The 68,619-nt window shown below is 38.8% G+C and overlaps 4 protein-coding genes across 5 annotated transcripts in view; 2 read left to right on the top strand and 2 right to left on the bottom strand.

Moving 5' to 3' along the window:
* Positions 1–8,871: 8,871 nt before the first annotated feature.
* LOC133560578 (toll-like receptor 1) lies at positions 8,872–12,528 on the bottom strand. Its single transcript, XM_061913234.1, has 2 exons — positions 12,434–12,528; positions 8,872–12,338 (listed from the first exon to the last, which is right to left on the bottom strand). The coding sequence occupies exons 1-2, from the start codon at positions 12,445–12,447 to the stop codon at positions 9,890–9,892; spliced, it is 2,463 nt and encodes an 820-aa protein (XP_061769218.1). The 5' UTR covers positions 12,448–12,528; the 3' UTR covers positions 8,872–9,889.
* Positions 12,529–22,598: 10,070 nt separating this feature from the next.
* mkrn1 (makorin, ring finger protein, 1) lies at positions 22,599–47,543 on the top strand. The gene is made up of 8 exons (XM_061913233.1): positions 22,599–22,733; positions 25,248–25,379; positions 37,467–37,639; positions 40,472–40,698; positions 40,775–40,989; positions 45,636–45,746; positions 45,825–45,972; positions 46,483–47,543. Exons 1-8 carry the CDS (start codon positions 22,660–22,662, stop codon positions 46,693–46,695), a joined length of 1,293 nt encoding a protein of 430 aa, XP_061769217.1. The 5' UTR covers positions 22,599–22,659; the 3' UTR covers positions 46,696–47,543.
* Positions 47,544–57,138: 9,595 nt separating this feature from the next.
* Positions 57,139–58,436, top strand: tmem121b (transmembrane protein 121B). Its single transcript, XM_061911894.1, has one exon. The coding sequence runs from the start codon at positions 57,165–57,167 to the stop codon at positions 58,347–58,349; it is 1,185 nt and encodes a 394-aa protein (XP_061767878.1). The 5' UTR covers positions 57,139–57,164; the 3' UTR covers positions 58,350–58,436.
* Positions 58,437–60,447: 2,011 nt separating this feature from the next.
* The window catches only part of il17ra1a (interleukin 17 receptor A1a), a 25,691-nt gene continuing 17,519 nt past the window's right edge, over positions 60,448–68,619 (bottom strand). For both annotated transcript variants that reach the window (XM_061913231.1, XM_061913232.1), the window contains exons 8-11: positions 68,254–68,328; positions 68,106–68,175; positions 66,688–66,801; positions 60,448–66,610 (exon numbers count right to left, since the gene is read on the bottom strand). In XM_061913231.1, the coding sequence (XP_061769215.1) occupies positions 65,304–66,610; positions 66,688–66,801; positions 68,106–68,175; positions 68,254–68,328 (1,566 nt within the window). In that variant the 3' untranslated portion in view covers positions 60,448–65,303. The remainder of the gene's footprint in view (positions 66,611–66,687; positions 66,802–68,105; positions 68,176–68,253; positions 68,329–68,619) is intronic.

Below are 68,619 nucleotides of genomic sequence, written 5' to 3'. Positions count from 1 at the left end.
AGGTTTTACAGGTCCTGGGTTAGATCCTGGGTTAGGTCTTTCTGTGTGGAGTTTATATGCTCCAGCGACTCAGAAAGGGTCAAACAGTAGAAAATGGGTGGATGAATATATATATATATATATACATATATATATATATATATATATATATATATATATATATGTATGTATGTATATATACATATATATATATATATATATATATATATATATATATATATATATATATATATGTATGTATGTATATATACATATATATATGTATATATGTATGTATATATATATATATGTATATATGTATATATGTATGTATGTATATATACATATATATATGTATATATGTATGTATATATATATATATGTATATATGTATATATATGTATATATATACATATATATATATATATATATATATGTATATATATATATATATATATATATATATATATATACGTATATATATATATATATACACATATATATATTTTATATATACACATATATATATATATATATATATATATATATATAGAGAGAGAGAGAGAGAGAGATTTTTTTATAGGTGCGTACTTATTTTGCAAGGGGATTTTGGAACACAACCCCTATAAATAGCGAGGATCCACTGCCATGCACGTAATATACATACACAAATGTACAAGACTCACTTTTTAAAAAATATATTTTTTCACAGATGTGGTTCACTAACCGGGATGAGACCATACTTGACTTGGGGGACGGCGTGGCTCGGTTGGGAGCGTGGCCGTGCTAGCATCCTAAGGGTTCCTGATTCGATCCCCAGTTTCTACCAACCTAGTCACACAACGGATGTAACTAGGTTGTGTCAGAATCAGAATCAGTATAAGTTGTATTGCCATTGTTTGAGAACGGGTTCCCAAACTAGGAATTTTTCTTGGTACAATCGTGCAAAATAAAACACAGAATAGGTCATAAAAATGAGCTGTAACTGAGCTATCAGATCTTGTTATTGTTCATGTGTCTGATATCCGATGGGAAAAAACTGTTCAGGTGGCGGGAGGTGTGTGTCAGAGTTATTTGTTGATGAACCCCAAGATGCAGAGATGGAGGCAGGCATATAATATAAAAACATGATATAATTAAGACTAAACAAGAACAAACAAAAAGCATGCACGTGGGTGGAATAACAAACTAAGGGAGCTAGCACTGGAAGCTAGAAAACAAAAAGGAACTTTAGCTTGGAAGCTTGTGGATAGCAAACAGAAAAACTGGAAATAACTAATGCTAACAGAAACAGCTTACCGCTACGACGACCAGGACAAAATGTAGCACGACAGGTAGTAGCTGTAACAAAACGACATGACAGGTAGCACGACAAGAGTGACATGTGGCAACGACAATACAAGTCCAAATGACAATACAATGATCCAGCAACTGACACAAGACAAAGCAGGTACAAATAGGAGCGGGCTGATTGGCAACAGGTGTGGCCAGGTGCCAATCAGCTGCAACTGAGGAGGAACACAGCACTCAGGGAACAAGACAGGAAGCTGACAAAATAAGAGCACTAGACAGGAACTAAAGACAGGAGATACTAAACACAGAGGAAACAGGCAAATGCAGAGGAAAAAACTAAAACATAGACAAACTGTCAGGAGAAAGCCTGACAGTGTGGGTCTGGACTGACCGTGGTCTCCTGCCTGAGGGGGGAAGTGAGAATAGTTTGTGTTCAGGGTGAGAAGAGTCAGCTGTGATCCAACCCACACACCTCCTGATTCTGGAGGAGAACAAGTCCTGGAGGGATGGTAGCCTGCAGCCAATGACCTTTTCAGCAGCAAGTTTTTGATTGATTGATTGAAACTTGTATTAGTAGATTGCAGAGTACAGTACATATTCCGTACAACTGACCACTAAATGGTAACACCCGAATGGGTTTTTCAACTTGTTTAAGTCGGGGTCCACGCTAATCAATTCATGGTACAAATATATATTATCAGCATAACACAGTCAGAGCATATACATTGAATTGTTTACATTACTTACAATCCTTCTACCAACCTTGAAACGTTTGTTGCGTCCTTGAGCAAGACACTTCACCCTTGCTCCTGATGGCTCTTGGTTAACGCCTTGCATGGCAGCTCCCGCCATCGGTGTGTGAATGGGTGAATGCGGAAATAGTGTCAAAGCACTTTGAGTACCTGGAAGGTACAAAAGCGCTATACGAGTATAACCCATTTACCATTTACCATAATCGAACCATTCATAAGAAAGAAAAGATACAAAACGGTGTGGTATTGGGCTAATTGAGTGCATAATATATCCATTATTTGTTTCCTCTTCTTCCACTGTGCTACCTGTAATATTCAATGTTTTGTCTTACACAGAAATACTTTTCAAAACTATTCCAGAATGTAAAAGGTTGGCATTAAATTAATTCAATTGTTTAAAAACTCACTCCTTCACTGGAGCTTCCACCACACCTAAGGCCAACACAGCAAGGATGTACTGCCATCCTGTGGACGTATGCAGCCATCCATTTTATATAAGCCGGAGTCTATCCCAGCTGACCTGCTGTGAGAGGCGGAGTACACCCCAGACCAGTGGTTCTCAACCTTTTTCAGTGATGTACCTCCGGTGAACATGTTTTTAATTCAAGTACCCCCTAATCAGAGCATTTTTTGTTGAAAAAAAGAGATAAAGTAGTAAAATACAGCACTATGTCATCAGTTTATCATTTGTTAAATTGTATAACAGTGCAAAATTTGTAGGGGCTTTCTTGAACTATTTGGAAAAAAAGATATAAAAATAACAAAAAACTTGTTGAATGATAAACAAGTGATTCACTTATGAATAAAGATTTCTACACATACAATTAATCATCAACTTAAAGTGCCCTCTTTGGGGATTGTAATAGAGATCCATTTGGATTCATGAACCTAATTCTAAACATATCTTCACAAAAAAAGTGTTATGTACGTGAGGACTGGAAGGAGATGACACCACAAAAGACTTAAGGTTACCAGGTTTATTGTAAGCTTTGATGATTGTGTGGGATGTGTATGCTACTCTAAGTGTTGGTTGCAGGATTAAGTGTAAAGTTAACCATGTGAATAAAACAAGAGGATGTTGTACATGCGTGTTGAATGAAACCTTCGTCTGGTCAAGGAGGGGTAGGCACAAGGAAGATCCGGGGACGGGCAGGAGGTCGAGGGCAGGGGGTAAGCAAACAAGGTCAAAGTCCAGGCGAGTGATCGAGGATCGAGGGAGGCAACTGCAAGGACGACAAGGGACAAGTCAACGAGGCAAAAAAGCACAAGACAAAAGGAGGCAAGGACAACAAGAGAGAAGCCAGAGATGTATATGCTTACTACTAGAGTTAACGACGTTCCGGCGCAGGATCCAAGGAGTGAATGGATTTTATGCTGTGCTTCTGATTACTGTCAGGTGCTCCGATGACAGGCAGCCAACAGCTGCAGTGAAGCATGGGCGTGGTGCGATCGGGCCGTGTGGGCGTGTATACTGGCATACTGCCAGAAGGAGTGTGGGAATCAGCTGCGGAAGAGTCCTGGGTTCGAATCTGCGCCGTGACAAAAATTAATCTTTAACATCAATATTTTTGGACAAAATTTAACTGTCAACACTGAATATTGCATTGTTGCATTTCTTTTCACAGTTTATGAACTTACATTCATATTTTCTTTAAGTATTATTCAATAAATATATTTATAAAGGATTTTAGAATTGTTGATATTTTTGGAAATTTTTTAAAAAATCTCACGTACCCCTTGGCATACCTTAAAGTACCCGCACGGGTTCGCGTACCCCCATTTGAGAACCACTGCCTTAGACTAGACGCCAGCTGATCGCAGGGCACATACAACAAAAACAACTATTACCATTTACTCTCAAAATCAGCACATGTACCACAGTTTGAGAATCCCTGCACTAACTAGTGTACTACATGAGTCAGTACCACTGATCTGAGTGTACTCCATTTGAGACACAGGCATTTATCCTATTACATCCAAGAATACACAGAATGTCTTTCTTTGGCTAAGAGTTATTTGTTAATGGTATTCTACTGTGTATACATAACATTGTTTATTAAAGGTGCTGCTTTCCAGCCAACAAACATAATTCACCAACATCGCCAGCTAACGATGCTGCGGTTATGTGTAATAAAAATAAGTCCCGGACGCTGAGAAGAAGATTTTGGACTCTGTTAGGATCAGTGTCCAATTAAGCTGTCACTGAATCCTCTGTTGGCAGACGCTGCCGGTTCGTTGGAAAGAAATGAGCTGATTCTGCCACACATGATTTACTTCAATGCTGAACTAATGGATAAATGAACCACTGACATTTTGCACAGCCTCGAAAAAACACCCAATCAGGTTCTTGAGGCTTTCAAAAAAAGTGTATTTTAACAATATATGCAATTATTTTGCTTTTTGAAGTCACTTGCTTCCGCTTATTTTTCATTTGCAAAATTAGAATATGCCTCAAATCCTTGCAGGTTACATTGTTACATTTTATTAGATTTTTTTTTGTACTGTAGGAAAAATGTTAATACTGGAGGCGCATTAATTTTTTTTATTTTTAACACGCTCATTCCTATAATATGCCTCACAAACCTATAACAAAATAAATATAGAGGCGATTGGGTTTGTTGCAACGCTCTAAAAATGTTGTATTTTCCAGACTACAAGCCGCATCCACTAAATGTCAGAAGAAAAAATAGTTATCTATATATTAGGTGCACCGGACTATAATAACGTTGTGAAATTAATTATTTACACCAAATCTTTTTTAAATGTTTGTTCAAATACCTTAATTATTTCCAAAAGGTGCCTGTCACATGGCAGTAAAACAGCTGATCAAACAAAACAGAAGTGGACCATTGTAAGTTAATAAGACTAACACAGACAATTTGCAAACGTGTTTGCATATTAGCTAATGCTAACAACGCAAGCTTGAACACATTATGATAGCACATACAAAATATGCATGAAAACACTCCTACAGACATAACACATGGGACAGTTTTGCAAGTATGAATAGTTTTAGATGTATTGTTAAACGTACAAGTGTTGCTTGGAGTGATGAATGTATAATACATACAAGCAGAAACTCTATGGATGACCAGAAGACAGAACTGCACTTGTATTTCGGGTTCAACACCCTAAACAGAAGGAAATACTTTAGACATTCACCTTGAAACACCTACAGTAAGCAAACATGTCCAAAAGATGGCGCCTGAGCATAAACAATAACACACCCTTTTGGTGTCTGTTGAAAACTAGTTAAATTCAAAACATTATGGCCGTAAGCGAAGAAATATCCATAAATTAGCTGCACCATTTTATAAGCCACAAGGTGCAAAGCTTTGGAAAAAAGTAACGGCTTCCAGTCCGAAACGTAACTCAAACATCTTTTTTACTAGCTGTAAATCGTATAATATATTGAACTATTCAAAATGTGTATTGTTTTTTATTTTTTTATTTTTCTTTTATGAAGTTCCTACAGTGAAGACGAGTCATGTGAGTATAGGACTGAAAGTAACAGGAGTGCTTTTTCAGCATAGAATTAGCAAATGCATGAAATATACAGTAGCCACGTGGAAATTATGCTATAGACTGTTGACACCAAGCACAACAAAGAAATATATTTTGAAAATAAACAAAAAACATAAAAAAGTAATTTGGTTTCAGATTGGTTATGATAATAAGACATTAATAACGTAAAATCTATAATATGTAATAACAAAAAATCTATGATAGTTTAACAAAAAAAATGCAGCACAAACACTTGGGACACGTTTTTGATTATGAATAGCAAAATAATAATAACACAAAAACTATTATAGTTAGACCAGTGTTTTTAGCACAAACCAGCACAAATGGATGAGACAAGTTCGGGGAGATTTTTAAAAGGTGGTGAGGCTGCATGACATCACTGGTCAGAAAATGTATCTTATGATATATTCAAAATTGTAATGACACAAGCTCGCACAAAAGAATGGCAGTCGTATTTTAATATTTGAGATGATAATGTGGGCCAACTTCACACAGGTTCACGATATGGTTCATCATTGAGTTTTCAGCCAAAATAACAACAATAAGGAAAGAAAACGTACATAAAAACTACAATTAACCAATAATTTACCGCTTAGTACACTAGGAGGTTTTATGTTTCCCGAGAGAAATTCAAGTAAATCTATTTGTACCATAGGTTAAGTTTTGATAACAAATATTTTTTTTTTAGTGTGGAAGCCATGCAACTTTTTATCTAGTGTACATAAAAGTGTACAAGATGGCGCTGCTGTAGTGGCTGCTGTAGGCAGGAGCTCTGTGCTCTTCTGTCATCCTTTTGTGTTTCCCTCTTGTTTTCATGTGTTATTATATTTTTTTGCCTTTTGGTCCGGGACCCTTTGAGACTGTGTGACAAGGGGTGGCACTTTTATGACCTCTGTGGTGCTTTTTTGTGGACTTCTGGATCTGCCTCCCGGGAGCCTTTTGGCCATGGAGACCAGCTGCTGGGTCTCTGCCACACCGGAGTCGGTTTGGAGGGACTGGAGGAGATGCAGATGAGGGGACAGAGCTGCGGAGCTAGCACTGAGCGCCGGGACGGAGAGGTTTAGCGGTGTCTTGGCTGGGTGAGCAGGTGTCGGACACTTCAGTCTCCTTGGACGTATCCTCGCTCATCCCTTCGGACTGGACACTGGCCGAGAGTGGAGTCGGCTGTCTTGGTTACTTTGTTGGGTCTGCTCCTGTCTCTGGCCATGCTCCCTCCACCCCAGCGGCCGATGGCGTGGAACACCGCAGAGGCCACACCAGTGGATATGTTTCTTTTACTTTTTATTCATAGCTGTATGTAGAAGTGTCTGGTTGTATCTGCTGCTTTAACGTCTTTAATGTCCTCTGTGTTCTTTGATGTTTGATGTTTCCCTCTTACACACATGTAAGAGGGATGTGTTCTATGGCTATGAGTTGTTTTTTTCCCTTGGCCTCAGTCTGCACCCCCTCTCCAGGGACCAGGCTAAGACCAATTTTTTTATTTTATTTTATTCTTTTATTTTTTTGTCCCATTCCCCCCAGCCCCCCTTGTTTACCTGTATCTCACCTTTTTTTGTAAGGGGCGCTGGAAGCTGACAGACCCGTCAGCGATCCTGGTCTGTCTCCCTGTAATGTTTGTCTGATCTTGAATGGGATTGTGCTGAAAATTTTAATTTTCCTGAAGGAACTCTCCTAACGGAATGAATAAAGTACTATCTGGTCTAATCTAATCTAAAAAGAGGAAGTACAAAAGTCCCAATAGGGAACAAAGGGCTTTCAGGAAAATGCCCACGCACGTAGAGTTTGCTTAATTCCCTTGAGTCTGGTTGATCTACATTACAAAATGAAAGAAAACACTTATGTTTGGTATTCTCTAAAGAGAAGTGAAATGTGTCGTTTGCGCAACACTTGAACATTTTATTGAACCTGCTTTGTAGTTGATTAAAATCTATGCAGTATGAGACCTCTTCTGGTTATTTTGTGTAGCAATGTAGAAGAAAAATACTAGGCATGGTGTATGATGTACATACAGTACAGTAAATACAGATGCACTACATATTGTTAGTAATACCACACAAAATGCTGCACTGGTGGCTTGTAAAAGTTAAAGTACCAATGATTGTCACACACACACTAGGTGTGGTGAAATTTGTCCTCTGCATTTCACTCATTATGTTCAGAGAGCAGCAGCGGTGGCCGCGCTCGGGGATCATTGTATAAATATATAATATATATAATCTTTATATAAAAGTAATTATTTTTTTGTGGAAAAACCCGCCCACCCGTGCTTAATATCTCTTTTTTTTTTTTTAAAGGCAGTTTTAAAAAAGGTCTTATTCATCAACTTATCATATATATAATCAACTTGCATGAAATATACAGTAGCCTCATGGTATTTATGCTAATAGTATGTTGATTATAAGCACCACAAAAAACATATTTTAGAAATAAACAAATTAACATTAAAATAAAGGATGTTTTGCATTTTTATAAATTCATACTGACTAGGGTGAATAAGACCTTTTTTAAAACAACCTTTTTTTAAAAACAGATATTAGGTACGGATGGGCTGGTTTTCCCACATTTTTTTTTTATACAAAGATTATTTCAAACTGAGATTGTATATGTGACGGCAAAATGTGTTACCTACAGTAACATGTGTATCTGCTCAAATTAAACAAACACAATGCAAACCTGACTAGTGGAATAAATGTAAGCAACCATCATGATCATCATCATCATGTTTTCCATATCTCTGTTTTGGGCTTTGATCTGTGTTTGCTATGTTATTGTTATGAAATATTTTCACATAAGACAAGCATTTGACAAGCATCATTTGGTTAGCCTGTTACGTTTGCGCGGCATCGTGGATGCGCGGGGAGTGTCGCCTCTCGATGCGCAGGATCACAGCAGGCAGGAATGAAGGTATGAACAGCCTTTTAATATGAAGTTACAAAAGAACACTGGTACAAAAGAGCAAATCAAAGGCGTGTCTGAGCACAGAAAACTAAATGCTAATATACACAGAAGACAGAGTTCGAAGTCCATAAAGCGCGAGCCAAGCGCGCGGAGGCAAGCTACATTTAGCAAGCAGAAAAATAATCAGAGACCACTCACGTAACGGTTGCAGGTGCAAACAAACTGGCGAGAGCGAACTAGGTAGCAGAGGGGCTTAAATACAGAAAACATAATTACAAACCGGTGTGTGAATGAGCCATGCAGGAGGAGCAAATAAGTTGTCATGGTGATGAATGTAAATAAGGAAGTGCGCTAACAAACGGGATCGGTAGAGTCCAAAACATGATCAAAACATAGTAGGACAATACAAAAAAGACAAACATGCTAGAGATGTGTGATCCGGAAGCCGGATCACAACATAGCCATTTATTTTTGACAATTTTTTCACTAAAAACACATTGGCACAAACAGTAACTTAGTCAGTCAGGTATGATTATACATCTGCGGTAAGAGTTCCACTGATTTAATGCACACTCAAGCTAGTAGTACACAGAGAATATCATGGAAAAAAATAAAAATGAAACTAAACATGAAATAATTGTACAAATACAAATGTGTTAACAAAACAACTTTTCCTGAATTCGAATTAACATTTTGAAAAAGTCATTTGCAAAACAAAAAATAAGTCCTTTGCAGAAATATTCATGGTTGGTTAAAAAATACTGAAGTTTGTATGTAATGAAATGCAGTAGTTTAATATTTACAAAGATACTCATGCACAGCTTTTCTATACAGTGAAATCCATTTAAGTCGGACTAGCAGACTGTAGGTCAACATAAGCGGCGTCTACATGACCAAAATTGAAACCGAAACTATCCAATGCTTGCACATTTACTTGTGTCTTTGGGCAGCGACATAAGGAGTTTGTTGATGTTGCTTCCCTCCATTTTTGCTTATTTTTATTTCATTTCTGTTTTCATAAGATATGTTATACAATTATCTCACATAATTGCTGCAGTTATTCCATGTATGCCTTGACTAAAGTTTACGTTTATGACCATACGTTTTTTTCCGATGGTTAAAATGCTAAAAGCATGATCAAAAAGAGTGCATTTTGTTAGTTTTTGGGGATGACAATCCAGGTGAATGATTTTATTCTGAAGCTTACTTTGCTTTGAACAGGAAGTCACTCTGTGCATGTTTAATCCTGACAGGTATGTTGTTGATTCAAGCTGCTGAGCCATAATTATAAAGTTAACAATACCACAACGCATGCCAGATATGCCGACTTAAGCGGGTACTTTTTGTTGGTGGATCAGGACATGAGGAATTGGTCCACATAGGCGGGTTGTCAACATAAACAAAACCGACTTAAACGCATTGCATTGTACATGCCGTTAAGCTTAGTTTGTGATTAGGGTGGCGGTATCCGAAATTGCCAATGCCACGTCCCTTAAAACCACAGATGTGTCTGCCACGTGCAGCATGGACCTAAGACTCGCCCAAAAAACCTGCTGCTTCCTCTCATCCGTCGGCCACTCCAGGTACGTCTGCCGCCTCAGCAAACTTCGAAGTCTCAAGTACTTTTTGGGCAAAGAATCAGTGGGGATTGGTTCCAATAGGATGAAAACCAGCGAGTCCTGCTGGATGTCAATGGCTCTGTGCTGGGCAAAGAAAAGCTCATAGTTGCACCATTCGCTCTGGACAAAATGTTTAGAGAGAACAAATAACGTTTTGTAGCTGGACTCTACACAGTTGATGATGTTGTCGATGATCCAATGGCCTGGTACGAAATCTCGTTCGTGGACACATAAGAAAAGCCCTGCATTCTCAAGAGAGGGCACCAGCGTACTTTGTACAAAGTTGGCATCACGGTGACTGTAGGAGATGAATGCGTGGTGGGAAAACAACATGTTCTTCAGGATGTGTGAGTGTTTTTTGCCTCGCCTCTTCACCCTAATCCATACCCATAACATCTTGGTGTACCACACACCATCCAGTTTGTAGAAAAGCAGGCCCAGGGCTGTAGATATGACTATTATCACTGAGAATGCGACTGCAGTCTGGAGTCGTGTATCACATGAGATCATGCTGGTTTTGTACTCGGAGAGAGGCAGGCCTGCCAACTTTGTTGGGGTGCTGCAATAATAGTCCAAGGGCCAGTCCAACAGTAAAGACTTGTTTAAGGCAGTGAGGAACCAGTGGAGGTCGCAGGAGCATATAAAGGGATTGTTTCCAGCTTTGAGGTTGCGAAGCTTGGGAAGTCCCCTTAAGACATTCTTGGAAAGAGCTGTGATGGCATTCTGGTCCACGTGGAGGCTAATTAGAGCAGGGGCATGAAGTAGCTCAGGGAGCGCTTGGATGATGTTGGAACTGAGCAGAAGGTGGGTCAGTTTTGGGAACCGGCACAGGTCCTCTTGGGTTAAAGCCGTTATTCCCGATTTTGATAAGTCGATCCGCTCAAAATGTGGTGACAGATACTGGAAAATGTTGTTTCCGAGATTGTTATTGGCTAGATTGAGTTCAGTCAGATACGTGGGCCAAGAGCAGTTGTCCTTTAATTCAATGGAATTTGAGCTCAAATCTAAAGACTCGAGAGAGTTCATCTGATGGGTCTTTTTTGAGATGAAAGCTAGGTCCTGAAAGCGGTTTTTACTCATTAATAAGTGCTTCAGTTTTGGAAAGACCGAGGTGTATGAACAAGTAGGCCACCAGAAGCCCAAATCCTTTAGGAGGTTATCTGACACGTCCAGGGTTTCTAAAGACGGCATGGCGGACAGGAGTTTGCAGGGTAAAATGTTCATCCCGGAGCCAGAGAACTTTAGATAGCTGAGATTTGCCAAGGCCTCAAAGCTTGTGTTAATTGTGGGATATTTATACTGATAATGACGGATGCCATCAAATGTCACAGAGCGAACACTTACTGTGTAATTGAGGGTGTGGAACTGAAACCCATCCGGTGTATCTTCATTGTAAGTGATGTTGACAAACAACAGATCCTGAAGAGATGAGAGCCAAATGTCCTTCATCAACATCTCCATGAACGAACTGTTTATCCACGTGTTCTCGATGGTGAGGTTTCGCACGTAAGACATTGTTCTCAGATTTAGGAAGGCGTCGTCAGTGACTCTGCAGTCATTTGGGAACAATGTGCTGAACCTCAAGGCCTTCACTCTTGTCGTATTCAGATCCACCAGAAGGTTTCGGAACATATCAAAGCGCTTGCAAAACGATGCAAAAAGAGATATTTTCTGCAGGGACAGTTTTCTAAGAGCTCCTGAATCATACTTTTGCCAGGGAACACCTGCACCCAGAAGCAAATGATGCAAGGGGATGTTCATTAGCGCTTTGAAGTCATTTAAATCCACAGACTGAGCTGTTTTGCTTCCTAAGGACAGTACTTTCAGATTTGTAAGGTTCTGAAAAGACTCCGGTAGCTTATAGCTATTGTAAACATTGTCTGCCAAATCCAAGATGGTCAGTTGCTGCAGCGAAAAATCCGGAATAATAGTTAATTCATTGTTGGATATATTGAGAACTTTGAGCGCTGGAGTGTGTGTAAACACACAGTGAGAAATTTCCATGAGGCCGCAATGAGTCGCCTTCAAAAAACACAGTTGAGACAGTCGGTGGAAAGCATCTTTGGCAAATCTTTGAATAGAGTTGTGAGAGATGTCCAGATACTCGGTGGTGTTAGGGAGATTTAACGGAACAGAGGTTAGATTGTGATAGGAAAGGTCTTCCACTCGCCTCCGTGACGTCACACACAAGTCAAACGCCTTTTTGTCTGCGCCGACGGCCATGCAGTCTGGAGTTGACAGGGACAATAAGAAGAGGACAGCCACACCTGTCCTGAAACAACAGAAACGTGATGATTTGAGTTACAGCAAAAATAAATAACCAAGTAAAAATCTAAACATTTTATTATGAGGAGAAGATAAAATTACCTTTGGGTTAACATTTTGTCCAAAGCAGAAGCCTTCAACAGTCAACAGATCAGGTTGGTTGTGCCTTCTGAGTTTGAACCACTGCTCTTTTGAGCAGTATTCACTTCCTCTTTTGCACAGAGCCATTTCTTTATAGCAGTGTTTCTTTTTTTCACTTTGTTGTTTCAAATGTATCCTATTGATTCCATTACCGATCATCCATGAGTGAGATCGGCTGATACCTATCACATTTATTAACCGTAAATTTGTCCATGTACAAATGTATTTATGGTAAGCGGTACAGGCAGTTTAAAAATGTCAACACCAGTTACTGAAAACCAGTAACTAGTTACAGTTACTAGCTACTTTATTTCAAAAGTAACTCAGTTACTAACTCAGTTACTTACACCAAAAATAATGTGCTACTGTGAAAAGTAACTATTTAGTTACTTCTTTTTTCAAATAGTTTTTAAGGTTCCCATTAATGCCCTTTTAGCCTTCATTACAGTACTGTTATTGCACAGGAGAATAATACAATCAGTTGATCTTCTTGAATGCATTTTCACCACTGAACTCTGCAAAGCAATGTGGTCTACATACGTTTGAACAACACACAAAGACAAAGATATGTTTCAAAGGGCCAATTCATTTCGGGCCAGAACAAATTGACAAAACTATTTCAAATAGCTGCAACACAACATACATAAGTAACAAACCGCATAATAACAACATGTCACAACATGTCACAACATGACTGTAAACCTGGCTTCATCCATGGAATGCACACATGACATGATTATATGTCATGTCACTATATACAGCACACATACTGCAATACACAAAGCCTAACCGGGCTTTTTTTTCTCTCAAGGAATTGTGAAATAAAATCATGTCTTCAGGAGATCAACACTGTACTGAAGCCCAGAACACGCTACACATTTCCCCAGTTTTAGTTTAGTCCCTCCTATTAAATCCAGCCGCTGTTGGTTAGGTGGAGATGGAGGTGGAGGTGAAGTGGCATCGGCGTCTGTCTCTCTCTCTTTACTAGCTTTGTTGAGGCACGTTGCTTTCATAGCTGTTTCAGCAGATTTTAATTGCTGTTTTGGGCAGTAGATGGGATCTTTGATCCAAGACACAACTTACACTTAACTGAAATGTTATTTTCTTTGTGCTCGACAAAATAAAAGTAGTGAGAATATTTCCATGTTAAGAAACTCTACTCCGGCTCCGACATGATGTCTTGTTAGTAAACACTGTCACGCATACAATTGTGTTATGATATAATACATGCAAGAAAATAATGATTTTTAACCAAACTATCAATAAAATAAAAGTGCAAATAAAAATACATCTTCACCACTTTGGTTATAATTTTTGCGCTTAAGAAACTTCTCTACGACTTTAGGTCCAGACTTCTTCTGTTTGTTTGAGATTGTCATCACTGTCACAAGTGGTAGAAAAGTGTATTACAACCGAGTAACACTCAGGTCCATATGTACCACAGCTGAGAAACAGATATTTTGGCGGCCCTGTAGAGCAGTAGTTCTCAGATGGGGGTACGCGTACCCCTGGGGGTACTTGAAGGTATGCCAAGGGGTACGTGAGATTTAAAAAAAATAAAATCTAAAAATAGCAACAATTCAAAAATCCTCTATAAATATATTTATTGAATAATACTTCAACAAAATATGAATGTAAGTTCATAAACTGTGAAAAAAAATACAACAATGCAATATTCACTGTTGACAGCAAGATTTGTTGTGGACATGTTCCATAAATATTGATGTTAAAGATTTCTTTTTTGGGGGGAGAAATGTTTAGAATTAAGTTCATGAATCCAGATGGATCTCTATTACAATCCCTGAAGAGGGCACTTTAAGTTGATGATTACTTCTATGTGTAGAAATCTTTATTTATTATTAAATCACTTGTTTATTTTTAAATAAGTATTTAGTTGTTTTTATATATATTTTTTCCAAATAGTTCAAGAAAGACCACTACAAATGAGTGATATTTTGGACTGATATACAATTTATTAAATCAGAAACTAATGACATAGTGCTGTATTTTACTTCTTTATCTCTTTTTTTCAAGCAAAAATGCTTTGCTCTGACTAGGAGGTACTTGAATTAGAAAAAATGTTCACAGGGGGTGCATCACTGAAAAAAGGTTGACAACCACTGCTGTAGAGGGTGACCGAAACAACGTACGCAAATATTTTAGGTATGACAGGGACACCATACAGGATGTGTGGTAGTCAAATTGTAATTTGGTTGTACTTTTTCAGTGCAATGGTAAAAAATGTCCATCCATCCATCCACAATCACACTTCAGTAAACACTGTACCTCAGCTTTCATCCATCCATCCATTTCCTACCGCTTGTCCCTTACGGGGTGGCGGGGTACCTCAGTTTAAAGGTCACAATTTACCTGTGTGATGTTGGTTCTCCCTTATCATTGCAAATATTAAAATAACACTGCCATTCATTTGTACAATGTTTGTGCTGGTCTGTGTCGTAATAAAATGTGATTGTGGCTTTATGTTTTTTAAGTTATTCTAAAATAAATTTTCTAACTGGTGATGTCATCCAGCCCCCAACACTACATTGCCTTCTCAAAATGCTAGGTTTGTGCTGCAAAAAAATGTTGTCTAACTATTATAAACTGTGGTATTAACATGTCATTATTCCTAACCAGTCTCATAGCATGAAAACTATAATAGTTCGACAAAACTTTTCGCAGCACAAACCAGCACAAACTTATGGGACAAGATTAGGGAGATTTTGACGAGGTGATGGGCCTTAACATTATTAATAATAACACGTCAATAACATAAAAATAATAGTAGGTAATAACATAAAAACTTTAATAGCACTAAGAAATGGGAAACGTTTGAGGAGATTTTGACAAGGTGGGGGACTGGTTACTAATAATAAAATGTTAATCACATAAAAACTATACTGGTTAGACAAAACATGATTGCAGCATCAATAGATGGAATTGTTTGGGGAGATTTTGAGAAGTTGGGGGCTGCATGACATCACTGGTCAGAAAATGTATCTTTGAGTATACTGTACTCAAAATCGAATTGACACAAACAAAAATGTTTACAGCACAAACCAGCAAAAACGTATGGCAGTCTTACTTTAATATTTTCAGTAAAAAGGTGGGCCAACATCACACAGGTTCACCATTTGGTTCATTATCGACTCTCCACCTCTAAATAACAATAAGCAAAGGAAATGTTCATAAAAAACTACATCCATCCATCCATTTGCTACTGCTTGTCCGTTTCAATTAACCACTAATTTACCGCTTAGTAGGAGGTTTTATGTTCCCTGAGGGAAATTCAAGTAAATCTAAATGTACAGGAGGTTAACTTTTGACAAGGAATACTTTTTTTAATGTGCAAAACCATGCAACCTGTTATCTATTGTACATAAAAAAAAGGAAGTAAAAAGTCCCAAAAGGGAATAAAGGGCTTTCGAGAAAATGCCCACGCACGTCAGATTGCTCAACTCCTTTGAGTTTGGTTGATCTACATTACAAAATGAAAGCAAACACTTAAGTCTAATATTCGAGGAAGTTAAAATTGTTGTTTTGTGCAATAATTGAACATTTTATTGAATCTGCTTTGTAGTTGAATGAAATATATGCAGTATGACCCCTATTGTGCATGGTAATTTTGTGTAGCAATGTAGAAGAAATATACTGGGCATGGTGTATGATGTACATATAGTACAGTAAATACAGATGAACTACATATTGTTAGTAAGAGTGTCCGCCCTGAGATCGGTAAGTCGTGAGTTCAAACCCCGGCCGAGTCATACCAAAGACTATAAAAATGGGTCCCATTACCTCCCTGCTTGACACTCAGCATCAAGGGTTGGAATTGGGGGTAAAATCACAAAAAATTATTCCCGGCCGTGGCCACCGCTGATGCTCACTGCTCCCCTCACCTCCCAGAGGGTGATCAAGGGTGATGGGTCGAATGCAGTGAAAATTTCGCCACACCTAGTGTGTGTTTGTGATAATCATGGGTACTTTTAATACAACACAAAATGCTGCACTGGGCACTTCAGGGTGGTCACCAAAAACAAACGTATTTATTTATGATTAAAGTTTTCATTGTAAATCTGAAATGTAGGGTCGATATGGGCTCACTTACATACTGTACATTTAAATGTAATCAATTGTATGTAATTTATTACAATTATTATCATAATTAAATAATAACCGTATAGAGTAGATCAGTGGTCCCCAACCACCGGGCCGCAGCCCGGTACCGGGCCATGGCCCGATTGGTACCGGGCCGCAGAAGAATTTTTTATTAATTTTTATTAAAAAAAAATTTTTGAAAATAAAAAAAAATGTTTAATTTTTTTAAATGTTTTTATTAAATCAACATAAAAACACAATGTACACTTACAATTTGTGCACCAACCACAAAAACCTCCCTTTTTCATGACAAAATGTCCCTTTTTCATGACAAAGAAAAAAAAAAAGGACATACCCCCAACCCCCCACCCGGGCCGCGGGACAAGTTATTAAGCGCTGACGGTCCACGGATACAAAAAGGTTGGGGACCACTGGAGTAGATGGTAACCTGAATTTTAAAAACTGACCTTCCACCTCTTTGTATTGAGCATATATAAATAATGAAGCTTTGATGCAATTCTAATGTTTAATATTATACTGTATTCGTGGGAATATTGTAAAATGTGTAGTTATTGTAATAATTGCTATCATAAAGGCAGTGGCAGTACAGTTCATTAGAATTTACAAATTTAATGTAATGATAATAGTAAGCTAACAACAACAAAATAATAATAATATAAAAGAAATAGTAGGCGTCATGGTGGTAGAGGGTTTAGTGTGTGTGCCTCACAATACGAAGGTCCCGAGTAGTCCTGGGTTCAATCCCGGGCTCAATATCTTTCTGTGTGGAGTTTGCATGTCCTCCCCGTGACTGCGTGGGTTCCCTCTGAGTACTCCGGCTTCCTCCCACTTCCAAAGACATGCACCTGGGGATAGGTTGATTGGCAACACTAAATTGGCCCTAGTGTGTGAATGTTGTCTATCTGTGTTGGCCCTGTGATGAGGTGGTGACTTGTCCAGGGTGTAACCCGCCTTCCGCCCGATTGTAGCTGAGATAGGCACCAGCACCCCCCGCGACCCCAAAGGGAATAAGCAGTAGAAAAAGGTTGGATGGATGGATTTGGAGAGCACACAACATCGTCAGTTCCAATGTCCAAATTGTAAAAGTAAAATGAAGAAGTTTTTAAAAATGGTAAGTTATCCCTGCAAAGTTCAAACAACATAAACATTATTTGATGAACATACATGTGAGTGTGAATGTTGTTTGTCTATCTGTGTTGGCCCTGCAATGAGGTGGGGACTTGTCCAGGGTGTACACTGCCTTCCGTTCGATTGTAGCTGAGATAGGCTCCAGCGACCCCCGCAACCCCGAAAGGGACAAGCAGTAGAAAATGGATGGATGGGCATACACATAAAATATTCTATAAATACTACTTCATTATGGCGTGGCCCCGTTGGGAGAGTGGCCGTGCCAGCAACCTGACGGTTCCTGGTTCAATCCCCACCTTCTACCAACCTCGTCACGTCCTGAGCAAGACACTTCACCCTTGCTCCTGATGGGTTGTGGTTAGCGCCTTGCATGGCAGCTCCCGCCATCAGTGTGTGAATGTATGTGTGTATGGGTGAATGTGGAAATAGTGTCAAAGTGCTTTAAGTACTTTGAAGGTACAAAAGCGTTATACAAGTATAACGCATCAAGCATGTACACAATTTCAGTATGATACATCACACGTTTTCACTATCTCTACATGTCCGAAAAGGAGTAGGAAGAAGCAGAGCTTACAGTATTTCATCCTATACCTTTTTTTTTACATCATAGCAATTGCAGTGCTAACACCTGCCCACTTCCTGTTTTCATTTGTACATAATTGACATCGATTCATTCTGAATACAACAGTCATGTAGATAAATAGTTAAGTCAGTTATAATACACATAATGAGATGAATAATATATCATTTAAAATGTGTTTAATACATTCGTCTTCACGGTGGCAGAGGGGTTAGTGCGTCTGCCTCACAATACGAAGGTCCTGCAGTCCTGGGTTCAAATCCAGGCTCGGGATCTTTCTGTGTGGAGTTTGCATGTTCTCCCCGTGAATGCGTGGGTTCCCTCCGGGTACTCCGGCTTCCTCCCACTTCCAAAGACATGCACCTGGGGATAGGTTGATTGGCAACACTAAATTGGCCCTAGTGTGTGAATGTGAGTGTGAATGTTGTCTGTCTATCTGTGTTGGCCCTGCGATGAGGTGGCGACTTGTCCAGGGTGTACCCCGCCTTCCGCCCGATTGTAGCTGAGATAGGCGCCAGCGCCCCCCGCGACCCCGAACGGGAATAAGCGGCAGAAATGGATGGATGGATGGATGGACATTCGTCATAAAATGTTTTCTTCTTTGTACTTTGTAAACAGTTTATGTTTGACCACCTTCTTAAACTGAATCATATTGGTGCTGTTTGATTTATTTGCTTCATCGATTCCATAATTTAATTCCACATACTGATAAACTTAAGGTTTTAACTGCAGTGCGAGCATAAAAATGTTTCAAGTTAAATTTTTCTCAGATGTTATATTTTTCCTTTTTTGTTGAGAAGAATTGTTGTACATTCTTGTGTTGCAGATTAAAGTTGGCTTTGTACATAATTTTAGCTGTTTGCAAATGCACTAAGTCATTGAATTTCAATATTTTTGATTTAATAAATAAAGTGTTTGTATGTTCTCTATATTCAACATTATGTATTATTCTAATTTATCTTTTTTGTAACACATTTAGTGAATGAAGTGTACTTTTGTAGTTGTTTCCCCATATTTCTGCACAATAACTCAGATATGGTAAGACTAGCGAGCAGTAGAGAATGTTAAGTGATTTTTGGTCCAGAACATATTTGGCTTTATTCATTATTGAAATATTTCTTGCTGCTTTATGTTGTATATTTTATATGCGGTATCCAGTTCATTTTATCATCTATTATTACACCCAAAAATTACATTTATTTTACCCTTTCAATCTCTACACCGTCTATTTGTATTTGTGTTTGACTTTCCTTTCCGCTGTTACCATATAACATTGTTAGTTTTACTAAGATTCAAAGTAATTCTGTTTTGCCAAACCATCTTTTTAACTTTTAGTATATTTTGTTATATTTGTATTAGATTTTCTGTGTTCTCTCCTGAACAAAAAACACTTGTGTTGTCTGGAAATAATACTAACTTGATCTAAATGATCTTAAACATTGTGATTTCCATTAAATAATCACAGCTGAACATATTCAGGATAAATTATATCAGACAATGTGGTTTTGGCCAAACAATAAAAGTTGAATGGGTTCAGGATTACTGATATCAGAGACTGTTTTTTCATTAAACACAATTATTTGATTCAAGATAGCTGATATCAAGCATAGGGATTTTCATTCAACAATAAAAGCTGATTGAAATCAAAGTCAATTATCTTGGACACAGGTTTTCATTTAACAATATTCAATAACGAATTCAGGATAAATGATGTTAAACGTAGCGGTTTTCGAAAAAACAATGAAAGCTAGATATGTACAAATGATGGTACACTATGGTTTTATTTCAATATCAAAAACTAAATGCATACATGATAAACTGTATAAGACAGGGTTTTTTTTATTAAGGATAAAAGATAAAGGATTTAGACAATGTGATTTTCATAACATTTTTTCAAGATAAATTATATTAGGATTTATTTTTAGCCAGTTTTAATGAAAAACAACAAATTAATACAGTATAGATTTTATCAGACATATTTTTTGAATTGACTCAAATGAGTATCGAATGTAGCTGAGATAGGCACCAGCGCTCCCCGCAACCCTGAAAAGGAATAAGCGGTAGGAAATGGCTGGATGGATGGAGTATTGTTTAAGTTTATTGCTCAATGTGTTCCCTAATTTAACTGCCTGTATGTGATAAATGCTGTTTGTTTTAAGTGTTGTGTGGATATTCACATGTTGTAAATCACATTTACCAGAATATGTATTGTTCAAATTTCGTTTTGGCAATTAATGTGGGTTAGTGAGCAAAGTGTACTTCTGTCATGATTAACCCTTGCTGCACTGTGATCCTGTTGCTACAGTCAAGAGATAAACGGTTTGAATCTTGTTGGAGCATCTTTGTGAAGTTTGCATGTTCTCTGTGTGCATGCATGGGGTTTAAATTTGTTGGGTCCCTTTTATAAATATGTACTGAATAAGAAAACTATGTATTGACCAATGACCCTTGAGGTACGGCACAATCTACCCAAAGATGTGGTAAGTGTGCTCCGTTACAATGTCAGACAGTCTAGTAGGTAGACAGAATGTACAAAATAAAATATAACATTAAAGTGTGTTAATTATTTGAATTTTAATTAAGTAGATATAGCATTAAAAGTAACAGTACTTAAAATTAATTTTATATTACTATACATTTAATAAAAGGTAAATAAGAAATCAGTTTTACAGGAACTGCAGATGCAAGAAAGCTAAAACATCCATCTATCCGTCCATCCATCCATCCAATATCTACCGCTTGTGCAAATGTTGTAAAAAATGTTTATAAAAAGATCTACACACATATATATATATATACATATATATATATATATATATACATATATATATATACATACATATATATATATATATATATATATACATATATATATATATATATATATATATATATATATATATATATATATATATATATATATATATATATATATATATATATATATATATATAGTGGGGCAAAAAAGTATCTAGTCAGCCACCGATTGTGCAAGTTCTCCCACTTAAAATAATGACAGATGTCTGTAATTTTCATCATAGGTACACTTCAACTGTGAGAGACAGAATGTGAAAAAAAATCCAGGAATTCACATTGTAGAAAATGTATTTGTAAATTATGGTGGAAAATAAGTATTTGGTCAACCATTCAAAGCTCTCACTGATGGAAAGAGGTTTTGGCTCAAAATCTCACGATACATGGCCCCATTCATTCTTTCCTTAACACGGATCAATCGTCCTGTCCCCTTAACAGAAAAACAGCCCCAAAGCATGATGTTTCCACCCCCATGCTTCACAGTAGGTGTGGTGTTCTTGGGATGCAACTCAGTATTCTTCTTCCTCCAAACACGACAAGTTGAGTTTTATTACAAAAAGTTGTATTTTGGTTTCATCTGACCACATGACATTCTCCTAATCCTCTGCTGTATCATCCATGTATCAATTTTGGTATAAAATGAGAGCTTTGAATGGTTGACCAAAATACTTATTTTCCACCATAATTTACAAATAAATTCTTTAAAATTCCTACAATGTGAATTCCTGGATTTTTTTTTCACATTCCGTCTCTTACATTTGAAGTGTACCTATGATAAAAATTACAGACCTCTGTCATCATTTTAAGTGGGAGAACTTGCACAGTCGGTGGCTGACTTAATACTTTTTTGCTCCACTGTATATATATATATATATATATATATATATATATATATATATATATATATATATATATATATATATATATATATATATATATATATATATATATATATACATATATATGTATACATATATATATATACATATATGTATATATATACATATATATATACATATATGTATATATATATATATATATATATATATATATATACATACACACATATATATGTGTATATATATATATATATATATAGGATGGATGGATGGATGGATGGATGGATGGATGGATATATATATATATATATATAAGAAATCAGTTTTACAGGAACTGCAGATGCAAGACAGTGTTGTTAATGCTAAAACATCCATCCATCCATCCTATTCTACCGCTTATACAAATGCTGCCAATGATTTTTTTACAAAAAAAAAAAAAATATATATATATATATATATATATATATATATATATATATATATATATATATATATACACCTTATAATAATATACATTTGGTATATATTAAAGATCAACGTAATATTATTGTCGCTCGTCTTGCTTTGACTGCATTAAATCATCGTGACGGAAGATGGCGCGAGGTCGTCGGATGTTCGCAAACTCCGACTACAGCCGGAGATAACCGAAGAAGTCCGAAATGCGGCGGAGCTGTCCGGAACATCCGGCACCTTCAACATAAACAGCAATGGCGGAAGCAGCTGCATCGTCCACAGCGGCCCCAACGGTGTCAGGAGGTTGGACCAAACACGTAACCTGCAGGTAAGACTTGAAGAACCGCTATCAGAATTTCGATGATGAGGACATTGCTTGCATTTTAACGTCAAAATATTGCTGTTCGAAGAGTTGTCGATGGGCTGACAACAGCGTTTTAGCGAGGCTCGGCTATGCTTGTTATTGCCTTGCTGTGTATTAGCTGTGAGATACAACTGACTTTTTTTGGGCTTTGATGACACGAGTAAGACGACAAACTACGCCCCGAAGCATCTCAAAGCAATTTAAAAAAAACATGAAGACGTTGCAGCTAAGTGACATTAACTCCATAAACTGGCAGAGTGGTGACCTGCTTTCCTTAGAACTAATAAAGCGACTACTACTGCCTGGTGAGCAATCTGTTTAGGTGCATGTTAAAAGCTTAAACGAGCATGTTTTTGTCATGTCATCGACTATTACTATTAAGTCATGACTAATCCATATATACTGACAATGTGAATTGTATTGCTTTTATGTTATTAGTTTAGCTGGCCATATAGGTATTGTAGTTAAATGGTTTGCATTTGGGTTGTCCAAAGTGCAGCCCGGGAGCCATTTTGGGACCACAGCTGCCTTTTTTATTGGCCCTCTGCATATTGTAAAAATGAAATAAAATCCATATTATGAAAAACTTCTGTTAGACAGGGCAGGTTACTTTATCAGTACACTAAGGTAAACTTGTTTTGCATCTGGCACGATTATGACAATCCGTTAAACTTACAGGAAAAAGTAAAAAAAAAAAAATAGAACATTAGTAAGAATACAAATTGTAAATGAATCCAGTGTTTCCCATCACAATTAGATCATTTTTCCCCATAAAAAAATATAAAATATAGAATCACAATCAGACAAAATTTGGACCAAGCCAGAACAAAATATAAAAAACTAAAGAATAAATTACACATAGAAAAACAAATATGAACGAAACATTGACGACACATTGTATAGTTATGTTACGGCAGCTGGGACAAAACTGCATTTGGTCTTTTTGTATTGCTTCTTGGGACTAAAAGCCTCCGTCCAGAAGGGACAGGCTGAAAATGGCTGTGTAGTGAGACACATCAGTTAAAATGGAGGAAGCTATCCTCACTACCTGTTCGTTGTACAGTGTGGCTGGAAGCAGCTGAGTAGAGGCGGGGGAAATAATACATTTTTAGATGCATCGCAATTCGGATATGGACGATTACAGAATCGATGTGTAGATGTAAATATTTGATTTATTTATTGTCCATAAATATACGCAGATAGTTCTAAAATTTGGGTGACTGCAGCGAGCCACCTCACCAAGGGACCTGACCAGCTCCTTTTATTATCAGGCACCTATGGTCCAGTTTTGCACACATTTTCATAAATTGAATATGTGGGAATTAATTCAACTGTTTCTTATTCCAAATGATTTTTTTTCTTAAGTTGTAAGGAATAAACGCTTATTGAGTGAAACTAAAATAAATGTTAAACTGCATCAATATACATTAAGATGCATCAATAATCACTATTTAATCGAATCGTAGTTCCTGAATCATTCCGTAATTTTGTAAAACCAATTTCTCTTACTTGTTGGTACCTGCTGTTGTGTATTTGGGATCTGCGTTAGTCCTGAAAATGTGTTGTGTAGGCATTGCAGAGAGATATTCATAAAATAATCTTGCTTTCCTTCATAGTTCCGGGAAACAATCTGTTTGTAATTTGCAAAACATGTGATGGTTTTTGCACTGATGATTATCCATATGGTATGGATTTATCCAAAATGCTTTGCACGGGTCTGCCATTGTAGTCCGACCCTGCAGTCAATAAGCTCCTTATTTTTCACTATCCAGACTGGCTCGTACATGCACATGCATCCTCCGCTGTGCCATTTCTAAATACAAAGTAGCGTCTAGTTCAAATGGAAGCACTAAAAACTACAACAAAGATGGTGGGGAGAAGACGCTGTCAAAGTGGAGGAACTTAAGAATGACCGCCCACAAAACGGTGCATCCTGAAAAAAACAGTCAAGAAACAGCTTTAAAAGGGTCTGTAAAACATTATTTATGCACAATTTTAACTTGTATTTAGACCACAAGGAAGTGTTTTTAAATGTAGAAAAAACATCATAATATGACCCTTTTAAGACAAAATAAGATGAAGATGCTGTTTTCAGATAGCTTAGCATGTATTGACATGCATTGGATTGGTTTCGGTATCTTTATAGACAAAATAATACCTGTATCCTTTTAGTTTTCCTTTAAAATTTGGATATCCCTGATTTCTTGAAAATTATTATTTCACTGCTGTACGGTTAACAACAAATAGCACTACTGCAATTGTCCCTTGACAGTTATATTTAGTAACCGCCACCATTCATAACAGAAAGAAATATAAATACTTCAAACTAACAGACAAGGTTGAAATAAAAAGATCAGTAATGGGGTGACAAACAATCCTATAATGTTTTAATGTAAATATACTCTGACAAAACTGAACTACTGTTCAACAGTTTGAATGGCACATGTCCCTGGCTTAATGACCCCCTTTTATTTGCAGATATTTTTTGCACGGTTTATGCAAAGAAGGAGACAACTGCCGCTATTCTCACGATCTGACGAGCAGCCAGCCTGCAGCCATGCTCTGCAAGTTCTTTCAGAAGGGAAACTGTGCGTTTGGGGATCGCTGCAGGTGAGCGGTTGGCAAACGAATCAAAGCTGTTATAAAATGGATGTTAGAGCAAACATTACACCAAGTGTTTGATTCAAGTGTCAGTTGCTCTGTTAACGACTTCTTCGTCTAAAACAAGGTGCTGGCACAGCCAAACAGTAGACGGCAGCGTTGCTGGCAAGGCTTTCCTTTGAATATTAGAAGTCCTTTAGGAGATACGATACCTGAAACTGCAGCATCCAAATGTCAACATGTTGCTGTCAATGGCAGCTGTTGTGATTATGACATAATGTACTTCGAAATGTCTTAATAATTGACCTCAAGTATCCGTGGCACTTGTCCACCGTGCTACCACAGGGCTATACACTTAGCTTTTTCAGTAGTAGCACTTGTTACTAAAAAAAAAAAATGTAGTTGCACGTAATAATTTTTGTAGCACAGAAAAAATTGGGATCAGTATGAAATGTCTTAAATATCACAATTTCTTTATTAACACTCAAACAGCGTACACGTGCACTCATACATATAAACACAGAGCCATTATAAGGACTACCGTAACACTCAATTAAACAAAGAGAACTTCACTAAACTGTGCTAGCATTAGGGCTGAGCGATATGGACCAAAACTAATACCTCGGTATTTTCAGATTGCCTTTGTGTTTTATGGCTATATCACCAGTGTTGAGAGCACTCAGATAATTTTTGTTGTAAGTAGTAACGTAATGTGGTGTTTATTCTTTAAAAAGTAATAAGTCGTATGTAGGTCTGGGCGATATGGTCTTTTTTAAATATCTCAATATTTGTATGCCATATCGCGATACACGATATATATCTCAGTATTTTGCCTTAGCCTTGAATGAACACTTGATACATATACAGTGGGGCAAAAAAGTATTTAGTCAGCCACCGATTATGCAAGTTCTCCCACTTAAAATGATGACAGAGGTCTGTAATTTTCATCATAGGTACACTTCAACTGTGAGAAACAAAATGTGGAAAAAAAAATATCCAGGAATTCACATTGTAGGAATTTTTAAGAATTTATTTGTAAATTATGGTGGAAAATAAGTATTTGGTCACTTCAAACAAAGAAGATCTCTGGCTCTCACAGACCTGTAACTTCTTCTTTAAGAAGCTCTTCTGTCCTCCACTCGTAACCTGTATTAATGGCACTTGTTTGAACTCGTTATCTGTATAAAAGACACCTGTCCACAGCCTCAGTCAGACTCCAAACTCCAGTATGGCCTAGACCAAAGAGCTGTCGAAGGACACCAGGAAAATAATTGTAGACCTGCACCAGACTGGGAAGAGTGAATCTACAATAGGCGAGCAGCTTGATGTGAAAAAATCAACTGTGGGAGCAATTATCCACTGATAATCTCCCTCGATCTGGGGCTCCACGTAAGATCTCATCCCGTGGGGTCAAAATGATCATGAGAACGGTGAGCAAAAACCCCAGAACCATATGGGGGGACCTGGTGACTGACCTGCAGAGAGCTGGGACCAAAGTAAAAAAGTTTACCATCAGTAACACTACGCCGACAGGGAATCAAATCCTGCAGTGCCAGACGTGTCCCCCTGCTTAAGCCAGTGCATGTCCAGGCCCGTCTGAAGTTTGCCAGAAAGCACATGGATGATACAGCAGAGGATTGGAAGAATGTCAAGTGGTCAAATGAAAGGAATATAGAACTTTTTGTTATAAACTCAACTCGTCGTGTTTGGAGGAAGAAGAATACTGAGTTGCATCCCAAGAACACCATACCTACAGTGAAGCATGGAGGTGGAAACATACTTTGGGGCTGTTTTTCTGTTAAGGGGACAGGACGATTGATCCGTGTTAAGGAAAGAATGAATGGGGCCATTTATCGTGAGATTTTGAGCCAAAACCTCCTTCCATCAGTGAGAGCTTTGAATGGTTGACCAAATACTTATTTTCCACCATAGTTTACAAATATATTCTTTAAAATTACTACAATGTGAATTCCTGGATTTTTTTTTCACATTCTGTCTCTCATAGTTGAAGTGTACCTATGATGAAAATTACAGACCTCTGTCATCATTTTAAGTGGGAGAACTTGCACAATCGGTGGCTGACTAAATACTTTTTTTGCCCCACTGTATATATATATATATATATATATATATATATATATATATATATATATATATATATATATATATATATATATAATTGGAAAAATATCGTCTTTGAATCGAGAATCAAAAAAAACGATTTATAATCGAAATGCGACCCCAAGAATCGATATTGAATCGAATCGTGGGACACCCAAAGATTCACAGCCCTAATATGTATATATATATATATATATATATATACACAAACACAAAAATACTTTTTGTCCATATAGTTAAAAATAGTGTTCATGTATGAGATTTATTGCTGTCAATTATGGCCAAAGTAATAATTAAGATTATTGTTATCAATATTAAAATCAATCAATCAATGTTTATTTATATAGCCCCAAATCACAAATGTCTCATGATTACTTATTGTCAGGTAATGCAGTGATAGGGTGTGAATGTACCTGAGGGTACTCTCCTGAAGGAATCAATATCTATCCATCTATCCATCTATCCATCTATCTATCTATCTATCTATCTATCTATCTATCTATCATGTAATTGGCAATGTCTAATAAAAAGGCTATTCATACATTTTAAAGACAAGTATTTTTTATTTTTTTATTTAATAATATCAACTTGTCAGCTTTTTGTACAAAAAATAAATAAAATTTTTTGATGCCTTTATTTCTATTTTTACATTTTGATAGAGTTTTTTTTATTATTATTTATACAATGTATAAGTTATGTACATTTATATGTAGATGCTGCATAGGGACGGATCCAATAAGGGTTTGACCAGAAATATGTCCTATAGGAGTTAACTATAAACAATAAAACCTTGTACTGCAATGAGTTGGTGACTTGTCCAGGGTTCACCCTGCCTACCACCCGAATGCAGCTGAGATTGGCTCCAGCTTTCCCCGGGACCCTAAAAGGGACAAACGGTAGGAAATGGATGGATGGAATAAAACATTAAGAAAATGATGTGTCACATGAAGGATTTTTGAAATAATACCTTTTGTGACATGAAAAAAACACAATGTAAAACAAACATGGCGTTTACTGTTTGATATCAAAATAAAATGCAGAGCTGTTTGGCTAATGAAAATGAAGTCTAATAAACAAGCGTTGTTCTTCTCCAAAAGCTCCTTAGTGGTTCAGTACAACAGTTTGGCCAACCCAAAAAAACCCTGCAGTGATACCTCTTACTTTGAATACAAAATCTTCACAGCTTTTGTACAGTTCAATGAGATGACAAAATATCTTAGCTAGTACTGATGTTATTTAAACACAGTTTGCAGTTAAATAAATAAATGATAAATAAATACATGGGTTGTACTTGTATAGCGCTTTTCTACCTTCAAGGTACTCAAAGCGCTTTGACACTACTTCCACATTTACCCATTCACACACACATTCACACACTGATGGAGGGAGCTGCCATGCAAGGCGCCAACCAGCACCCATCAGGAGCAAGGGTGAAGTGTCTTGCTCAGGACACAACGGACGTGACGAGGTTGGTTCTAGGTGGGATTTGAACCAGTGACCCTCGGTTTGCGCACGGCCACTCTTCCACTGCGCCACGCCCATAAATAAAGGACTAGTGGACATCCCAGTCAACAAAGTAAAAACATTATCAACAAGCTGTGACAACGTTCACGACACATTGCCTGCTGCAAAACATCAAATAGTATTCTCTTTTGCTGTATACATTTAGTGTGGGGACAAGTGCGTCTTTCCAATATTGTCCACACCTGTCACCATCTAAACGCAGCACTGCGCTCTTAAACGCACTCTGCAAAAGTGAGGGAAAATTATGTTAAATCAAGCGCTTGGCTCCGTTTACTCCGAGGGGAAATCTTCGCAGCAAAGTCCGTGCAGCTTGTCCGCCATAATTATCAAGCTAAACACCGCTAGAGCACATGCGCCTGACTCGTGTTGCTAAAAATGCATTAATAAATGACAGTTTTTTGGTAATGAAAAAATTAGACTGTATTATTAACCGTTGGGAATTTTATCGCAAATTATCATTATACCGTTTACCGTTACATCCTTTACCCATTAAAAAGTAAAAAGTCAAGGGCGGTCACAGCATGTTCTTGCTGCAAATGTTGGTCAATTTTGGGGGCATTACGGTGAAAGACAAGGGCGGTCACGGCAGATGCCGCGGTTGCCGTGGTTAAATTCGAGCCCTGAGTAACTGTTTTTCTTTAGTCATTCATTTTATAAACTTGTCAGCTTTTTGTCATTTCATGATACCTTTTATCTCTATTTTTACATTTTGATAGAGGGATACATTGTTCTTTCCTTTTGTAAGTTGTATACATTTATCTGTACGTCTAGATGATGTATCGGGACAGATCCTTTTAGAGTTTGAGCAGAAATATGTCATATAGGAATTAGCTATACACAATAAAGCAAACAAAATGCTGTGTTTTGAGTGTTTTTTGAAGTATTACCTTTGTGACGTGAAAAAAACAAGCAATGTAAAAAAAAACAACGTATTTTTATTTGTTGATATTAAAATAAAACACGAAGCAGTTTGGCTAATGAAGGTTAAGTCTAATAAACAAGCTTTGTTCTTCTCTTATAAAGAGGAGTGATACTTCTCACATCGAATAAACAAACTTCACAGCCTTCGTTCGATGAGATGACAACATTTTTTAGCTAGTATTGATGTTATTTGAACACTGATGCAATTTGCAGTTAAATAAAGGACTAGCGAACATCACAGTCCACAAACTAAAGACTTTATAAACAAGTTGTGACAGCGTTCACGACACATCACCTGCTACATGTTTCCTCATGTTATCTCTGTCACAGCAGCTGATAGACGCTGTATTGAGAAAATATAAGCAACATCAAATAGTTTTTCTTCTTCGCTGTGTACTTTTAGTGTGGGGACAAGTTCGTCTGTCTCCAATATTGTCCACATCAGTCGCCATCTATCAGCAGTGTACTCTTAAATGCAAGCCGGTTAGCGAGGGAAAATTACGTTAAATCAAGCGCTTGGCTCCGTTTACTCTGAAGGGAAATGTCCCGAGCAAAGTCTGTGTAGCTAGTCCGCCATAATTATCAAGCTAAATGAGGCTAGTGCCCATGCGCTTGACTTCGTGTTGCCTAAAATGCATTAATAAATGACAAGGTTTAGGTAATTAAAAAATTAGACTTATTACTAACCATCAAAGAAATCAGAAACTGATCAGGCGGGCCGGTTCTATAATCGGAATGAAACTGGACACACTGGTGACGGTGGCAGAGAAGAGGACTGTTGACAAACTAGTGAGAATCCTGGATAATGCCAGTCACCCTCTGCGTAGCGTTATCAGTAGCCAGAGGAGCCTGTTCAGTTCTAGACTGCTTCATCCCAAGTGCAGGACTAATAGACTCAAAAACTCCTTTGTCCCACACGCCATTAGACTGTACAACTCCTCTCTGGGGCGGGGGGTACTAGGATGACAGGGGATGCAAAACAATAACAGTGCAATACGTTTTCATGACATGGTCACTACTGCCTGCTTTGTCTTGTTATATTCTTATTTTACTTTTGTATTTTCATTCCCATTGTTGCTTTTTATTTTTTATTCTTTTTGTAATATTTCTCTATTTTGTTTCCATTTAAGCCCCCATTATTTACTTTTTACTTTTTTTAATTGATCTCAACTCTTTACACTGCTGCTGGAATTTTAATTTTCCTGAAGGAACTTTCTTGAAGGAATCAATAAAGTACTATCCATCCATTTATCTATCAGGAAATGTATCGCAAATTATCATTATACCGTTTATTGTTACATCCCTAGCCCATTGAAAAGTAAAAAGTCTAGGGTGGTCGGGGCATGTTCTTTCCGCCGATGTTGGTCAATTTTTTAGGGCCTTACGGCAAATGACGAGGGCGGTTACGGCTATTGCCGCAGTTGCTGTGGTTAAATTCAAGCCCTGATATATGTATATGCCGTAAAAAAAGAAAAGGCTTAAAACATGCAGGTCCCTTTTGAGAGGCAGATTACGCACCCAGGCTGTTGTCAAGATACCCAGACAGACGTAGCTCGACTAGACGCTGTCTGGCTCCTGAGGAGCATCCCCATAGTTACCAGAGCAGTGCAACAACCGCCACACCAGCACTTATAAGCTACCTTAGGGGGCTTGTTGTGAAGACTGTAATGCATTGAGTCACGGCTGCCGTCGTTGACAAGTCACATTCCTCTGTCCTTGTGATTGGAGGATGCCCTCTTTTTTTTTCTTTTGTTTGGCTTGTCTACCTTCTGTACCCGGTATTAAGACGCAAAAGAAAAGGCAGCCGAAGTGGGGGTTTGTAAAAGGCTGTCTATTGTGCAGGACTCAGTGATGCCCACCTCCCGCCCCCCGGCTTTTGTAGCCCCCAGGGCCAGACAGAGTGCACTGCGTGCTGCATAGCAATTGCATAACACTCTCAATTTCTCTCTTCTGCTGTTGCCGGGTTCCCCAGGTTCACTCATCTGCATCACTCCTCATTTATTTATGTACAGCTACAGCACCCCCCACCCCTGCCCCCTTGTCCTTATCTAGCACTCGAGTGTCTTTCTGGGAACAGTGTTTAATGTGTGCACTGAGTGTACCAGCCGTCGACGATTAATGAGGTGGCTGGAGGAGCGAGGGTCGTATTTAGACCACTGTATGCATTGGCTGCTGTCCATGTCTACAGGGTGGATCGATCCATCCATTTTCTCCCGCTTGTCCCTTTCGGGTTCGGGGGGGGGGGGGCTGGAGCTTATCTCAACTGCATTCGGGCGTAAGGCGGAGTACACTCTGGACAAATTGCCACCTCATCTCAGGGCCAACACAGATAGACAACATTCACACTCACATCACACACTAGGACCCATTTAGTGTTGCCAATCAACCTATCCCCAGGTGGATGTCTTTAGAGGTGGGAAGAAGCCAGAGTACCCAGAGGGAACCCATGCAGTCTCAGGGAGAACATGTAAACTCCACACAGAAAGATCCCGAGCCCAGGATCAAACCCAGGACCTTCAGTATAATTTAATTCCACTTTAAAGGGGCCTTATTATGACAAAACAACTTTGTTTACCTGATTGTACCTGCTTATATGTATTTGGGATCTGCATAAGCCCTGAAGGTTTCAAATCACTCTGTGGAGGTATTGAAGAGATATGTACAAAACAATCTTGCCTTCCCTTATATTTCTTAATTTCCCCTCTGGGATTAATAAAGTACTTCTAATTCTGATTCCGAAAAACTGTCCTTTTGGAATTTGCTCCTTTTGTGACTTTTTTTGTCATATGTGACTTAAACAGATTATCCATGTATGGTTGGCATTTATCCAAACCTCTTTGCTAGACTCAGCAATTTGAATTTATGTAATTAATGAATTTTGTGTGTTGACGGAGAAACCCAATGGAATAAAATCCTCTGTTTGCTTTAACCAACACATGTCACTACACAAACTTTCAGCCTGATCTGAAGTTAAAAAAAAGTGCCTTTTAACTTTTATGATTTGTGGCAATGTGCCTTCCACTGTGAAGAAGTCACTTCAAAGCTTTGCTTCAACCACAGACCTCACAATAAGATGGATTTCCGGGGGAAAAATACTTTTAATGGCGGGCTTGGTGACTACTATTTGTGGCAATACAGGAGACAATGAAACGGTATGTAATAACAAGAGGTTAGAAATGTTTTAAAGACATGTTAGCAATGTTAGCTGAATTTGTTGTTTAGCTAACTTAGCCTTTTAATGTGAGACAATGGTTTCTCCATCTACAGGCAAATTAAGGAATGATCTTCCTAAAAACTACTTTTATCAGTGCCTACTGTGTTTGGGAATGGACTAGTTGAAAATATAATCCGCTCGTGAACAATTATGTAGCACGTAGAATATCTAACTCAGGGTTTCCCACAGCGTTTTGTTGTTAAGGCGGCCGCCTTAACAACAAAGAACCACCGCCTAAACTAACGTCTTAAGATCTCCAGCCACACGTGCGCATTTAAAAAAAACTATTACTGTCCCCAAGCAAACGCATACACTGAGTGTCATACGCGTGCCAAAATACTTGGAGGCGCTGTGGCCTAGGACTTAAAACCAATCAGAAACATCCAAAACTTCATTTCCGGAGGGTGCATATAGCAAAAATGGCAGGTCACGGCAAGAAAGAATTATCTCTGTGGACTGGCAGGGCAGTAGAGTCACATTTAAGCATCATTTTGGAGTTTAAAGTTAACAAAACTCAACAAAGTGTTGACTGGGAAACTTGCCAGTCCAAGTCTGGTGACATCATCCATCCATCCATCCATTTTTTACCGCTTTTCCCTTTTGGGGTCGGGGGGGGGGGGGGGGGGGGTGCTGGAGCTTACCTCAGCTGCATTCCGGCGGAAGGCGGGGTATATCCTGGACAAGTCGCCATCTCATCACCGGGCTAACACAGGCAACATTCACACTCACATTCTCACACTAGGGCTGTTTTAGTGTTGCCAATCAACCTATCCCTAGGTGCATGTTTTTGGAGGTGGGAGGAAGCCGGAGTACCCGGAGGGAAACCACGCAGTCACAGGGAGAACATGCAAACTCTACACAGAAAGATCCCGAGCCCAGGATTGAACCCAGGACTGACACTCTTACCCTATTTTGGAACGGTACGGACTTGGAGGGACATCTGACCAATTTCCTCATCGGAAAGAAGACATCACAAAAACAACTATCGGCACTAAATTGAGCAGTCGACGCAGGTGGAAGAAGTGGTTACGATAGAGTTGTTTTGCTCTACTTCGAACTATGCGAGCAGATCTATTTTGTAACGGTACGGACTTGGAGGGACATCTGGGCAATTTCCTCATCGGAAAGAGGATATCACAAAAACAACTATCTCCACTAAATTAAGTAGTCGACGCAGGTGGAAGAAGTGGTTACAATAGAGTTGTTTTGCTCTACTTTGAACTATGCTAGCAGATCTGGGGCGGTTCTCCATCAACTACATCCATTCAATTTGGAATAGAAACATCAGATATTGACACAAGCTCTCACAGGAGTTGGGGTTCTCCATTCACCCATGACAGCCTGGTCACAGACAAAGATATGCTGAATGATGTACAAGAGCACCAAGATTCCAATGCGAGCAATCCACAATCTTCTGTGGTGAAAGAGAGAAGAGCTCTACTTCAGGTATGTGGGCGCTAACTTCATTGCTAGGAAGTAATATTGTTAAAAGGCAGCTAGATGTTGTACATCTGGGGCATCAAAACACTGCAATTACAAATGCTCTCAGATGACCACTTTCAACAATGTGGAATCAGAAGTCAAGATGGCAAGCATATATTAAAGTTCAGCGGTTTTAGATACATTTAAATAGGGTTGTATTAAAAATGCTTTAAGTAGTTTCTTGTAATAAATAATATTGAGTTAAGTAACACTGCAGTTGCATTAAATATATATTTTTTCTGTCAAAATAAAAAAACTTTGAAGTGCTTTATTGACACATTGTTTCCCGACGATGTTAAGGGCCGTTTGACATGTTGTAAATAACATGTCACTATATTACACCTGTGCTGAAGTGGGTTTATCCCAAATAATGTATTCATAATTATTGAATGTAATTTTGTAAAAATCATTATACAAATGTTTTATTGTCACTAGGCAAAACTCAACAGCCACAACCACGACAGACTAAAAATGAAAACTTCCAATCGAGATATAGTTGCTGAATGCAGTAGAAGAAGACATCCTGATAAAGAAGAGACTTCTGGAAATGTTGGAGACATCAGAGAAGCGATCGTCTGACAATTTAGACAAACTAACATCAAACTACCTGTGATGAGGTGGCGACTTGTCCAGGGTGTACTCCGCCTAACAACGAATGCAGCTGACATAGGCTCCAGCGACCCCAAAAGGGACAAGTGGTAGAAAATGGATGAATGGATAACATCAAATTACAAAGTGAAAATATTGTCTTACTAAGTCATATTAATGACATACTTAGTATCTCAGGTGACTGGGCCTTATTTGTGTTTTGTTTATACTTAACGGAGAAAAAATCAAGATATATATCGTATATCGCCATTCTGCGAATGGAGCGGAAAACAACCGAAAATTGTAGGCTTCTTTATTTCTTTAATATTTTTTTTTATTAAAAAATGTTATTTGGTTATGTTTTTAATAAACAATGTGTTCAATGTAATCAGTCTGTAGTCCATTCCCCCCCAGGCTGTGGTGGCAGCGATGACGTGGAGATGTGATGGCGACAGGCGGAGTTACACTTTTTCTTCTACCCACCCACCCCCTTCCCCATCCTCAGAATCATCCATCCATCCATTTCCTACCGCTTATTCCCTTTTGGGGTCGCGGGGGGCGCTGACGCCTATCTCAGCTACAATCGGGCGGAAGGCGGGGTACACCCTGGATAAGTCGCCACCTCATCGCAGGGCCAACACAGATAGACAGACAACATTCACACTCACATTCACACCCTAGGGCCAATTTAGTGTTGCCAATCAACCTATCCCCAGGTGCATGTCTTTGGAAGTGGGAGGAAGCCGGAGTACCCGGAGGGAACCCACGCATTCACGGGGAGAACATGCAAACTCCACACAGAAAGATCCCGAGCCTGAATTTGAACCCAGGACTGCAGGAACTTCGTATTGTGAGGAAGAGGCACTAACCCCTCTGCCACCGTGAAGCCTCCTCAGAATCAGAAGAGTTTTATTGCCATTGTTTGAGAACGGGTTCACAAATGGGGTTCACAAAAGTCCTGCCGCCTATCCCAGGCGACGCCCCCTCCTTAACTAACACATTTTCTGAGGGAAACACTGTAAATGTATAGCCTGCTCGGGGCTCTCTTGTTTCCAATGTCTCTACAGCAAAATCTATGCAAAATGTTACATATTTTTAGAACCATCGACTGTCTATATAACAATGTGTGGAATACCCCAGGGATCAATACTTGGACCAAAATTGTTCATGTATACAAACGATATTGTAAAGTTACAAAGAACTTAAAATTAGTATTATTTGCAGATGAGACAACAGTGTTTTGTTCAGGAGAGAAAACACACATGGTAATACAAATAATCCATCCATCCATTTCTACCGCTTGTCCCTTTTGGAGTTGCTGGGGGTGCTGGAGCCTATCTCAGCTGCATTGGGGTGGAAGGCGGTGTACATCCTGGACAAGTCACTACCTCATTGCAGGGCCAACACAGATAGACAGACAGACAACATTCACACACCAGGGCCAATGTAGTGTTGCCAATCCACCTATCCCCAGATGCATGTCTTTGGAAGTGGGAGGAAGCCGGAGGACCCGGCGGGAACCCATGCAGTCACGGCGAGAACATGCAAACTCCACACAAAGACCACAAGTGTACAAATAATAACAGAATAAATGAGCAAATTAAAAAGAGTCTGTTTTTGTCAAACCATATATTTGAATCTCAGTAAAACCAAAGTGTTTTTCAATAACAGGGAAAAAAAGTCAAATACAAATAGACGGAGTAGACACTGAAAGAGTAAAGGAAAAATAATTTTGGGTGTAATGGATGATCAAATAAAATTGAAATCTCATTTACAAAATATACAACATAAAGTAGCAAGACATATTTATATAATGAATAAAAACAGAAGGGACAAGCGGTACAAAATGGATTGATAGATAAAGCAAAGTATGTTCTGGACCAAAAATCAGTTCATATTCTCCACAGTTCATATTCTCATTGCAGCATATGGAAACTGCCACGTATCGTCATCCCATAAAAGCACCCGCACAATCACGATGTACTCCCTTGCGAAATTGGTTTCCTGTCACACTGTAACCTTGGCATGATGGAAAACTTTTTAAAGACTTGCCATTCATATTTTTTTTTTCTTACTTGTAATAAAAACAGGTCTTATGTCTTGTATTTATTAAAAACAATATTTTGTGCAGGGTCAAACTCTCCATGTTAAAACTTTATTAAGTGCAATCTAATGACTAACAGGCTGCCACATCATTTTTTCTTTCCCCCATTACCATTGTGTTTTCTTTCTGTATGTTTCCATAGGTTTGAACACCACAACCCTTCACAAGACGACCTGCCAACACCCGAGCCATTGCCTTCCACCTCCCGGAGCAGCCACCCCGATCCGGAGCTCAGTGGGCCGTTGCCTGGCCTAGGGGCACAAGATTGGGTCAATGCTGCAGAATTTGTCCCAGGCCAGCCATACTGTGGACGTGGTGAGTAATGACTTCTGAGAGGTCCGAGGAAGTGCAGTGTCAATTCAACGGTGTGGGTACTTTTCCTTTTCAGCAATTCCTCTAAATAGGCAATGCACAACACTGTCAATATTAATTATGTATGGGGTACAGTTGCCACTCATTGCTGCTGTTTATCAATCAAGGGTAGAAAGGATAACTAGTGCAGCTCATCCTCTTACTGTACTTTCTAGGCTTCAGAGCGCAGCTGTATTGAAGCCACACCCACCAAATTTTCACAGAAATAAATATTTTTACATATATTAACCGCATCAAACCATTAGCCGCAGATATATACCGGTACAAAATATTTTGTAAATTTTTTTTTGCAATTTGGAAGTATTATCTTGTATCTCAAAGTATCTAACGTGTATCTCAATAAATGCGATCGTTCCGACCTCTGTCATTCACATTAATATTTATTTGAATGCAAAAATACTTCTGACCACTCAGTGCTAAAACATGAACATTTACTTACAGCAAGTAATGAAAAGTCCATTGTTCTTGGTTTCAACAGCAACACAAGTATGAATGGCTGCAAGGCGTCGACTGGTGGTGAGTATATGGAAAGGCAGAGGGAGTTACAGAAAAAACTTTTTCCACTTTCAAATCGCTGTACAGACAGACAGACAGACAACACGTACACGGTAGTGGTGTCGCAAAAGTCATGTGTAAAAGAAAACACCAAATAGTGGGTTTTTACTTCACACAAGCCTAAATACGCACACACACTTATTTGTTTTTTTACACACAAGCCCAATCAAAATTTGGACAGGACAGAGATTTTTTTTTTTTTTGCACTCAGACAAATCATGATACAGACAGACAACTTAAAACACACACATGAAAATCTGATTAGATACACACACAGATTGATATACAGACAAACATTGGTACACACACGTGTGAATTGGATTACACATTTTGAGATTGTGATTGAGATACACGTTTTGCTACAATAATATTTCCATATTACATACTTTAATTGTTTCCAAACGGTCCATGTCACTCGGCAGTACAATGGCTGATCAAGCAAAACAGAAGTCATCGTCACGGACCCACTTGCTGCGGAAGCTAGCTCTCCAATCAGCTAAACCAGGGGTGCCCACACTTTTTCAGAAGGCGAGTTACTTTTCAAATGACCATGTCGAGGTAATCTACCTCATCTTCACACACACGTATCATGTTTTTATTGTATGCATGTTTGAAATAAACCCAAACCATAACATATACATGCATTCCTTTCTTTCATGAAGACAAGAATATAAATTGGTGTAATACCTTATTCTGATTACTTTTATTGATTAGAATCAGACAGGATTCACAGTATTGCTGATAATTTACATTGTGGGCTAGAAAAGTCCTCCTTTCAGTCCAATGCCACATGAAAGAGGTTGGTTTTTGGCATCTTATTTGTCCAGCTTCCATACTTGTTTTTAAATACTTTACAATAAATACAATGAGGCAAAACTCTTTAGCTTGCTAGCTTTTGGGACTCTTATTTTGTCAGTGCAGGAAGGATGAAGCAGTCTTTTTTTTTTTTTTTATTGCGAAGACAGCAACAGTCTTTAGGCTTTTGACAGCAGTCTGTTGAAATAAAAACTGTTTCTTGCCTTCCTGTTAGTCGCTTTTTTTCTTAATACTGAGCTTGCGTCATCTAACAAGATCCACAGGAGCCGCGAATGTCAATCAAGTGACGAAAGGGACGTCAGGTCTGTAGGTGAAGTGGCTTGTCGCAGTCAGCCACGTTTTAGAACTGTCTGCATTACTTTATTTACAATAAATAAATTGTTAATTAATTGACATTCACTAATCGATTTATTTTATAATTGTCCATGTCTAAATTGCGATGCGTCTTGAAATCGATTATTTTCCCCACCTCTATAGTGAAGATTGTTGATCGATCATTTTTAGGACAATTTTTTTTTTTTTTTTATGCCTGGCTGGCGATCGACTGATTCATCCGCCGCAATCGAACGGTATCTCGCGATGGATCTAATGGGCTAAGCAGACTCAAAAAGCCCATGTCGACATTTTGGTGAATTTACAAAACTGAAACAATCATGCCATTTTAAGTTAATAATACTAACATAGACACTTGTAACCGTGTTAGCATATTTCTTAACGCTAACTTGATTACATTACAGTAGCACGTACAAGCATTAAGGGTTGGAATTGGGGGTTGAATCACCATAATTGATTCCCGGGCACGGCACCGCTGCTGCCCACTGCTCCCCTCACCTCCCAGGGGGTGATCAAGGGTGATGGGTCAAATGCAGAAAATAATTTTGCCACATCTCGTATGTGTGTGACACTCATTGGTACTTTAACTTTAACTTTTTTTAACAATTATGCATGAAAACGTTCCTACAGACACACATGGGACGGTTTAGTAAGTATGAAGTGTTTGTTGTATTCTAAAACTTACAAACGTTGCTTGGAGTGATGAATGAATAATTGTTTCGAGCAGAAAAGCTTTGGACTTATAGCAGACAAAAAGCAGACAAAACAAGATATACGGCGTGAAACAGGAAGTACATTTTCAACCCGCAGCACCTGCAGTAAGCGAACTCGTTTAAAAGGGGGCTACGTAGCACAAACAATACCACACCTTTTCAGTGTCTCTGTTGGTGTTAAACTATTTGTTGAAGACAAAACATAATGGCCATTAGTGAAGAGAAATCCATAAATTAGCTGCACTCTTTATAAACTTTAAGGGTCAAAGCGTAGGGAAAAGTATTTCAGTACAGTAATTGGTCGATTGATCAAGAATTTTGCCACAATGTAAAAAATGTATTTTTCCTGTGTTTCTAGCGGAGTCGGCGAACGCTCAGAGCCCTGGTCCCCTCATCGAGGAGTTTGACAGCGAAGCGACGCGTCACAGCAAAGAGCAGCTGAGGAAGCAACTTTGTCCATACGCCGCCGTTGGAGAGTGCCGCTATGGCCTGAACTGCGTCTATCTCCACGGCGACATTTGCGACATGTGCGGACTGCAGGTTCTCCACCCCACCGACAAGGACCAGCGATCGGAGCACACGAAGGTGCTTGTCACCTGACATGATGAAATCCATCTTTTATTTGTAGGGATGTCAGCTTGACCCTTTCACTCTCTGCTAGGCCTGCATCGAAGCCCACGAGAAAGACATGGAGATCTCCTTTGCCATCCAGCGCAGCAAGGACATGATGTGCGGAGTGTGCATGGAAGTGGTGTTTGAGAAGACCAACCCGAGCGAGCGTCGCTTTGGCATCCTGTCCAACTGCAGCCATTGCTACTGCCTGAAGTGCATTCGTAGGTGGAGAAGCGCCCGGCAGTTTGAGAGCAGAATCATCAAGTGAGTCATGTTTGGAAAAAGGAAATCATGTTTGAGCTTTTTCAACGGTGGGCAGGAATGTGTTTGTTTGAAGCAACACTGGACATTTACATCTACAGCAAGATGCTAACATTTTCATAAACACACTCTTTTTAATAATCATATGAACAACTATATTCTAATATTTACATCAACAACTATGTTGTAATAATTACATGAACAACTATATTGTAATATATACATGCACATTAGAGATGCGCGGTTTGCGGTCTCATCCGCGGAGTCTGCGGATAAACCGCGGGTCGGGCGATTGACATGACGAAAAAATAGATTTTAATTAAATTCGGGCGGGTGGCGGTTGAACCATCCGGAAATATTTGATATACATGGTTCTGGGATCGGTGTCCTTTGCCATTCAAAGAGCCATTTAAGACCCGTGTCATAAAGCGAAGAAGACAATAAGAGACGCTATTATTCTCCTGAATGACTGCCGGTAGTCACCCAGATAATAAGTATTAGGGCATGCTATGAATCCATTGGTTTTGTCGCCTACTACAGCATGTACGATCTGCTTGTCAGTCCAGCATCATGTTGTGTGTGGCTTCCGCAGCAACACGTACATGACTGCAAGGCATACTGGGTGACACAGAGTACACTAATGTTTGTGATATAAACAATTTTAACACTCTTAGTAATATGCGCCACGCTGTGAAGCCACACCAATTAAGAACGACAAACACATTTCGGGAGAACATCCTCACAGTAACACAACATAAACACAACACAACAAATACCCATACTCCCTTGTATTCATGAGACTTCCTGACTATTTTATACACCCTGCTAGCAGTAAACCCCGCCACCAGAGCGGGGCTCTCCCTTAGAGATAGGGTGAGAAGCTCTGTCATCCGGGAGGAACTCAGAGTAAAGCCGCTGCCCCTCCACATCGAGAGGAGCCAGACGAGGTGGTTCGGGCATCTGGTCAGGATGCCACCCGAACGCCTCCCGAGGGAGGTGTTTAGGGCACGTCCAACCGGTATGAGGCCACGGGGAAGACCCAGGACACGTTGGGAAGACTATGTCTCCCGGCTGGCCTGGGAACGCCTCGGGATCCCCCGGGAAGAGGTAGACGAAGTGGCTGGGGAGAGGGAAGTCTGGGCTTCCCTGCTTATGCTGCTGCCCCCGCGACCCAACCTTTGATAAGTTGAAGAAGATGGATGGATGGATGGTCTATGTTGAAATATTTGCATGAACAACTATATACAATTTTTACATGACCAAATATATTATAATACTAACATGAACATCTATTTATATTGAAGTATTAACATGAAAGTCATATTGAAACATTTGCATGAACAACTATTTTAGATCAATATTCACATTAATAATATTTATGATGAACTGTATTTTAATATTCACATTAATTATTGTATTGTTATATTTAAATGAAAATATTGGGTGTATCTATTTGTTTTAACAACGATTCAATATTTGTGCTTGCTGATATGATTCAGGAACGATATATTTTTTAAACGATACGATGTATTGAGTTGATATCGATTCAGTAACTTTTTAGCAAAACAAATCAAGCAGTGTGGCTGTGAAATACATAGTGGATACGGGACACTGCAGGGGAAGTTTCCTTTATTCCTGTTATTTCTTGTAAGGGAATTATGTATAAATTAATAATGGGTACAAGCACATAAACAACAATTAATGACCAATGCCTTCACATCTTACTTGAATAAAGTCCAACTTTGCCTGAGGGGCTGGACAGGACAAAAAAATAAAAGAATAAAGTAAAACCAACACCTTAGGTTGAAAAACCAGCAATAAACATGTTCTGCTCACATTTTAAACGTTCAAGCAATTTTCAATAAAAGTTCAGTAACCAACATTTTAACAGTAGATTTACCTGCCTAATAAAGTTTCCTGGCCCGGCCATCTGTTCTTTGCCTTGGCATCGCCGATGAAGGACAGCATCCCATGTGTGCGGAAGCATGTATTTCCCCCTCATCCCTGTTGATGGCGTTGCCCCCTTCCTCATTTCCATAATGTCCTTGATCCATCTCTTGTAATTCTTTCTTTCTCATAAAATTACTTCCCGGGAGTCGGTGCATCGCGGAAACTTGTTTTAATAACGCCACAGACTGAAGAGTAGACGTAATGTTAATCATTACTTTAATATTAAAAGTGGTAAACTTCATATAGTCTACTGTTCTTAAATCCAATATTTTCCTTTTTCTAGTATCGATAAAATCGATCGATTCTCTTTTAAAGCGATCTTTGATCGATACCTATCCCTCGCCGAGCATAGATCGATATACTTGAAATTGTGAAATATAAATCAATATAAAAGTATCAATCAATCATTACACATGTATTGAAATATTTGCATGAACAAACTGTATTTTATAATAATCTTCATAATTACATCTATAATTACATGTAAAGCTATATTTTAATATTTACATGAACAGCTACATTCTAGTATTTACACGAACAGCTACAGTCTAATATTTCCATGAATAATTATATTCTCTATTATGAATATTCATATGAACATCTATATTTACATTACCATTTTTTTAATTTTTACATGAACCGCTATATTCTAATATTTCCATAAACACCTATAATCTCTTATTCAAATTTGTATGAACATTTATATTCTTTATTTTCATGAACAAACTATATTTTAATATTTATATGATCAGCTGTATTCTAATATTTAAATGAACAACTATATTCTCTAATATTATTCATATGAACATTTATATTTATTTACAAGAACAACCACTATTTAATACTTACATGAACAGCTATATTTCAATATATTTAGACAAACAGCAATTTTTTTTTTTAATTGTCGACAAACGACTATATTTTGATATTTAGACAAACTATATCATATTTACATGAACAGCTATATTGTAATATTTTTATGAAAAGCTACATTGTATACTAATATTCATATGATCATCCATGTTATATATTTACATGAACAGCTATATTGTATTATATTGTATATTCTACAGTCATGGCCAAAAATATTGGCACCCCTGCATTTCTGTCATATAATGCACCACTTCTCCCAGAAAGGTGTTGAAATTAAAAAGGCTTTGGTATTCACATGTTTATTTCTTTGGTTTGCATTGGAACAACACAAAAACACCCCAAAAAGCCAAATCTGATAGTATTTTGCACAGAACTCCAAAAAAGGACTGGACAAAATTATTGGCACCCTCAAGTTAATATTTGGTAGCACACTCTTTGGAAAAAATAACTGAAATCAATTGCTTCATGTAACCATCGATGAGTTTCTCACACCTTGTTACTGGAATTTTGGACCACTCTTCTTTTGCAAACGGCTACAGGTCTATCAGATTTAACGGGTGCCTTCCCTCAACTGCTGATTTAGATCTGGACTCATTGATGGCCACTTCAGAACTCTCCAGCGCTTTGTCTTAAGCCATTTTTGTGTGCTTTTTGAAGTATGCTATGGGTCGTTGTCCTGCTGGAAGACCCATGACCTCTGACAGAGACCCAGCTTTCTGACACTGGGTCTTACATTATGCCCCAAAATTATTTGGTGGTCCACAGATTTTACGATGCCATGCAAACAGTCAAGGTATCCGGTCATTGAACCTCCACCATGTTTGACTGTAGGGATGGGGCCTGTAAATGGTGTGATGATGTGCTTTACCAAAAAGCTCCACTTTAGTGTCACCTGTCTACAGGACAGTCTCCCAGAAGGATTGTGGCTTCCTTAAGTAAGTTTTTGCAAACTCCAGTCTTGCTTTTTATGTCTCTGTGTCAGCAGTGGGGTTCTCCTGGGTCTCCTACCATAGTGTCCCTTTTCATGGAGAAGGCGCCGGGATTGTGCGAGCTGACTGTTGTACCCTATGTCTGCAGGTCAGCTTGAATTTGTTTGGAAGTAGATCGAAGTTCTTTATCCACAATTCTAACAATCCTTCGTTTTCTTTTTTGTCCACGTCCAGCGAGGTTAGCTACAGTGCCATGGGCTTTAAACTTCTTGATGACATTGTGCAGGGGAGACACGGGAACATTTAGATCTCTGCAGATGGACTTGTTGCCTTGAGATTGTCCATGCTTTCCCACAATCTTGGTTCTCAAATCTTCTAGGTGTTATTTGCACTTTCTTTATTTTCTCCATGCTCAGTCCAGTACACACAACGTAAAGGTTGAGTCAACTTTTCTCCATTTTAACTGGCTGCAAGTGCCATTTCTATATTGCCAGCACCTGTTACTTAGAATACAACTATTTGTTACAATTTTGAAAAGGTGCCAATAATTATGTCCAGGCCATTTTTGGAATTCTGCGTAAAATATCAGATTTGGCTTTTGGGTTTTTTTGTTGTTACAATGCAAACAAATAAAAAAAAATAAACATGTGAATACCAAAGCAATTTTCTGGGAGAAGTTGTGCATTGTCTGACAGAAATGCAGGGGTGCAAATATTTTTGGCCATGACTGTATATTCTAATATTTACATAAGCATCTATGTTGAAATATTTGCATGAATATTAATATCTATATTCTATATTTACACAAACGGCTATAGTTGTAATATTTACATGAACAACTACATTTAAATGTTTAGACAAACAACTGTGTGTGATCAAGTTGTATATTTGGTACAGATCTTGTCCAGAATGCAGAATCACTTCTAACTTTGTCATCCCGAGCGAGTACTGGGTGGAAGACAAAGAAGAGAAGCAGAAGCTCATCCAGACGTACAAAGAAGGCATGGGGTGAGAGAGCACACCCTGCATTTCTTTTCTTCATTACGTTTCTGTAATGATGTTTGTATTCTCATTTGGTCCTCACAGGAGCAAACCGTGCCGGTACTTTAACGAGGGGCGTGGAACGTGTCCCTTTGGGTCCAACTGCTTCTACAAGCACGCTTTTCCCGACGGGCGACTGGAGGAAGCTCAGCCTCCGCGGAGACAAACCGGGTCCAACAGCAGCAGGAACCGGGTAACCATCGACATACTGTTTGTTTCTAAATGACTTCTGCTTCTGCAAGGTGATTCAAACTTTTTCACCGAGTGACGCATAGTGTAACAATATTCGAATTTTTGTATAAAAAAAATATATATCGGCCTTTTGTTATAAGTGACAAAGTGTATATTAGTTTTATGATCATAACTTTTTTACATTTTTTTAGATTACACATTCCCCCTATGTTTAAAATAGTTGTTTTTGTTTACTTATCTTGATTACTCTAAACTTTTTGAATGGAAATGTTTTTTGCAAAACCAATGTAACAATGTGTATTATCATGAGTACTGTAGAAGTATAGTATAGTGGGGACATTTTTCCCCCACCCCTCTTTTTTTTTCTTTTACTATTTATTTTAAATGTGCTCTTGCGCCCTCTGCTGGTCAGTCATTACAGATCATTGAACTTTCTCAGCTCACGTCCTAAAAAATGATGATGCACAGAATAAGGAGCAGGAAACCAACACAATGATTCTTTCACCCTTAGAACTCGAGACAGACGCGCTTGTGGGACATCCTGGACGAGCGGGGAAGCAACGACTCATTCGATAATGACGACGACGAGATGGTGACGTTCGAGCTGAGCGAAATGCTTCTCATGCTACTCGCCGCCGGAACCGACGACGACGTGACTGACTCTGAGGACGAATGGGACTTGTTTCACGAGGATTTGGATGATTTTTACGAGATTTACCTATAACTGCACCCCACCTCCTCTCTCTCAATATATATATATATATATATAAATAACTAAACCCTAGAATGGACTGTCTTGTGCGAGTGATGGACAGTAGCGTCTCCTTCCCTCTTGTATTGTGGCAGTGCCTTTAAGCAGGCCATTCATAAAAACTCTTTAAAAAGATGAAAGTAAGAAAAGTGCACATTTTCTAGACATCTATCCCTGTGGGTTTTATCCTGGTGTTCTCCAAGCAAAAAATATCACAAAATGTATTCAGATTTTGCTGAAACAAGTTTATTTGTGGACCTCGGTTTCACTTGTTGATCATCTACCTGGCTTTTGTACATACGTCAGACACTCATCATTTATTAGCACTTGTAAGATATTCCATCTTTTCAAGGCAAGAACTGTTCCTTCCCTTCTTATAGCTTCTATATTGTGCTAACTAGTAACCATGTCCATGTTCCTGGTGTACTGCAATGTATTTACTGTACTTTGGGGAGCATTGAGATACATTCATTGCACATTTTAAGCTCACAAGAGGAATAATGTAAAAGTTAAAAACTGTCCCTTGTTTTTGTTCCTTGCAATGGTCTAACGCTAACCGTCATGTACTTGGGACACAGCAATGGTGTCATACCAAAAGTCCAATGAAAAATAATTTCCTTACCGGTTGGCTTCATTTAACTTTTGTTATTTTAAATTAAGTTACATTTGGATTGTATATGTCAAATACTTCTCCATGCTTGGTAGCTGGTTTCAACCTGTTGAAGTCCGTTGGAATGCATATGTTTATACTGAAATGTGTGTTTTCTATGTTCCACGGCCCTCCATCTTAACTTGAAATTAAAGTTTATTATCAAAACCTGCTTCTGTGGAGTCCATTTGAGCCACAATTAAGTCAACCATGTTTGGAATGGCCCAAGTCTCAAATCAGGCCCAGTGAAGAGCGTGCGAATAACGCCATATTTTAAAATCCATATACTGAGTGGTTAGCGTTTGTGCCTTACAGGGAGAAGGTCCTGGGTTTGCTTATGTGTGGAGTTTGCATGTTTTCCCTGTAACTTAACTAAGCTCCAGAGTTTTCTTTCACCCCGCCAGACCGATGTTAATATGCTAACATTAGCTTGCTGTCATGCTAGTGTTAACACCAGCAAGAAATTAGCCTCTCCATCTTACAATCGAGGAAAAAAGACCTGCTGATCGAGGGCATGCAACTGTTAAGGAGAGGAATTTATTGAAGAATTGAGTTATTTCTGCATTTTCAGACCAAGACATGGACCAGTACTCCTTTGCTTCTCCGGTCAAAGTTCCACAGACAAGTGGAAGCGCTGTGTAGCCAATCATGTGTTTGGACCAGGTGACTTTGAGGCTGAGTTTGACGGATAATATCAATTCATGAAATACTTGAATAAACCCTTCAAATTGTTGATTACTTTACAACATGCACGATCAATGTTTAAAAAAAGGTAATATGTTTTGGAGGAAAACTGTTCAACACTTGAACATGTGTATGGTTCTGTGATTTGATTTTTTAAGGTAATTTTTGTTTTTTGTTTTGTTTATTTAGATTTTGTTCAATGACTATTTTTACAATTTATTTCACAAACCAAGCTCAGCAGATGAGAATTGTAAATACTATATAAAACAATGTAAACAAACACTACTTGAATGATGATGTTTACTGTTTAAACTTGAACCATTCTCATGGAAGGAGACGGTGTGGCGCGGTTGGGAGCTTTGCAGCTGAGAGACCTCAGATTGGTGGAAAATTGCCATTCTATGAATATATTCTATAAGCGACATGTGAACTCGTAGGAGATGCCTTGTTTAGCAGAAAACTTTCATCTGGGTTTAATCACGTCTCGCTGAGATGAGTTGTCTGTCTGTTGTTGTCTAATGATTAGTCATGTCATAACTTGCCACCTCAGTAGATTGCATGTGCACCTCTGGCACAGTCTCTGGAGAAAATGCGACTTATGTGTTCTACTATGACAAACGCAATGTGTGCAGGAACTTTACGGCCGGGCGCTGGTTAGTTCCAGCTGAACCGACTCTTCACCCGGGCTAACATCTGTGTCTCTCAACAGTGGTCAGTGAATTTCCGTGCACTGCATGGTGGGCCCTCTAAGTATATCACTGATTTGTTGTTGCCCTACAATTTGGTCTTCAGACCAGGGTCCCCTAAAGATCCCGAAAAGTCATTTCAAAATCCGTAGAGACCTGGCTACTACAAACTACAAACACCAAGAATAGCTCAGTGGTTAAGACGGTTCAATTTCCTTTAAATAACCAGGTAAAGACTCATTGTGATTAAAATCTACCTGACTCAGCAACCTGTTGACTCAGATTAGAGAGTGCTAGGTTCAATTCCCACTGTGGTTGGCAGTATTCTGTTATACCTACATTCATACTTTACTGAGCAAGATGTCCTCGATTACATTTGTGTATGGAACAAAATCTTCTCTTCGCAAGACCCCGGATAGCCCAGTAGTGAAGTCTGTTGACTCAGATTGGAGGGTGCTGGGTTCAATTCCCACTGTGTGTGGCAGTATCTTTTTCCACCTCCGTCATAATTTACAAAGCCAGGAATCCTCGATTAAATGTGTGAATGGAACAGAGAATGGCAAGAGCCAGGACAGCCCAGTTAAGACTGTTGACTTGGAAAGAAGGGTGCTCAGTTCGATTCCCACTGTGGTTGGCAGTATTTTGCTCCACCTCCATTATACTTTCCTTAGCTGGGAATCCTCAATTACATTTGTGAATGGAACACAATGTTCTCTTTACCAGACCTAGGATAGCCCAGTGATTAAGACAGTTGACTAGGAATGATGGGTGCTGGGTTCGAGTCCTGGTTGGGTTGATAGGAAACTTACACAACTGTGACTGGAGGCATCAAGGTAATGTGTATTGTGGCTGTGTCATGTTTGCCATGTAATGTTAACATAAAATAATTACTTATATTCTTTTTTTTTTAATTGCAATTACAAATAACCTATCTTATTTTAGTTGTACCCAGGAGAGCTCATTGGGCAACGCTCTTCATTATTAACTTTCTACTCCTATTCCCACCCACCTCAGAAATTACACTCCCATGCTCACTCACGCACACACACACACTCACACACACTCATAGGTAACCCCTGAGGTGTCATCATTGACTATTTGACCATTTATTTTGGATTATTACTATCTTTAGCATTTACTTAATTTTTCAACTATATGTTAATCAAACAACTAGCACATAACATCACTCTGTGTAGGGGAGATGAAACACCCTAAGTGTATGTCGTCTTGACAACATACAACCAAATTACTGATTACCTGTATGGGGTTTGAACACAGTACTTCTGTACTTGGAGCCCACCATGTTGACCATTGAGGTATTCTGGGTCCCACCAAGACAAGATTTTCGCTCATATACAAATGTACTCAGTGAACTATGACAAAGGTGAAAGAAAAATATTTTTTTCTATTTGGTGGATTTGAAGACAGTATTACTGACTAAACAGCAGCAGACTTAACCATTCAGCTACCCTGGGTGCTATAGTAATTATTTTTTTATAATATACAAATGGAATTAATATACTATGATAAGCTGTGAAACAAAGTAGTATCGAGTGAAAGGCAGCATTCCTTAATCATTGACCTATGCTGGGTCTTGTTGAGGACAGATTTCTCATAATATACAAATGTAATCAGTAAACTATGACAAAGGTGAAAGAAAAACACATTTTTCTATATGGTGGATTTGAACACGGTAGCACTGACTGAGCAGCAGCAGTCTTAAACATTGAGATATCCTGGGTCTTATTGCAACAAGATTTTTGATAATATACACATTGAATCAGTAAACTATGATAAGCGGTGAAACAAAAACAAAATCTTCAATGGTCTTGAACCCTGTAGTACTGAACGAGAGACAGCAGTCTCAACCATTGAGGTATCCTGGGTTCCATCACATCTTGATTTTTGCTCATATACAAATGTAATCAGTGAACTATGACAAAGGTGAAAGAAAAACATGATTTCCTAAGTAATGGATCTGAACCATGTAGTATCGAGTGAAAGGCAGCAATCCTTAACCACTGACCTATTCTGGGTCTTATTGAGGTCTGATGTTTCACAATATACAAATGCAATCATTAAACTATGATAAAGGTGAAAGAAAAAATTATTTTTCTATGTGGTTGATTTGAACACAGTAGCACTGACTGAGCAGCAGCAGTCTTAACCATTGAGATACCCTGGGTCTTATTGCAACAAGATTTTTGATAATATACAAATTGAATGAGTAAACTATGATAAGCGGTGAAACAAAAACAAGATCTCCCATGGACTTGAACCTCGTAGTACTGAGCTAGAGACAGCTGTCTCAACCATTGAGGTATCCTGGTTTCATCAAGGCTTGATTTTTGCTCATATACAAATGTAATCAGTGAACTATGACAACGGTGAAAGAAAAACATAATTGCCTAATTTATGGATTTGAACCCAGTAGTAGTGTGTAAAAGGCAGCAACCCTTAACCATTGACCTATTCTGGGTCTTGGTGAGACAATATTTTTTAATAACATTTAAATGAAATCAGTACACTATGACAAAGGTGAACGAAAAACACCTTTTCCTATATACTTTCCTGGATCTCATAGCAGCATGATTTTTTCATAATATACAAATTTAACCAGTAAACTATAGTAAGAGGTGAAACAAAAACATAACCTTCCCTAGACTTGAACCTTGGAGTACTGAATGAAAGACAGCAGTCTCAACCATTGAGGTATCCGGGGTTTCATCTAGGCTTGATTTTTGCTCATATACAAATGTAATCAATGGACTATCACAAAGGTGAAAGAGAAAAATGATTTCCCAAGTAATGGATTTGAACTAAATCGTAGTGAGTGAAAGGCAGCAATCCTTAACCATTGACCTATTCTGGGTCTTGTTGAGACATGATTTTTTAGAATATACAAATGCAATCAGTAAACTATCACAAAGGTGAAAGAGATACACATTTTTCGACACGGTGGATTTGAACACAGTAGCACTAATGGCGCAGCAGCAGTCTTAACCATTGACCTAACCTGGGTCTTATTGTAACAAGATTTTTCATAATATACAAATTGAATTAGTAAACTATGATAAGAGGTGAAACAAAAACAAGGTGTTTCCTGGACTTGAACCCCATTGTAGTGAATGAAAGACAGCAGTCTCAACCATTGAGTTATCCTGGATTCCATCAAGGGTTGATTTTTGCTCATATACAAATGTAACCAGTGAACTATGACAACGGTGACAGAAAGACATAATTTCCCAAGTAATGGATTTGAACCCAGAAGTAGTGAGTGAAAGGAAACAACCCTTAACCATTGACCTATTTCGGGTCTTTTTGTAACATGATTTTTTTATAATATACAAATGCAATCAGTAAACTCTGATAGAGGCAAAACAAAACAATATCTTCCAAGTTAATAATGGGTATAACATTAGTAGCGAGGGAAAGGCAACAGTCTTAATTATTGAGCTTTCCTGGGTCTTTTTGCACAAGATTGTTTTAATATTATACAAATGCAATCAGTAAATTATGATGGACGTGAAACAAAAACAAGATATACCAAGTTATGGACTCGAACCCGATGGTACTAAGTGAGAGACATTGTCAGTCGTAACCATTGAGCTTTCCTGGGTTCCATTAAGCCTTGATTTTTGCTCATATACAAATGGAATCAGTAAACTATGATAGAGGTAAAACAAACAGAAGATTTTCCCAGTTATGGATTTAAACACGGTACTCGTGACTGAGAGATAGCAGTTTTAACCATTGAGTTATCCTCGGCCTTGTTGTAATTGGAGTCTGGCTCATTCACTAATGTAATCGTGACACCTGTCGTAGTAAACTACAATTGAGGTGAAACAGCATGTGTGGCTTGTGCAGGCCTTTCAGACCTTTGTGATTAAGGGCTTTATGAGTAAACTTTGATTGATTGATTTTGAACTTAACTTACATATCAAACAAATTGGGATATAAACCCAGTTCCCCCATATTTGGAGCCCACAGTGAACTCTGATAGAGGTGAAACACAGTAGCTCCTAAGAGGAACTCTGTCTTAGTTAAACTACGAAATAGGTGAAACAAAACTTTCAATCAATCAATCAATGGAGCTCAGTAAATTACAAAGCTACCAGACCAGGATTCAAATTCCCTACCCCTTTTTGTTGGCCAAGTGTGAAGCACTAATCCATCCTTAAGATAGATCAGTGGTTTGAGGCGGGTAATGGTCAGCATACCTCTGCAAACCGCCTTCATGTTAGGGCTGGGCGATATATCGATACAAACGATATATCGCGGGTTTGTCTCTGTGCGATATAGAAAATGACTATATCGTAATATTCCAGTATACGTTCTCACGCAGTTGCTTTTAGCTGCGGGCATTACACTACAGGCTCTTCCCACTCCTTCTTGTGTCTCCTTCTCACAGAGACGTAAAACAAGCCCGCCTTCTTACATACGTCACATACTGTCGCGCGTGTAGCGTCATACGCTCTCGTCGAGCAGAGAGGTAGCAGCATGGCTAACGTTAGCTGAGGCAGGAGGCGGAGAGCGGAGCGGACCGGAGCGGAGCGAGTTGAGTGACATTACAAGAGAGAGATGGTGCGAAACTGATCACAAATGGAGGAAGAACAATTAATGCCCAAAAAAACAGCAGGGAGTCCATCATCTGGCGGTTGTTTGGCTTCAGCGGCAAGATATTCAGCGGACAACAGCAATATACAAAGTATGCAGCAGAAGTGTTGCTATAAAAGGTAGCAGTACTACTAATTTCTTCTTTCGTTTAAAAAGTCACCCGCGAGAGAATGAAGAGTATTTAATAAATACACTTTTGGTCAATGGACTTAGTTGTGATTTTCTTCTGTGCATGAACGTTTAAAAGAAGCATATATTAATGCAGTATGAAGACGAATGTTTTAATGTAGACATAGATTCATCATACTGCTGTGATTATATGCACCAAGTGTTCATTCAAGGCAAAGGAAAAAATATCGAGGGCTTCACGGTGGCAGAGGGGTTAGTGCGTCTGCCTCACAATACAAAGTTCCTGCAGTCCAGGGTTCAAATCCAGGCTTGGGATCTTTCTGTGTGGAGTTTGCATGTTCTCCCCGTGAATGCGTGGGTTCCCTCCAGGTACTCCGGCTTCCTCCCACTTCCAAAGACATGCACCTGGGGATAGGTTGATTGGCAACACTAAATTGGCCCTAGCGTTTGAATGTGAGTGTGAATGTTGTCCGTCTACCTGTGTTGGCCCTGCGATGAGGTGGCGACTTGTCCAGGGTGTACCCTGCCTTCCGCCCGAGTGTAGCTGAGATAGGCGCCAGCGCTCCCCGCGACTCCAAAAGGGAATACGCGGTAGAAAATGGATGGATGGAATATCGTATATCGCGATATGCCATAAAAATATCGAAATAGCCCTACTTCATGTTGTTGCCTTTCAGTTTCCTTCCCAGCTTTCTTCTGTAGTTCTCCTTGGCCTCCCTGAGTTTGGTCTTCAGCAGCCCCTGAACTCTTTTCACCTTCTCCCTGTTACCAGCATTGTATGCTCTCTTCTTCTCATTCAGTAGGGTTTTAATGTCCTTGGTCAACCACAGTTTGTTGTTTGGGTAGCAGGTGACCATCCTTGATGGGACGTTTGAGTCAACACAGAAGTTGATATAGTCTGTGACGCACTCTGTGAGCCCGTCAATGTCCTCTCCATGAGGCTCCATGAGCACCTGCCAGTCAGTCACCTCAAAACAGCCCTGTCGTGTCTCTTGGACCCCCTCTGACCACCTTCTCACTGTTTTTTGGTCACAGGCTGTCTTTTGACCAGAGGCACATAACAGGGGTTGAGGTATTGAGTTATTTCCGGATTTTTAGACCAAGACATGGACCAGTACTTCTCCGCTTCTCTGGTCAAAGTTCCCCAGAAAAGTGGAAGCGCTGTGTAACCAAACATGTGTTAGGAACCACTGACTGTGAGGCTGAGTTTGACGGATAATATATATTCATGAAATATGTGAAAAAACCCTCCAAATGACTGATTACTTTACAGCATGTAAGAGCCATGTTAAAAAACATCATATTTTTTCGAAGAAAAGTATTCTATACTGTGTCTGTGACACTTGAACATGTTCTGTGATTTGATTTTTAAGGTAATGTTTTAATGTTTTTTTATTTATCATGTTTATTTATCTTGATTTTGTTCTATAACTGTGTATTTTTACAATCTATTTTACAAACAAAGCTCAGCAGAAAATAATTGTACTGACTCTAAAAAACAATATAAACAAACACTTCTTGAATAGTGATGTTTACTGTTTAAACTTGAACAATTCTCACGAAAGGGGATGGTGTGGCGCTGAATCTCCATGCCAGCAACCTGAGGGTTCCTGGTTCAATCCCCACGTTCTACCAAACTCGTCATGTCTGTTGTGTCCTTGAGCAAGGCACTTAACCCTTGCTCTTGATGGGTTGTAGTTAGGGCCTTGCATGGCAGCTCCCGCCATCGGTGTGTGAATGGGTGAATGTGGAAACAGTGTCAAAGCACTTTGAGTACCTTGAAGGTAGAAAAGCGCTATACGAGTATAACCCATCTAAGTCTTGTGTTTTGTTAAGTATGCTATTTATGTTCTGTACAACAATGTGATGCTAATTATTTGCAATAAAATGGTGAATTGTGTTACCATCAATAAATAGCTTGTTAACAAAAACTAATAAAGTATTGTCGTTATTACTTTAAATAGACACAATTTATTTTCTTTGTAGAGACATTAGAATATGATGCAAATTAATGCTCAAACAAGTTTTGGAATAACTCGGACCACATCTGGTCCGAATGGAATATTTGGGTAACGCATGTGTGCCATATTTGGGCCGTATGTGACCTTGTTTTCCACTGCTTTGGACCACATTTGGCCCAAACCTGTTTCAGATCTGGTAAATGAGTGCGTATAAGATCAAATCCGAGGTGCAAAATTGCACAGTGGCCCAGATGAGTAAAAGTGATCCGCACCGGATTTTTAAGCACATCCAGCTCATATCTGATCCAGTAAAATTTTGCCATCTGGGATTGTTGACAGTTTTTGAATGCATCTTTAAAGTGATTTAGAGATGTAATTCATTGCTCCCATTAGGTGCATTGTAGCAACGTAGAACAAATCAATTTCTATGTTAGAAAGTGGGTAAAAAAAAACATCTCTCGTAATGATTGTGAACGATAGTCAAAATTCCAAAAATGTGCAGTTCATCTTTAAAGGCCTACTGAAATTAGATTTTCTTATTTAAACGGGGATAGCAGGTCCATTCTATGTGTCATACTTGATCATTTCGCAATATTGCCATATTTTTGCTGAAAGGATTAAGTAGAGAACATCGACGTTAAATATCACAACTTTTGGTCGCTAATAAAAACGCCTTGCCTTTACCGCAAGTAGCAGACGATGTGCACGTGACATCACGGGTTGTAGGGCTCACATCCTTACATTGTTTATAATCATAGCCACGAGCAGCAGGAGCAATTCGGACCAAGAAAGCGACGATTTCCCCATTAATTTGAGCGAGGATGAAAGATTTGTGGATGAGGAAAGTTATAGTGAAGCACCAAAAAAAAAGAAAAAAAAAAGAAAAGGCGACTGCTCCAGGCGGCGGCAGCGGGAGCGATTCAGATGTTAATAGAAACATTTACTAAGATAATTCTGGAAAATCCCTTATCTACTTATTGTCTTTTTGGTGTTTTAGTGAGATTATAAAGTCATATCTGAAAGTCGGAGGGCTGCGGTGAACACCGGTGTCCCTGAGAGAAGCCAATGGAGGAGCCAAGATCACAGCTGCCTTTTTGACAGTTGCAGGAAGAGGTCACATAATCCGATGAAGAGCCGGCTTAATATCACAATTGGTTGACATGTGGTAGAGAAACATTTTCGCTTGACCGCTCTGTGTTAAAGCTTCACAACAAACAAAGAAACACCGGCTGTGTTTCGGTGCTAAAGGCAGCTGCAATCCACCGCTTTCCACCAACAGCATTCTTCTTTATAGTCTCCATTATTAATTGAACAAATTGCAAAAGATTCAGCAATACAGATGTCCATAATTAAGCGATGAAAAGAGACGACTTTTAGCCGTGAGTGGTGCTGGGCTGAAATGTCCGCTCCAAGCATGCGTCAACATCATTCCGCGACGTTTTCAACAGGATACCTCGCGGAAAATTTAAAATTGCAATTTAGTAAACTAAACCTGCTGTATGGGCATGTGTTGCAATGTTAATATTTCATCATTGATATATAAACTATCAGACTGCGTGGTCGGTAGTAGTGGGTTTCAGTAGGCCTTTAAAGGAAAGGCAAGAACAGTCCATTCCATAAAAAATCCATGCCATGTTATCCAAATAACTCTTCCTCCCCACCTTGTAAAAAAAAACATCAAGGAGGAAAAAAGGAGAAGCTGAGGTGATAAATACAATGATCTCAGAAATTAGGGGAGATAATTCAAAGGAAGATCATCTTAAATCCCAAACCGGTTTTACTTCCATCGTCTCCTCTTCTCCATCCCCAGAAGCGGACAGGCTGCTGAGCTGCAGGAGCAGACGGGACACCGGCAGCAGCATCACCATCCACCCGGAGGAGAGCGGGAGCATCCAGCCTCTCGTCCCCGCCCGCATCGACATGACATCGGCGGACTTCCCGGCGCACACCGCCCCTCTGCTGCTGACACACACGTCCAAGCGGAGCCTTTTCTACAAAGCGCTCTGCTTCCTCCTCCTCCTCTTCCAAGGCGGCGTCCTGGACTTCTACCTCATCATCTTCACCGACCTGTACTGGTGCTCCTGGATCGCCACGGACCTGGTGGTGGTCTCCGGGTGGGCTATGTTCTTCGTGAAGAACGCGCGGAGCAAGCGGGAGAGGGCGTGCGGCTTCCACCAGAAGGGCTCCATCTTCGGCGGGTGCAACCTGGGCGAGTTCACCTACGCGTACCTGGCTTGGCTCATCTACGTCATAGCCTGCACCCCGAAGGTGGTGCTCGTCCTGGAGACCTCCATACTGGATCTAATCGCCGTCAAAGTGCCATGCGGGGTGACAGGCTTTAAAGTCGTCACCTTGCTGTCCGCCCCACTACTCCTCTGCCTCATGAACGCCATCACCGAGGATCTTAACGGCGCCACCCGGCACCATTCCCACAGCTGCTTCATGACCACCTGCCTCGACCTCATCGACAGCTTCTCCCTCATTGAGCTACTGCTCCGCAACCAAATCCCGACCCCGTACCTGAAGTACGCCGTCATTTCGGCCTACTTTTTGGCCCTGGCGGGTCCAGTTATCTGGCTCTACGAACTTACCGTCTCGGAACTCAGCTGCCGGTGGCTGTGGGCTCGCTTCTTCGCGGGCCTCCTGGTCAACGCGCCCTTGCTGGTGGTCCGCTGTTTCCAGGTGTTCGTCTACAAGACGCCGGTGTCGGTGTTCATGTTTAAAAACATATTATTCCTGCTCTGCGCCTTCCTGGACTTGAGCGAGCAGTGCGTGGCGGTGCGCGGTGTCCGAAGGAGGATGGCGGGCGGAAGTAACCAGGCCCAGTTCTCCCACGGAGTATCCGAAAACGACATGTGTCCACACGGATATGTTAACACCCTGGCCGTCACACAGTCTTAGTTTGTGGTGGTGGTGAACACGGTCCACCATTTCCTTTTTAAAAAAAATCGGAATTCGAGAAAATTGTAATTAGAAAGAAAAAAAATAAATAAAATAAATACATATATAGATATATATATAAATATATATATATATATATATATATATATATATATATATATATATATATATATATATATATATATATAAAACTTCCGGTTATTTGATCCCACGAACCTAGTGACATTTGGATGTAGGACCTCTTTACCCTTAAGGCACTCAAAATATGTATTTTTTTCTCCCAATATTTACAACAACCTAAAAAAACTGTAATTATTGCACACGTTTTTAACCCTCAGGAGACAAACGCTGACCTTGTTTGTCCTTTCAGTACCATTTTGCTGTATTTTTGGCCATAGCTGTTAGACATAATTTTTCCCAAGTTTTCTTTCCCAAGTGTACGATACACTGGCAAATATGCAACAGTACTCCAAAGTCTACAGATACATACATGTCCTTAATTTTCCAAATGGCATAACATTTTGAATTATCTTTTTTGGCTAACAAAGAGTTGACATGAATATAGGCTTTATAAAGCACTCAAAAGTATTGTTTCCATAATTGCATATATATATATATATATATATATATATATATATGTATATATATATATATATATATATATATACATATATATATATATATATACATACATATACATATAAATATACATACATACATATACTTATATATACATACATATATATACATATATATATATATATATATATATATATACATACATACATACATATATGTACACACACAGACACATTAGGTCAGGAAAAAATACAGAGGCTATTTCGTCCTTACAAGCCTGTTTCGCTGGTCTCTCTCTCTCCCTCTCGCTCCCTTTGAACATTGTAGCACATAAAGCCTTATTTATTTAACATTTAACGGAATAAAACAGTTTAAAATGGATACATTTATTAAATACATTCAATGCATGTATATATTCAACACATACATTCAATTATATGAATAATTAGTAGTTAACAGATTATTAAAATCACACACACACACACACACATATACATATATATTATATGTACCACTGGTAAATTGAACAATATTAAAAAAATTGTAACTTCCGCCCGATTGTAGCTGAGATAGGCGCCAGCGCCCCCCGCGACCCCAAAAGGGAATAAGCGGTAAAAAATTGATGGATGGATGTAACAAACAAAGTAATACTAAAGTAATAATACATATTTTTTTAAACAACACCTTGGTGAAAAGCTCAAAACAAAACGTTGACACAATGTTATATGTCCTTCAGCGATACACTTATGTGCTTTATTACCATACAAGACCTTCAGGACCTTTAGCAGTGCTTTATTCTTACTAGTATTTTGTCACCAACAGACCTTTAGATTGAATTATGTAAACCAGCCATCACCACCAATAACCAAACTGTTGTTAATGAGAATTAATGGAATAATTTACTTTACAAACACCCTCAATGGTAAATATTTCTATGATTTTGATGACTTTTTTATTTATTTTAAATGTCTGGAGTGTATCATTTGCACATGTCTTTAGGACCAATCCAAAGGTGCTATCAATCCAACAGCTATTCTGTTAGCAAATGCTCCTGCTGCACGGAATGAAAATGAGAGGGACTGCTATGTCTTGCTGGGAAGTGCAATTTGAATAACCCTTCTATCCCCCATCCATGCAACGTTTTGTGTCTTCTATGATGACATTGTTGTCTGAAAGTATGTGTATGTATACCGACTTAGTATAGACGTGTATTATTGTCATGCATTAACCCGACAGTGCCACAAACAGCTGATTTTTTTTTTTTAATACACCAGACCACCAAAACTTTCTATGCGTGTGTAAATGTCCACTATGTTCACATAGAAACAGACCAGAGTAGGAACTTCTTTCATTCATGGTAAGCAGAATTATCACCAGCTATACAGTTTGGCCTCCCACAAAGCTGGAACTGTCCAAAATGCATCAGTATTGTTAGGTATGAATTATTTACTGCCAAACTTGCTAAAATATACTACTCCCGGTCAGACGTTCACACACATGGACTTGCATGTGATAGTAATTTCAGTCCCTTGTTCATTTATTTGAGCCTTTCTTTTTTAACAGTGGAGTGACAGTACAACAGTACAACAGTACAACAGTACAACAAATACACAGCAATGGATAAAGCAAGATCAAATTTAGCTTCTGGAATCACTTTACCAAAGCTCCAACTACGCTTTAAAGATGAATGCAAGCCCTTGTCCAACCTCGGGCCCAAAATAGGCAATACATGTGTTCCTTATGTGATTTGATTCTTCAGTTCAAAGGTTAGCAATTAAACATTTTGCCATGAGGTTTTTCTTTTAAAAAAGCATTGTGTTTTTGATTGCATCGTTGTTATAATATGATATAAACATAAAATATACATACACATTGTCTTAAGAACACTTTCGGCCTCATTGTGTCCCATTATAACTGCTATTTTTTAACAGACTGTAATCCTGGTATATTACTCATTTTCCATAAAAACAAAATGGATATCATTCTTACTCAAATGACGCCAGAAAACCATGAGCATAATTCTCACAGTTTTGATGAGCGTAGACAAGTTAAACTGCCACTTAGACTTAGACTAACTTAACACTTTACTGCTGAATTGCAGTGAAAATAATCTTAGGAAGTTATATACGTATAACACGCTATATATAACGTATAAAGGATTTGTTTGAACTAATCAAGTCTGTCTGTGTTCTCTGTCTTTCTACCCCAGTAGGCGATTTAAAAATATTTGTGTCTACTTTATCAAAATCAATATCATAAATGACTGACTTAATCAAAGCTGTAAACACCCAACTTCAAATATTCCACTTTGTATTTGAAATACTGCATATTTGACAATGTTCCTCATAAAAATTGTTATTTTTGACCAAAAAAAAAACACAGAAAACAAAACTTTTATTAATAGACTGTTTTAAATTTGTGATAAGACTATGCATTGAAAGTACAAAAAAAATGAAAAAAAAAAGACACTTTTGTACACAGATCCCTTTAGGATCCTAAAAGTAAGTGTGTTAAATTATTTCTTACTTATTTTTTTCCAAAAAGTGTGGTCAAAATATCCAGCCGGAATTATTAGAATCTTTTTCATGCCTAGAAAAAGCATCTGGTGGGTGAATGTTGCCCAAAGAAACATTAAACCAAGTATATGTGAATATATTTTATATCTAATCATTCAAGGTACATTCTTGTTTCTAAAAGTAATTGGAGGTTGTTATCATGCCACCGTATAAAAAAGAATGGTTCAAATTATTAAAGGGCTCAAATTTGATATAACATTCATCATCTGATGAGTCTATAAAAAGTTCTGACCATAAATGTATCATCTATAAATGCATCATCGCCAAACATACTTGTACATAAACTCAAAACTATGTTTGTCTGAAAAACTCAGCATTATGGAGACAATCTTTTTGTAGCCTATGTTTTTGATTATTTTATTTGTGAATGTATTATTGATCAATTAAATGTAATATTTAAAATGTGTATAATTTATGTACAGACTTTAGGGATGCTCTGTGTATACAGTTGTTTAACCTCTCTGTAGAGGGGGATTAGTGCTGCTGCTGAATACACAAAATGTCTTGCTTGCTGATTCAAGTGCTTCTCTGGCCTTTATTTAATGCACAGTACTTTATCGCTAAAACGGCTTCCCTTGGGTGCTTGTCCTATCAAGCCAAAGTCTTTCAAGCATACTGTTTTATATTGTTTTGCTTGATTTCATTATGTGTTCTATGCATCACGGTCATGTTGAAATGTATAATTATTAAGGTTAACCTTCGCACCTTGCTGGCACATTTCAATTCAAACTACCAAAGGACATACTGCTCACTGAAGAACATTGTACACAATTGGAAGCCTTCTGTCTTGTATTTAGTTCCATTTTGGTCCTCTTTCCTCGCACACGTTTTACAGGGTTGCTGTTGTTTACAGATACTAGTACTACCTACATGTGATAGCATTGTGTGCTGTATATCTTTATCGATATAATCCAATATACTGGCTGTACTGTAAAACAAGAGTATTGTGATCAAATAAACGAGGAAAAAAAACAGCACAAATTGTGTCTTTTACATTTTTAAATATGAGCATATACAGTACGCACCAAGTTCTGCTTGCAAATATTTTGATATCTTGAACAACCTTCCTTTCCCCATTCAATCAATCAATCAATGTTTATTTATATAGCCTCAAATCACAAATGTCTCAAAGGACTGCACAAATCATTACGACTACAACATCCTCGGAAGAACCCACAAAAGGGCAAGGAAAACTCACACACAGTGGGCAGGGAGAATTCATATCCAGTGGGACGCCAGTGACAATGCTGACTATGAGAAACCTTGGAGAGGACCTCAGATGTGGGCAACCCCCCCCCCTCTAGGGGACCGAAAGCAATGGATGTCGAGCGGGTCCAACATGATACTGTGAAAGTTCAATCCATAGTGGCTCCAACACAGCCGCGAGAATTCAGTTCAAAGCGGATCCAAGACAGCAGCGAGAGTCCCGTCCACAGGAGACCATCTCAAGCGGAGGCGGGTCAGCAGCGTGGAGATGTCCCCAATCGATACAGGCGAGCGGTCCATCCTGGGTCCCGACGAGCGGTCCATCCTGGGTCTCGATTCTGGACAGCCAGTACTTCATCAGTGGTTATCGGACCGGACCCCCTCCACAAGGGAGGGGGGGACATAGGAGAAAGAAAAGAAGCGGCAGATCAACTGGTCTAAAAAGGAGGTCTATTTAAAGGCTAGAGTATACAGATGAGTTTTAAGGTGAGACTTAAATGCTTCTACTGAGGTAGCATCTCGAACTCGGGAGGGCATTCCAGAGTACTGGAGCCCGAACGGAAAACGCTCTATAGCCCGCACACTTTTTTTTTTTATTCATTAGATCCTCCCAGTCTCCAGTATAAATGTAGGATAAAACCTGTTTTTCTCCTATGCGTTGAAATCCAGTTTGGCATATCCTGATCATTTATTTTTTATGTTTATTTCTTTATTATATTGCATTATTTTTGTATTTTTATGTGATCTTTTTCGCACATATTTTAAAGAGGAACAGCACCTTTTTTGGGGAATTTTGCCTATCATCCACAATTCTTATGTAAGACAAGAACACATTTTTCTTTTTTTATGCATTCTAATCCCATAAAAAAAATTGGCAAAAGTCAGCTAACTATGGAGGTAGTGGGAATCGCTCATTTGTGCCTATACAGCGCTTTAAAAAACCTCCATCGTTTTGTATATATGCTGTAAGTACACTGTATATGTAATGTAGTAACAGGCACATTCATAATAACATGCAATATTATGTATTTTGGTCATTGTAAGCATACAGCATAAAAAAAAATTCAGAAATGCATCACAACCATTGCTATTTCTTTCAACTTCAACTACTACTAAACATGCAGACTTCATGAGCGTTAACAACACTTACTTTTGGAAAAATTATGATCCAGAACATTATCTTTTTGAGCCTGAATTAAATATAAGGAGGAGGATCTACAAGTTTTAAAAGCTGTGTGTAAAACAGACCCAGCTTTAATGCAACACTAAGCATCATGCAGTTGTGTGGCTAAGTGCTAAAAAAGATATACAAACTATGAAAATAATAAAACAATCACATGTGGTACAATGTCTGCTCTCGCTGGGATGCCAATGAGATGGGATGTTTAGAACTTTCTGTTTAGATAAATAATTAATCATAATCCACATGGAGGTTAAAAAATAAATAAAACAGTTCCATGTCTTTTTAGCTATCTCAGTTTATAAGATGAATGTCAAAGTTTGCCATCATCTCGGTTTAAGGCCACATCTTTCTACAATCCAGGTGAGAGACATGATTCATAATATGGACTAATTTCAATCAGCTCAGAGGAGCTCCCCAGCTCAATATGTCAATATAGCAGCACAAGGAATTACCTCTCTGTGATCAAGGCACCATTACAGATGGTTTGTCTGCGTTATCGATTAAAATACCAATATTGCGAATACTAGATCAATATTCAAGTCACAACATGTAAATAGAGCGATGTTGGCATTCATTGGATGTTTTTTAGAGGCCTTTATGGGCGGGGTTGTGTATTAACTGCAATGTTAGCCACCTCGTACTTGAGGTATTTTGAAAATTAGAATGCATTAAAAAAGAAAAAAACGTTTTCTTGTTTTACATAGGAATTTTGAATAATAGGAAAACATTTTAAAAAAAAAGTGCAGTTCCCCTTTAATATACAATTGCTATTCTAATGTTTTATTCATCCTGCTGTGGTAAAATGTACATTGTTTTGAACTATTTTTAATTTGTTTTATGTTTGTATAGCATGTTGGTTGGTATATAAATGAAACCTAACTGAACTGAAATAACATTAAAATCAACAGAAATAAGTTAAGGCCCAGGTGGCCTTAACTTAGAAGTACTCAGGAATACATATAAAAACAGAATTACAATCACAACAATTCTTACCACACAAGTTAAAATCTTTCATGAGAGGGTGATTGATACCATTGCAAAATGTTTGCGGAAGTGGTCTCGGTCTTGCCAAGCTTGTAACTAGCAGTTGTGTAGCGTACTCCAGTCGTGTGCAGGTCTAAAACTCTTGTCTTGAGAGAGGGTTGAATGTTAGGTGTCTTTTATCCAAATAATCAATTGACATCACAAATACTTTCTTCAAGGGACAGGAATAATTTGTGTTTGTGAGGATCAAAATGCTAACCAGTTTGTATGGCATCAAATACTCGTTTCCCTAAGTCAAATACAAATATATTTATAAAAGGAGTAAACATACCAAATCAGCAGTCAATCGTTGGAGCTCAATGGTTCTCTGGGTGAGAGGGGGTTGAATGACTAAACTAATTATAAAAGTAAATCAGTCATACATCCCTATGGACCCAACTCAGAGCTATTCACAGTTTGCAGATACAGTTCCTCTTGCAGCCTTGCCAGAGCCACCAGTGGATCTTCCTTACAAGACGTTCCGAGCGGCGAAGGCACTTTGGAGATGTAGCCTTGATCAGAGCCACTGTTTGGCTCAATCTTATCCTCACACTTGTTGATTGGGTTTGGAGGGGGACTCCCTGTGCTCGAACAAGGTGGGGTTGAATCTTGGGAATTCAGGGTCCTTGAGCCACTCGGCCACTCTTCTCCAATCTCAACTGGAACCTGACTTTGGTGCCTAGCGGCGGAGGACAGCCACTTCTGTCCTGATGAAACTGGCTCAGTGAGAAGAACTGACGGCTGTGCAAAACTCAAATTCGGAGATGTGTAAACGGGGTTTACTTCCGGTATAAGTTCTGCCACTGATGGAAGGTGGCGCTTTGTGTTCAGTTCCGGCGTTAAGACCTTAACACTGTCATCATTCTCTCTTATTTGTACCTCACACACAGAGACAGAAGGTACATCCCTGATGAGAGGAAGACACTCTAGAATCGGAGGGCCATGCTGGTGCTCAATAAGACGACTGGCTTCAGTACCAAGTTCTTCTTCACTGTGAACACACTCCCTCTCAAACCAGTCAGGATGTTTTAACTGATAGGCCTGGAAGGTATTAATAGCGTTTTTCAGGGCCAGGCCCGATGGGCACTTGAAGTATTCATCCCCGCCGATGCCTTCGATGCGGTGGACCAGACCCGGCTGGTACTTCTCCATGTCCAGGACACCAAAAAAGAGCTCTTCAAAGTCTCTCATCAGTTTGTACTTCACAGCGATGTCAAAGATCGATGGTACATCTTGCTCATTGCTGATGTCGCTGAAGTAAGCCACCATGTACATCCCATGCATGCGTGCTTGGTGCATGTTGGGCAGGAAGAGGTTCAGAAAGGGGGTGAGCATATCATCCATTGATGAGTTAAGGTCCTCCTTCAGCGTGACCCGGCTGTGACCACACATGGCCCTCCACTTTGCCTGAACACCCGGCGAGCAGAGTACTAAGATCTTATCAGTGGGGTTTTTCAGCTGCCGTCGCTGCCACTCCAGCCACGGGAGGCGCCCAATCATGCTTAAAAAGTTGGCGTCGAGCAGATCTATCAGCACCTTGGCGCCACACTTGGCCTGGAGGAAGGCACAGAGCTTTAACACTATGTCCCTGTATAGATGGTGGTCTTGGGAGTAGATCACAAGAACTTTAGGGGTTTGTTGGAGCAGTTTTGGTATTTTATCTTCCACAACAGTGAAGGCATCACTAGGTTTGCCTGAAAATGTCACAAAAATAGAGATGCAATAACAAACAAATTATTGGATGCGGAGGAAACGTGCCAATGGGACTAACCTGGTTTTCGGCAGAGGATGTGCATATAAACAGATAGGATCCCAGCACATAGGAGCACCACACTCACAATGACAGGTGTGTATTGAGGAGCAACTTGGGCATCAGTTGGCACAGCTGATAACGGTCACATTACAGTAAATGCATTAACACTTTTAGAAAATTAATAATGATAGCATAACCTCAACTATTCTTTGCAGACAAACTATAGTGAAACCTCTAAAAGCAAGCACTCTTTGAGTCTCGTGGAAAAATCCCTCCTTCAAACTAAGGATGGGTACCAAATTGTGTACTCTTATAGGTAAGATCCAAGTCCGCCGATTAACGTAAAATCAACGGTGCCATATTTAAAAAAAAATTTGCACGTGATGTCACGTCCAGTTACAGACTTGGTCGGGAAACAAACAATCATGCACTCAGAGCGGATTTGGCTGGACAGGCTCTAGGTAATATTACAATTCTCCATGCCAACAAAGCAAGAAAAAGGCACTCAAAAGAACAGTAAAGCTGAACTTTATAAAATTTGCCGTCTTGATGCTAATTTACATTGGATTTGCCATTGACATGCTACTGATTAGTGCTAGCAATTTTACAAGAATATTTCAAAACCTCCAAATTTGGTGATCAAGGCTACAACTAAAATGCTCGTTACAATATAATCAACATATGGTGTGAAACAAACACAACACTTTGTAGGGCTCATAATAAAAGACTGTCATATTCAACTTAATGGCAAAGACTTCTTAATTCCTGTCTAAGACAACACACTGTAGTCTATACACTACTGCCTTCCAACATCTTAAAAATATTGAAATTGGGCTGAGGGTTTCAGGTAACGGGAATTGGTACCATATCGATTCAAATGTGCTTACTTAAAACTGAAAATATCAAAGTACAAGTAAAAGGGACTGACATTTCAAGTTATAAGACTTCTGTCTCACCATATACTGTATGCACAATTTGCAAGGCAATACTCTTTATATAAAGAGGAACTTGCTGAAGTTGTCTATATTGTTCAAGTCATCAAGTTATTACTAAGAAATTCGCACTTGAGTCAACATTGACATGCATACTTTTTCGACATAAATTTGGACACCAAAAGGGATCATTTCCATAAAAAAATCCTCCCACTATTTTGCAGGTGTACACATATGTATTTATATATTTATTAAAATGTGCACTCAGTGAAAAGGAAGCATGTCAACAAAACCGCCGTATGATCCAGAATCCTTTCTTATCGCTCCTTCCACCATGCCTCTGGTTGAAGTCACAGAAAAATGTGCAAGCAATGGCTGGCTTCGGTTTCGAATTCCGTTAAGGTGACAATTGCTCATGTCATGAGTCGAGAGGCGTCAACATAAATGGGTTCCACTGTAAATACATTCTATAGCTCATTTTAAGTTTAATAGACAAAGCCAAACCTGGACAAATTAGCAGGGTTTTCTTGTGACGGGCACAGTCTTGGCCACATTTTTGGAAAATTGGTTTTACCTAAAATGAAAATCATTTCAACACAATGTAAAGGTATCATGAGAAGTACTTTATGTTCAATGCAGCTCTTGTGTTTACCTCAACATCAAAAGTGCAGCAGGATCTGGGCCATTTATTAAGGCTGAATGTTCTGTTTAAGTCCGTCTGGTTGGCCTGGAGAAGAGTTGAACATATCATGAAACACTGTATCAACTAACTGTGCATCGTAGCTGTATATTGTAAAGTGGTCTGAAATAAATTTAATATAGGTATTTTGTTATACCCTGTAGCTTAAGCAAACTATAATAATAGGCCTCTTTGCACAGGTATTTAATACATTACATATTGCAGAATATGCATTTAAATAATAAGTGCACACCTTTATATCGATATCCTTTTAAACAAGTAGTTGTGGGATAAGTGTTATGTTCTTGTGTTGGCATTGTTGGTCTGGACCCCTGGATG

The sequence above is a fragment of the Nerophis ophidion genome, linkage group LG10 (genome assembly GCF_033978795.1).
Source record: "Nerophis ophidion isolate RoL-2023_Sa linkage group LG10, RoL_Noph_v1.0, whole genome shotgun sequence".
Lineage (NCBI taxonomy): Eukaryota > Metazoa > Chordata > Actinopteri > Syngnathiformes > Syngnathidae > Nerophis > Nerophis ophidion.
The sequence above is the reverse complement of the archived record's forward strand: the minus strand, read 5'-3'. Positions and strand labels throughout refer to the sequence as shown.

Coding starts and splice junctions, on each gene's coding strand:
- mkrn1 (XM_061913233.1), top strand. CDS start 22,660: ATGGCGGAAGCAGCTGCATCGTCCACAGCGGCCCCAACGGTGTCAGGA. Junction 40,699..40,774: donor AGCGATCGGAGCACACGAAG/GTGCTTGTCACC, acceptor ACTCTCTGCTAG/GCCTGCATCGAAGCCCACGA. Junction 45,747..45,824: donor ACGTACAAAGAAGGCATGGG/GTGAGAGAGCAC, acceptor TGGTCCTCACAG/GAGCAAACCGTGCCGGTACT.
- tmem121b (XM_061911894.1), top strand. CDS start 57,165: ATGATCTCAGAAATTAGGGGAGATAATTCAAAGGAAGATCATCTTAAA.